General features: G+C 44.3%; 1 protein-coding gene and 1 long non-coding RNA gene across 2 annotated transcripts; one reads left to right on the forward strand and one right to left on the reverse strand.

The window, feature by feature from the left end:
• Positions 1-9,073: 9,073 nt before the first annotated feature.
• On the reverse strand, positions 9,074-37,065 carry LOC147960169 (uncharacterized). The gene is made up of 4 exons (XM_087533191.1): positions 36,763-37,065; positions 35,899-36,085; positions 9,288-9,291; positions 9,074-9,152 (listed from the first exon to the last, which is right to left on the reverse strand). The coding sequence occupies exons 1-4, from the start codon at positions 37,063-37,065 to the stop codon at positions 9,074-9,076; spliced, it is 573 nt and encodes a 190-aa protein (XP_087389317.1).
• Positions 37,066-41,644: 4,579 nt separating this feature from the next.
• On the forward strand, positions 41,645-44,811 carry LOC147960170 (uncharacterized). Its single transcript, XR_015611712.1, has 3 exons — positions 41,645-42,130; positions 43,102-43,176; positions 44,491-44,811. It is a non-coding gene; the product is annotated as an uncharacterized LOC147960170 (long non-coding RNA).
• Positions 44,812-72,089: the final 27,278 nt, after the last annotated feature.

The raw sequence follows: 72,089 nt of genomic DNA on the forward strand, positions 1-72,089 counted from the left end.
AACAAGTATGAAACTATTTTGCAAGAATAAAACTACGAGTACTTTGCGAGAATAAAACTACGAATAAATTGCAAGGTAATAAAGGTGGATAGGTTGTGTCAACAAGAAAGTCATTTGTCCCTAGGTAATCGATAACAAGTATCGGTAATCATTCTTGTAATTTTACATGAGGGAGAGGCATGAGCTAACATACTTTCTCTACTTGGATCATATGCATTTATGATTGGACCCCTAGAAAGCATCCGCAACTACTAAAGATCATTAAGGTCGTGAAACCCAACCATAGCATTAAGTATCAAGTCCTCTTTACTCCCATATGCCATACCCCACTTACTCGGGTTTAAGCTTCTGTCACTCTCGCAACCCACCATAAGTGAACCATGGACATATTACAACACCCTACAGCAGGGACCCCTCATGTTTGCGTGAGACGGATGGGCCCGTAGGACAACACCATAAATAAAATATACAATCATACCAACCAAGATCACGATTAACCCATAGGACAAAACGGATCTACTCAAACATCATAGGATAACCATAGACCATTGGGAAATAATATATGGAGTTGAGCACCATGTTTAAGTAGAGATTACAGCAGAGAGAAGATGTGTTACACCGTTTCATAGAGGGGGAGAAAGTTGGTGTTGACTAGCAAGATCGTTGATGTAGATCGCCGTCACGATCCTTGCCCCGGCGGCACTCCGGCGCCACCGGGAGAGAGGGGGAGAGAGCCCCCATCCTTCTTCTTCTTCCTTGGCCTCCCCGCTGGATGGAAAGAGAGTCCCCCCTCTAGCCCATGGCCTCCATGGCGGTGGAGGGGCAGGAGCCCCTCCGAGATTGGATCCCCCTCTCTGTTCTCTTCTATTTCACGCTCCCCAGATCTAGCCCTTCACGGTTTCTTAAATTCCCGAAGATCCATAACTCCGATTGCGCTGAAATTTTTACACTATTTTTTTCATAAATTATCTTTCTTGCGCCAGAAGAAGGGCCCCAACCGCCATACGAGGAGGGCATATGACACCTGGGCGCGCCTGGCACCCCCTGGCGCGCCCTGGTGTATCTTGGGGGTTGTGGGCCCCTGTTTGCGTTGATTCCACCTCCCAAAAATCACATATATTTCCAAAATAATTGTCCTTAAATTTTTATCGCGTTTGGACTTTGTTTGATATGAATTTTCCGTGAAACAAAAAACATGCAACAAACAGGAATTGGCACTGGGCACTTGATCAATACTTTAGTCCAAATAAATCATATAAAATGTTGCCAAAAATGTATAAAAGTTGTATAATATTGGCATGAAACAATCAAAAATTCATTTTCACGTCATCACAGGATTGTATTGGCACAATATATGATACTCATGTAACTGCTAGAGCGTCGAGGTCATAGGTTGCAACATAAAGGGGTAGAAAACACTACACATGCCAGAATGTGCTTGCTGCTGTTGACTTTGATATGAAGTTAACATATGTGTTTGCTTGCTAGGAAGGATTAGCCCATGAAGCTAACATTCTTGCTGACAGCATGTCCATACCTGATGGGATCAATATCGCCAATGGTAAGTTTTACCTAGGAGATGTTAGATATGCATGTCGGCTTGGTGTTCTTCCACCCTTCAGGAAAATCAGGTACCATCTGAACAAGTTCTCTTCTAGCAACCATCCTAGGACTGCTACAATTTTTTTTCATTCTTAAGACACTCTAGCCTTAGAGTTACGCCTGCGAGGGCATTTAGAGCTCTGAAGATATATTTAAGATCCTGAACAGAAGACATTTCACCCTTTCCCCACCCAAGTCAGGCTTGTTCTTCCATGTTGGATTCTTTATAACTAGATCTTAAAATGGGGTTGTGATAAGCTTGTGCTAGAGGATGAAGATGTGACAGCTACTGATGTTGATGACTCTGACCATGGTGTGGATGCACATGAAAATGAAGCTTGGAAGAGCAAAAGATTAAAGTGGGTTGAGGCAATATGACAAATAGAGGTAACACGAGGATATGAAGAAAAAGAAGCAACAACATAGGGGAAAATGGGATAAGAAGAAGAAGACGAGGATGAACTTTCTCCTAGTTCGACATGGTCCCTTATTGAGCCATATGATTGTTAATTTGTATATTTTTTAGTAGTTAGGATGGACCGGCATTTTCTTATTAACTAGGACCGAAACGATTTTATTCCGTACAACATATGCAGTGTAATGTGTAGTAAGGTCATCACTAGTGAGAAGGGGTCATCACAACATAGGTCGTGCAGAGCCAAACATCATATTTTGCATGTTGACAGTCGTAACCCACAACAGCTGCCAACCAAATGCCAGGTATCAAACCATTCAGTGGTGCAATACATGCTACTAAACTATGAGGAGCACATTGTTTTATGGAGCGGCAATTTTGCACCCAGGCTCATCTACACACCCCATGCGTCAGTGGTGCAATACATGCTACTAAACTATGAGGAGCACATTGTTTTATGGAGCGGCGATTTTGCACCCAGGCTCATCTACACACCCCATGCATTAACAATAAATTGAAAAATAGTAAAAAAAAAATAAAAAATGAAATTTATAGGCATCCAAGATGCTTATGGGCGCAAGGTGCATGTAAATTCCATTGGTGTTTAGACGTCCAAGGAATTTGTACGAGTTCCTCAAATGTTCAAATACCGCGAAAACATGCACACACCTTGCGCATGCTAGCCTTTTGGACGCCTAAATTTTTTTAGACTTTTTGTTTTTTTACCATTTTTAAAAATTTAATGTTCTTTGCATGTAAATGAGCCTGGTCACCATTTTGAATTATTGATTTTTTTAATTTTTACTCAGTCAGGCCCAACTCAGCCATACAGACAGGGCAAAGAATCAACAACTCACAACAAACAATGGTTGTCGATGCTCGCGCGACTTACCCCTACGCCTCTCCTCCAAGCGAAAAGGCTAGGGTCTCTGCCTCTTATCGGTCGCGTCGCTGGTCTGCCTCGTCTCATGCCGCCTTAGGGCCATAGGACGTCGTGGATCCCGACCTTTGCTCGTGGGAGGGCTTTATTATTATGTTTCTTTGAGTTTTGCTAGGGTTTGTATCCTGCTTAGAAAGACGAGACGGCGACGACTTCCTAAAGATGAATAAGGTCCTCCCTGCCTAGTCCACGTCCCATTGGTGCCTCTAGCATTGTCGAAGGGTGTGTGGAGGTGTGTACCAGCAGATCTCGCAGGATTCGGTCGATTGTTGTCTTTGGTGCATCTCCTAGGATCCAGTCTACATTACGGTGTCTTCAAGTTGGATCTTTTCGATCTACACTTTTCTTCATCGACGGTGATTGTTATTACGGTGCGCTTATCCTATGGGGTCTTAGCACGACAACTTCCTGATTGCCTACTACAGCAAGTTTTGGCTGACTCTAGCACGGGAGGGACGATGACGACAACGAGTCTTCGGTTCGCTTCAATGATTGTCGTCGTTACGTGGTCTACAAATCTGGATATAATTTTCATTATTTCTGGTGAGCATTTTTTATGGTAAAAAGATTAAAAGTTTTTTCATAAAATAAATAAATATATACAGATAGTGCAAAAAACGATGCTACCTATCAAATTACGAAGGACTTCGAGTTGTGTGCAGAGGATGGATGTGACATGTGGATACTTGATTCTCGAGTTGGTGGGCTGCTCCAGTACTCCCAGTGCCTGTGAGAGACTTCGTTGTCCAACAAGGGGACCCACGCACCTTAACGATGTGAGTGGAGAAACTAATGGATGTGACGTCCACAAACTCCCATCGATAAATCTTTTTTAGGCTGGTTGTAATGGAGAGTATCATATACTAATATAATGCATATGATACTAGTATATGATACTATATCCGTAATGCAAAGTATCATATGTTGGTATCATAGAGTACTACATTTATTGCCATGTATGACACACAGTAACACATCATTTAATATGATACGGTATCATGATATGATACTCAAGCATCTTTTTCTTCATTTAATTCTATATCATCTCATCAAAATTGCTTAGGCTGGTCATAGTGGGGAGTAACTTATACTAGTGTCATGCATATGACACTAGTCTAAGGTACTACCTTCATAGTGTAAAGTAACTTAGTAGTAGTGTCATAGATGGCTTCATTTATTAGCTTGTAGACTCATCTTATATTGGAAAGCGCTATGTTACAGTAACATATTATGTTACTGCTTCTCATTAACTACTTGCCATATAAGCAAAAATTTCTTGAAGTGTGCTATGTTACTCACTAAGTTACTCCCACTATGACCAGCCTTAGTTGTCATGCATGATAGTACTACTTATAATACTACCATTACGGACAGCCTTATTTCAGCTAAAAAAACACATATTTCTTAGTATTTTGAGTTGACCAACACATCTTCATTTATAACGTAAAGTAATATCCTTTTCGAAAACTGAAAACAAATCGACATTGTCTCTATTATTACTTTACGGAAGCCACCTACCACAAGTACTGTACAAAACGAGCTTCCTGTCTCACTCATGCACCGTGCGTAGAGAAAACGTTTTGGTCCTGAATTTCTTTCGTAGAACAAACATTAAAGGAAATATCATTATTATTACAAATTGAGCGTATCTCAGATGGTTAGGTTATTTGTGGTGAAACCAACTCATCAAGATTCAAATTCAAGACTTAGCATTGGTGGTTATATTTTTCTGAATTTATTTCATGCCTTTCGGCGATGTACGTTCAGATTAATAAATATTATTATTGTTATGAAAAATAAATATTATTATTAACCCTGAGAACCACAAATTACTAAATATGGCTATATATTCTCTACTCTCTAGTTTGTATTTTCATAGTGCATACTAGTACACAACATGTTCTCTCAGTACCCGTCGTATGTCAGTTTTCTGTATGGACCTTTTTTATGCACACAACTAACCGTTTTCAGTTCACTTGTTATTGGAACGTCAACTTTGATGGCTTCATTCATTTTGTTCTGTGGTAATATCCAGTTTATATAACTCTATGGATTGGTAGTGAAACATTGCAAGCCTGTGATGCGTAGGTTCTTGTCCCAACTGATGTTCCTTCAACAACTACTAGATATCATTATTAGCAGCGAGTGGCTATTGTAGTTGTCAAAACCTCATATGGCAAGCGCATTCGTAGGTGTCCATATTCATACTGCATGTTCAGTGTATTTTCCAAGCTCTGATGGGCGACAAATAAGCAAAGGAAGAAGTACTTGATACATATTACATATCATATGCTCTTTTTAAATGATCCAGGGAAGGATTGGTGGTGGGGGGGGGTGTTGGGGGGGGGGGAGAAGCGTTCGCCGTACGACGTTGTTTCCTCTTTATAGCTATTACACTTCATGGCCATTCTTGGACTTGCCCCCACCCCACCACCTCCCCATCCTTCTAACATGGTCAGCCCATTTAGAACTGATTGTAGGCAAATACAAAATTCCAACAAAATAAAAATGCAAAAGCCCAACTTAGAAAACAAATTGGTCAGGTCATGGCTGGTTGCAAGAGACCCTCCCGAATCCCGTGCTCAACCCATTTACAAAGTATTGTAGGTAAAACCCAAATTCCAGCAAAATAAATACAAGGCCCAACTTAGAAGACAAAGGGCAGTTACTTGATGAAGGCATCATCGTGCAACGGCTGTTAACCCACTCATGCTGCTCCGGGGGAAACCCTAGGATCTGGTCTTCCAGGTCGGACGATGGCGGTACTGCGGTGTCGTTTCTCTCTTGGGAGTATCGTTTGTGGAGCAACGCTGTAAGACATAGGCAGGAGGTGGAGCGGTTTCGTCTTGCACGGAGCTTCGGTGGAGATGTCAAGTCATGCCTGGTCGGCAGGTGCTACGCACGACAGATCTTTCAGAATCTTCGCGTCTGGATGGATGAGAGCGGGGCGGTGGCGCCGTTGGGCGCCGTGGTGGCGTCGACGGATGGATGGACTGGCAGGATGATGCGAATCTCTCTTCTGAAGATGGGTCAGCGGTCCGATGAGGATGACGGCGCCTAAAACGTGTGCATGTGGTGTACGCTTTAGGTCTACTGCACCGACTGTTCGTTACGATACGTTATGTGGATGGATCGGACACGACACCGGTTTAGATATGGGGACTGAGAGCACTCCACATTATCGAGTTTTGCAGGTGCGAGTGGTGGCTTCAGGTGGCTTGATGTATATTTTTGTTAGACCTTAGTGCGATAATAAATAAAAATGGATGCATGCATCGATTGATGCAGAGACCGGAGTTTTAACCTTTTTTCAAAAAAAAAAAAAGACAATGCCAGTTCACAGATGCACGCACCTAAAGGTCGTACCATGGCTACCTTTCATTGCTTCCATAGCCCCTCTTGGGGCTGAACCCTACCCGCTGATTCTAGACCACTTCCCTGGTGCTCCTCCTCCTGCCATCGTCGGTGCCCGCCACCGGGCAAGCCCCTGCGGTTGTAGGCGGTGAGGTTTTAGTTCTTTGATGGCACCGTTCAGATGGTGGTGGAGGCGTTGCATCAAATAATGGTGTCGTGCTTGGCGGCGTCGAGGAACCTGCATCAATCTTGTGCTTTGGTGTTGTGTAGTGTTGGTTTGGCGTCTTATATGCAGGTTGTTCCCACCCACGCGACACCACAGGCCAGGCCATCACTTCTCGTCGGTTGCACTAGCCTAACCCTTGACACGGATTGGGGTGCAACCCCTACCAATATACTCACTCCTTCCCAAAATTCTTATCTTACATTTGTCTAGATACGTCCGTCCTAAAATTCTTGTCTTAAATTTGTCTAGATACGGAAGTATCTACTTGATACATCCGTATTTAGACAAATGTAAGATAAGAATTTTAGGACGGAGGGAGTAGCTTCTTGGGAGCTTAGATGTACTTGTAAGTTTTATCCGGGTCTATTCTGTAAAATTGGGGAGAGCGGTCCTAGATATGTATATTTTATATGTATACTCTTTTTTAATTAACTAGCAAAAGAGCCCATGCGTTGCAACAAGAGAGAAAACATAACACACGCTCTTAACCCAACAACCATCACTCAAGACCACAATACATCCATCTCCTTTATTTTAGCGAGGCATTATATTTGTATTGCCGCTTATCCTCCTTCTCACCCTCGCCGGCGATGGCCTCGGTGTTCACACAAAACAAAATGTGTTTAAATATGGTTAATCCTAAGACGGATCGCAGCCGGTACGAAAGAAAAAGGATCGTGCGCTATAAATTATAAGTTTGCTTCTAAATTAATATTTTAAAAATATTTAACAGGTAAAATTAACATCATGTTCATATTCCACAAAAAAATCGGAGTTACGGTTTAAAAGATACGTATAATTTAGAAAATCATTTGTTTGGCTTAAGTATCTTTCAAAATAATATTTAAAAATACTTAACAGATAAAAATAATCTTATATCCATATTTTATGTATTTTTATAATCAAATTTCATATATAATATGTTTAAATCGGAGTTATAGTTTAAAAGATATGGATAATTTAGAAAAACATTTGTTTGACTTAAATATGATCCGCGGATGAATTATCTAAAAGATCAGGGGGGGTTTAGAAAATATAAAATAATGGTTCGCATGTGACTTAAAACATGACTGCAGATTGAATTCTTTAAAATAGAGGGACTTTTTTAAAAATGCCATAACGGACGATCAGAAACCCAGCTTGTTTTATTATTAGGTAGAGATTAGGTACATCATTTCCTATGGCGTTTCGCCCACAATAGTCATCCTATGTACATGAATATTTGTAGACGCGGGGTGGAGCCTGACACCCGTTGTGCTGTGTGTGGCAAATATTTCGAGGATGGAGGGCATCTTTTTATAAAATGCAAGAACGCCAAGCAGAGGTGGCGGGCTCTGTTTCTGGAGGATGTCAGACTTCAGTTACTCGACTGTACTTCAGCAAAGGAATGCCAGTCGCTAATCTTCAGTCTTCCGGAGAAGCGAATGCTAATGTATGTGGCAATGTTGTGGTGCTGATGGACAGAACGAAACAGGGGCAACCATGGGGAAAAGCGGCTAGATGTTGAAGCATTTCGATACATTGTAACCCGACATGCTGAGGAGTGGATACAATATCTTGTACCAAAACCAGCTAGGCCGGTAGTGCAACACTGCAAATGGGAGAAGCCACCTGAACACATGGTCAAGATTAATATTGACGCGGCGTTCTCGGAACGATCAGGAGCTGGTGGATGGGGAGTGATTTGCAAAGATGCAGATTCAGCTATCCATTTTGCAGCGGCTGGTGGAAAACATGACTTCTCTGATGCGTTGCATGCTGAAGCTTTTGCCCTGTACCATGTTGTTTCCATAGCAGACAGGCTTGGTGTGGGGAGGGCAATTTTTGAAACAGACTCCCTGGTCCTCAAGCAAGCCACCTCCTCTAAAGCCTATGACCTAGCGCCGATTGGGGTCATGTTCTCTGAAATTAGGTTCAAGCTTTGTACTCAATTCATAGAGGCCCATGTGGTTTACGTACCCAGGTCATGTAATAAGCCGGCACATGTGTTGGCTAGCGTGGGTGCAGGCTTAGCAAATGGTGAAAACTAAGAGTGGTTCGCCAACTATCCTGATGATGTAATCAGTGCTGTGACCGACGATCATGCCGTGTCGTAATGGAACACGAGTGTTCCATTTCAAAAAAAAAGTAGAGATTAGGTAGAGATAGAGATACTAATTCAGATATTAGGGTAAAAGAAAAGGGAGTGGGCGAGATCTTGGACGATCAGAAGGAAGCATGACGTGCAGATAACATCAAATTTCTGAAAATAATACTCCCTCTAAAACATCTGATATTTTTTTAGAGAGGTACAGTACAAATCAAGAGGTAGCTGGCTGCGTAGTAATAGTGGATCATATGGAGCAACCACTCAGGACATCCGGGACCCCTGCGAGCACTTTATATCGTCGGCGTGCATGCAGGATCGACCGAGCATATACGGCGACATGCTAACCAACGAACTGAAATGCACGACAGACATACAAACCTAAACCTAAAGCCAGGAGGACTAGCTTCACTAATCTCGTGTTGTTGCTCAATCGTACGTACCTGTTAGCTACTCAATCACGATCTGATGATGTCTAGTCAGGTTGCCCATCTCCGTCCATGCATCGATCGCCGTGTACGTCGGATGCCTGAAATTACGAGAAAACATCTCAAAAATTGCACATATAGAGAATTACTGCCGCATATCGCTTCTCAATGAAACGGACAGTAATTAAAACAGAAAAAACGAACCCAGAGAGCCTAAAATTGCGTCCCAAACTAACCTGACTTGGCCAAAGGGGACATATCAGTCAAAGCTCTACGAACATTTCTACTCCCAAGATATGTGGCTATACATGGAAGGAAAAACAATACTACGTACCTATCAGTATCTGAAGACCTGCCCATTAGGCTATATTTCAATCCGTTTTCTCCGGTCAAAGGAGGAGGTGAACAAAATCATATGGTGGCAAGTGAATGGTCGGAGCAACATCACCTTCAGGCATCTGCTCAAGTGTGGTAGGTGAACTTTTTTTTTGGCAACTCGGTGTAGTAGGTGAACCTATGGTTTCAAAGGTACTCCAAGACCAAACAAACAGGCCACGAAAAGGAGATCTGTCACTAACTTTAGCTGGTACAGATCGACGGGGAAGTGTTTGATCTGCTTGGGCATCTATTTGATTGCAGTTAGAAAATTAAATACCATCCTGGGTTTTCTTCAATAATATTGGCATGACTTTGCGTACAAGTCAGCCATTCTATATATTGACCTTTATTTTTATTGCACATCTAAGTAATTCAATCAAGCATATAGAGAAAAGGAAAAGAAATAAAGAAAATACTCACATGTATCTTCACGTAAGATCAATGATATATGATTTAGATGTGCAGTACTTATGGCAAATCTAGATGTGCTTTAGCAAAACTGCAAAATATAAGACGTTTTTTGACACTATGACTGTGTCAGAAAATGTCTTAAGTTTTAGAAAAAAATATTCTCCGTCCCTCAAGTTTACAAGAAATAGATTTTTTGTCCCTCGCCTTATTTCTGACAACATTTTTGTCCCTCATGTTTCACAACCGAACAAGTTTCGTCCAAAACCAGAGAGAATGGGTAAACCTGTCACGTGGCAGCGGTTTTCTGGTAAACTGCAAGAACTATTTCACAAATAATAGAAAAACTAAGATGAAAAAGTCTAAAAGGATAAGATCATGTCGACGCCAATGTCAGAAAGATCTAAGACAATAAAAGGATAAACTATCTTTACTACCCGCAAAAAAAAAAAGATGCAGCGGCCGGGATTTATCCTCCTTTTTCAAAAAAAATCAAAATATAAGGCAACAAGACGACAATGTCAGAAAACGTTTTGTATTTTAATACAAAAGGAGTAGTAACTATTGTGATGTCAATATCACACAAGGCAAACAATGCCTACAGAATAGCGTCGGTCGTGGTGACCGATGGCGGTGGGCGTGACCGTGCGGGGCAGCGATGAGCATCTCCAACCGACCGGCTCTCACAACCCCGGAGAGCTGCTTGATCAGGATCACATAAGCTAGTGCTATTAATTAACCCAAGAGCTTTGGCTGATTTGTCTCGGAAAAAAGAGCTTTATGAATTTCGAGTTTGCTAACCACATGTCCCCTTCTTTTCATCTCGGTGTAGTTGTGTTCGACTCTTATCTGGCGCCTTATGCACTAGTTTTAGTTGTTTTTGCAAATCGGCGCATACCCTTCGATTGCGTTGGCACCTTAGGCAGTTTTTCCGCGGGAAGCTCTCCCGGTTTTGTGAAGCTTCCCAGGCAGGTATTGGGAAGCTTCCGGCCTTTTTTCTCTGGACGGGTTTTTATTCGGTTTTATTATGTTTTTATTTTTATTGATATCTTTGTTTTCCTTTTATTTTTCTTTTTATTTTTCTTTTTATTTTTCTTTGTGTTTTTGTTTTTGTTTTTGTTTTCATTATTAATTTTCCTTTTTCGTTCTTTTATTTTCCAATTTTTCTTTTTTACATGCGCAAGTTTAAGTTTCTTCAAATTCATGAATTTTTTTCAAATTTATGAACCATTTTTTAAAAGATGTTAATTAAAAACCCATAATGTTTTTTTCAAATGCATGAATATATTCAAATTCATATAAAAATCTAAAATTATGAAAAGTTCCAAAATCTGAAACTTTTTCCAAATTCATGAACTTTTGTTTCAAACTCATTCAACTTTTTCCAAATCCGGGATTTTATATAAAAATTTGTGTTTTTTAAAAATTGATGAACTTCGCTCAAATCCACTTTTTTCAAAATCGGTAAACTTTTTTCAAATGATTGATTTATTTCTTAAATATATGTGTTTTTAATGCTGTTTTTTAATTTGCAGAAATAAACAAATGTGTGATTTTTTTTGAATTCACGGACTTTTCTGAATTTTTTTTTTGGGGGGGGGTCTTTTTTTTTCAAAAGTCAATAGTTGACCGGTCAAGTGGCCAACCGTTGACCTAGCGAACCTTTTTTTTTTAGCCAAACCTAGCGAACCTGGTGCGCCCCGACGAGCGATCGCATTGCCGCGTGATGGGTTGAACGATATCTGTGGGCGCGTGTGCGATGAAACCCCTAACCGGCGCAGTAAGCGCCGATTAGGAGGTCTCGCATGTCGTGCTACCTGCGCTCATTTGACGACTTGGCCGGCCTACGTAACGGGCAAACAGTGTTTGATATTTCTGGTTTTGGAAACAATCTAGATTTTTCGTTCGCCCGGTTTTTGTTTTCTTTTTCTTGTCTTTTTTATCTACCCATTTAGTCTTTTTTTAACACAATATAGATGTAAGCGCTCATATACACGCGCATACACTCACTCTATGAATGCACACACGCACACACTATCCCTATGAGCACCTCCAAAAGACTAAGCCGGCATATCATTTTGAAATTTACGAAGTCACCGTTTAGTCATTTCGTTGGTTTCCTTTCAGGATGTTTTTTGTTTTCCATTTTTTAATTCGCAAACATTTTCACTTCCACAAAAAAAATTGATTTCATGAACATTTATTAAAATTGTTACTTTCTAAAATTCATTATTTTTTGCAAATTCACGAACTCCTTTGAAAGTTCATGAACTTTTATTGAATTCATATTTTTTGAACTCGTGAAGTTTTTTAATTCACAAGGTTTTTAAAATTTGTGAACTTCTCAAAATATGTGAACACTTATTTTCAAGTTCGCAAACATTTTTTGAATCCATGAACTTTTTTTTAATTCAAAACATTTTTCATAGTCATGATATTTTAATATATTATATATTATTTTTTGAAATTCTTGAACTTTTTTGGAATTTATGATTTTTACATGTTTTAATCAATAAAATCTAGATCATGTTTTTTTCATGGAAACGAGTAAACATGGCAAGACAATTGACACAGCATACGTCAAACCTAATGGGTGGTGGCCGACAGGCATACGCATGAGCACCAGCTCGCTAAGTAGCGCTTAACGCGCTGAAGTGGGGCTCCCTCGGATCCATCGGAAGCCCGCATCGACCCAAGCTCCATTGAAGGCCCTCAAATAGCTGATACGTCTCCAACGTATCTATATTTTATAAAGTATTCATGCCATGTTTACGACAATTTTATATGGTTTTGACATGATTTGCATGAAACTAATCCGGACTGGCAATGTTTTCAGTAGAACTACCATGGTGTTGTTTTTTGTTCAGAAATAAAAATTCTCAAAATGCAACAAAACTTTTTAACATTTTTTTGAACCAAAGAGGCACTAGAAGCTTCGTTGGGAGGACCATAAGGTGAAGGAGATGAGCACAAGACACCTAGGCGTGCCCAGGTGGGTTGTGCTCATCTCGAGGCCCATCTTTGCGTGAAACCAACATAAAAAAATCATATAAATACATAAACCTCCAGAAATAACCCAAGATCAGAAGTTCCGCCACTGCAAGCCTCTGTAGCCACGAAAAACCAATCTAGACTCCGTTCCGGCACTCTGCCGGAGGGGAAAATCATCATCGATGGTCATCTTCATCATCCCGGTAGCCACCATGATGAGGAGGGAGTAGTCCACCCTCGGAACTGAGGGTTTATATCAGTAGCTATGTGTTTAATCTCTCTCTCTATCTCTCTCTCGTGTTCTTGAGTTGGCATGATCTTGATGTATCGCAGGCTTTGTTAATATAGTTGGATATATGGTGTTTTCCCCTCCCTATCTTGTTGTGATAAATTGAGTTTTCTCTTTGAGATTTTGTTTTTTGGATTGAATACTTTTATGGATTTGAAAACACTTGATATATGTCTTGCTATGAATACCCGTGGTGACAATGGGGTATCATATTGATTCACTTGATATGTGTTTTGACACTCAACTCGTGGATTTCCGAGATGACATGGGGGAAATCTATGCATAGGGGTTGATGCACGTTCTCATCTCTGTTTCTCCGATAGAAATCTTGGGGCACTCTTTGAGGTTATTTGTGTTTGATTGGGTATTATGAATCTGAAATTGTTTGATGCATATCATATAATCAACTCATGGATACTCGCGGTGACATTGGAGTATCTAGGTGACATTAGAGTTGGTTGATGTGTATCATATGGTGTTATTTTAGTATGAACCTGTTGGGGACGCAGTATTTCAAAAAAATTCCTACGATCACGCAAGATCTATCTAGGAGATGCATAGCAACGAGAGGGGAAAGTGTATCTACGTACCCTTGTAGACCGAAAATGGAAGCGTTTAGTAACGCGGATGATGTAGTCGAACGTCTTCGCGATCCAACCGATCAAGTACCGAACGCACGACACCTCCGCTATCTGCACACGTTCAACTCGGTGAAGTCCCTCGTACTCTTTATCCAGCTGAGGCCGAGGGTGAGTTCCGTCAGCACGACGGCGTGTTGATGGTGATGATGAAGTTACTGACGCGGGGCTTCTCCTAAGCACTATAACGATATGACCGAGGTGTGTAACTGTGGAGGGGGGCACCGCACGCGACTAAAGATCAACTTGTGTGTCTATGGGGTGCCCCCCTCCCCCGTATATAAAGGAGGGGAGGAGGAGAAGGGCCGGCCACAAGGGGCGCGCCCAAGGGGGGAATCCTACTCCTAGTAGGAGTAGGTTCCCCCCTTTCCTAGTCCTAGTAGGAGAAGAAGGAAGGAGAGGAAGAAGAGAAGGAAAGGGGGTCGGGCCCCTAGCCCTAGTCCAATTCGGTTTGGGCTAGGGGGCACGCGAGCCACACCTTGGCCTTCCTCCTCTCTTCCACCATTAGGCCCATGAGGCCCAATAACTTCTCAGGAGGGTTCCGGTAACCCCCGATACTCCGAAACTTATCCGAAAAGACCCGAATCATTCCGGTGTCCGAATGTAGCCTTCCAGTATATGAATATTTATGTATCGACCATTTAGAGACTCCTCGTCATGTCCGTGATCTCATCTGGGACTCCGAACAACCTTCGGTACATTAAATCACATAACTCATAATACATATCGTCATCGAACGTTAAGCGTGCGGATCCTACGGGTTTGGGAACTATGTAGACATGACCGAGACACATCTCCGGTCAATAACCAATGATGAAACCTGGATGCTCATATTGGTTCCTACATATTCTACGAAGATCTTTATGTTGGGGAACGCAGTAATTTCAAAAAATTTCCTACGCACACGCAAGATCATGGTGATGCATAGCAACGAGAGGGGAGAGTGTTGTCTACGTACCCACGCAGACCGACTGCGGAAGCATTGACGCAATGTAGAGGAAGTAGTCGTACGTCTTCCCGATCCGACCGATCCAAGCACCGTTACTCCGGCACCTCCGAGTTCTTAGCACACGTACAGCTCGATGACGATCCCCGGGCTCCGATCCAGCAAAGCGTCGGGGAGGAGTTCCGTCATCACGACGGCATGGTGACGATCTTGATGTTCTACCGTCACAGGGCTTCGCCTAAGCACTGCTACAATATAATCGAGGTGGAATATGGTGGCAGGGGGCACCGCACACGGCTAAGGAACGATCTCAATGATCAACTTGTGTGTCTAGGGGTGTCCCCTGCCTCCGTATATAAAGGAGCCAATGGGAGGGGGCTGGCCGGCCAAGGAGGGCGCGCCAAGGGAGTCCTACTCCCTCTGGGAGTAGGATTCCTCCCCCCAATCCTAGTTGGAGTAGGATTCGCTGAGGGGGAAAGAGAGAGAGGGGGGCCGGCCACCTCTCCTTGTCCTAATAGGACTAGGGGAGGGGGGAGGCGCGCGGCCCATCTAGGGCTGCCCCTTTCTCCTTTCCACTAAAGCCCATTAAGGCCCATACAGCTCCCGGGGGGTTCCGGTAACCTCCCGGTACTCCGGTAAAATACCGATTTCACCCGGAACACTTCCGATATCCAAACATAGGCTTCCAATATATCAATCTTTATGTCTCGACCATTTCGAGACTCCTCGTCATGTCCGTGATCACATCCGGGACTCCGAACTAATTTCGGTACATCAAAATGCATAAACTCATAATAACTGTCATCGTAACGTTAAGCGTGCGGACCCTACGGTTCGAGAATAATGCAGACATGACTGAGACACATCTCCGGTCAATAACCAATAGCGGGACCTGGATGCCCATATTGGCTCCTACATATTCTACGAAGATCTTTATTGGTCAGACCGCATAACAACATACGTTGTTCCCTTTGTCATCGGTATGTTACTTGCCCGAGATTCGATCGTCGGTATCCAATACCTAGTTCAATCTCGTTACCGGCAAGTCTCTTTACTCGTTCCGTAATACATCATCTTGCAACTAACTCATTGGCTGCAATGCTTGCAAGGCTTATGTGATGTGCATTACCGAGAGGGCCCAGAGATACCTCTCCGACAATCGGAGTGACAAATCCTAATCTCGAAATACGCCAACCCGACATCTACCTTTGGAGACACCTGTAGAGATCCTTTATAATCACCCAGTTACGTTGTGACGTTTGGTAGCACACAAAGTGTTCCTCCGGTAAACGGGAGTTGCATAATCTCATAGTCATAGGAACATGTATAAGTCATGAAGAAAGCAATAGCAACATACTAAACGATCGGGTGCTAAGCTAATGAAATGGGTCATGTCAATCAGATCATTCAACTAATGATGTGACCTTGTTAATCAAATAACAACACCTTGTTCATGGTTAGGAAGCATAACCATCTTTGATTAACGAGCTAGTCAAGTAGAGGCGTACTAGTGACACTAAGTTTGTCTATGTATTCACACATGTATTATGTTTCCGGTTAATACAATTCTAGCATGAATAATAAACATTTATCATGATATAAGGAAATAAATAATAACTTTATTATTGCCTCCAGGGAATATTTCCTTCACTTTATCGGTCAAACCGCACAATAACATACGTTGTTCCCTTTGTCATCAGTATGTTACTTGCCCGAGATTCGATCGTCGGTATCATCATACCTAGTTCAATCTCGTCACCGGCAAGTCTCTTTACTCGTTCCGTAATGCATCATCCCGCAACTAACTCATTAGTCACATTGCTTGCAAGGCTTATATTGATGTGCATTACCGAGAGGGCCCAGAGATACCTCTCCGACAATCGGAGTGACAAATCCTAATCACGATCTATGCCAACTCAACAAACACCATTGGAGACACTTGTTGTAACGCCCTCGATGCGGCTATAGCTCCCACGTGTCGAGGCACGACTTAGAGACATAACCGCATTGAAAGCAATGTCGCAAGTTAGGAAATCATCACAAACATCCCATGTAATACATAATAAAGGGGAGATACATAGTTGGCTTACACTCGCCACGTCACATCAAAGTACATAAATAACATCCATCATTCAAATCACTCATGGCCCGACTACGGTGCCAAAGTAGAAAAGACCCCCAACATGCGACAAGGCCCTGAATCGATAACCCCAACTAGGCACCACTACTGATCATCGGGAAAGGAAACATAATAACGCTGAGAGTCCTCGTCGAACTCCCACTTGAGCTCGTACTCGTCACCTAGAGCGGAATCACCTGGACCTGCACCTGGAATTATATAATCTGTGAGCCACAGGGACTCAGCAATCTCGCACCCTCGCGATCAAAACTATTTAAGCTTATAGGAAGGATAAGGCAAGTATATGTGGAGCTGCAGCAAGCGACTAGCATATGTGGTGGCTAACTTATTCGCAAAGGAGAGCGAGAAGAGGAGGCAAGCACGAGCGAGAAACTAGAGGGAACAACCTGCGCAAGCATTACTCCAACACCGTGTCCACTTCCCGGACTCCGCCGAGAAGAGGCCATCACGGCAACACACTCAGTTGATTCATTTTAATTAATTAAGGTTTAAGTTATCTACAACCGGACATTAACAAATTCCCATCTGCCCATAACCGCGGGCACGGCTTTCGAAAGTTCAATCCCTGTAGGGGAGTCCCAACTTAGCCCATGGCAAGCTCTCGCGATCAACGAAGGATAAGACCTCCACCCGAGACACACCGATCAGACTCGGTAACCCGGTACAACAAGACAATTCGACAGGTTAAAACAAGACCAGCAACACCGCCCGAATGTGCCGACAAATCCCGATAGGAGCTGCACATATCTCTTTCTCAGGGCACACTCAGATGAGACTAGCTACGAGTAAAACCAACCCTCAAGTTTCCCCGAGGTGGCCCCGCAGGCAGCTCAGTTCGAACCAACACTCAGAGGGAGCACTGGCCCGTGGGGGGCTAAAATACGATGACCTTTGAGTCTGCAGAACCCAAGGGAAAGAAAAGGCTAGGTGGCAAATGGTAAAACCAAGGTTGGGCATTGCTGGAAAAGCTTCAATCAAGGTGAAATATCAAGGGGTTCCCATAATAACCCAACCGCGTAAGGAACGCATAATCCGGGAACATAACACCGATATGACGGAAACTAGGGCGGCAAGAGTGGAACAAAACACTAGGAGAGAGGCCGAGCCTTCCACCCTTTACCAAGTATATAGATGCATTAAGATAACATAGCAATATAGTGATATCCCAACAAGCAAATAAAAGATGTTCCAATAGGAACGGCTCCAATCTTCACCTGCAACTAGCAACGCTATAAGAGGGGGCTGAGCAAACCGGTAACATAGCCAATCAACGGTTTGCTAGGACAATGGTAGGTTAGAGGTTCAATCATGCAATTGGGAGGCTGACAAGCAAAAGGTAGGCATCGTAGCATTGGCATAGCAAGAGCGAGCAAACTAGCATAGCAAAGATAGTAGTGATTTCGAGGGTATGATCATCTTGCCTGCACAGTTGTCAAAGCTGACTGGATCCTCACAAGCAAACTCAACGGGCTCCTCGGTAGAGAACTCGTCTCCCGGCTCTACCCAACAAGACAAACGAGCAACAAGGATACAATCAACCACGTGCAAGACCAAGCAATATGATGAAATGATGATATGCTATGCGGGATGCGATGCGGGATGCAAAATGCAAGATATGACAGGAAATGCATGAACCTGGCCTCAACTTGGAATTCCAAGGGTGCCACTGGATAGAGGGGATGAAATCGCTTGAAAACGATATAAAGATCATTGGAATCGGAGTTACGGTTTGGAAATGGCAAGCGTTTTAAGATATGACACCGGTCTGCGTTTTACAGCAAGTAGGCATCTAAACGCAACGAAATGAACATGCTACAGCCACCAAACATGAAAACAAAATACATGGAAGTGATGTACACAAGATGCTTAACAAAACACTAGCACTGAGCCATAGTCAAATTCATCCATTAAGAGGTTCAAACAAGCATGGCAAAAATGAATAAGCAAAACAGATTCCAGACTTAGTGAAATTAACACTAGCCTGAAATTTCAGATCACGATGCTCTCTTCGGAGCAGCAAAACAACATGATACAAAACCTGAACATGACAAGTAAGAACATGGCATGGAGCTACTCAACAAGCTTAACAAAACACCCAAAGTGACCTGGGGCCAAAAGGGTTCACAAAATACCCTACCGAGCTCACGAACATAGCTCGAACACAATCAGTTTTCAGACTTAGTGAAAACTGAGACATGCTGAAATTATAACTCACGAAGGCATGTAAACGAGCTCGATGCACTCACTACGGTGCAAGTCATGGCAAGGCAAGCATATATCCAGAAAGAAGACACAATATGCTAGCTACACATGGGAAGAACAAAGGCATAGCATGCATGGAACACTAACGGTGGCATCGGCAAAATCGCAAACAAGTTGACGATCTGCCCAGATTAACAACGAAGCAAAAGTTGAGCTTGATTGAGTCAACCTAGAGCACTCCACATATGCAAACAAATACATGGATGGATAGAGCATAACATAAATATCAAAACTCCCTTACTGATCATCCTCAAAAGAGGCACGGATCACTAGGAAACAAGCTGGACATATAGCATCACGAACTAAAATATCCCAGACTTAGTGAAAATCACTAAGTCCCTGAAATCAGCAATCTCAGGTACCTCTCTTCGCAAGCTTGCACAAGACAACACACACATCCTAAAAATGCATGGGTGGCACCTCTGGAAAGAAGACAAAATGCTTAACAATTCATCCCAAAGGGGCACAGGCATATCACGCACGAATTAAACATGGCAAAAATGACAAAAGTGCATGATGAACTAACGGATCTGCAATTTAACTCACGAAGCCTCCTTCTAACAGCATTTTGGGCAACAAGATGACCTCAAATGCAAATGATGCAATGGAATGAAATGATGTACATGTCGAGACGAAGATTTTGATATATCATCCGCCCAAAACGGAGCTACGGTTGCGGAGATACAAGCAGTTAAAGATTGCTCGAAAATTAGGGTTTCGGGAGGAGAAAGTCAACCGAAATATCCCAGATCCAGATCTGGATCGGGCACGGATACCGAGGCGGCGGCGGTACTGTTCACCGGCGACGACGGGGAAGGAGGCAGCGGCCGGCGACGAGGGGACCGGAGGGCGGGGCGGCGGCGGCGGTCGGCGGCGCCGGCGGGGGCGGCGTCCCGCGGCGGCGCGGCGAGGAGGCGGCAGGGCCGGCGGTGCGGGGGCGAGGAGAGGCGGCGGCGGGGCGGCGCCGGAGAGGCGGGGCGATGGCGGCGGCGAGCTCCGGCGCCCGGGGCCGGAGAAGACGAGCGGCGCGCGGGCGCGAGCTCTCTGGCCCGGCGAGGCGCGGGGAGGGCCCGCCTCGGGCCAACGGGCCGGCGGCGGCGGTGGATCTGGGACGCCACGTGGCGGCCAACCACTGGTGCGGGGGCGGCGGCGCGATCTGTCCGGCCGGGTCGGACGTGTCCGGCTCGGCGCGGGGATTTTTTTAGGGTTCGGAGGTAGGGGAAGATCCGGAAAACGGGGGGGGGGGGTTTAAATAGGCATAAGTGGAGCTAGGAGAGTCCAAATGAGGTGCGGTTTTCGCCCACGCGATCGTGATCGAACGCTCTAGGACATGGAGCAGAGTTTGGTGGGCTTTGGGCCAAATTTGAGGGGTGTTGGGCTGCAACACACACGAGGCCTTTTCGGTCCCTCGGTTAACCGTTGGAGTATCAAACGAAGTCCAAATGATACGAAACTTGACAGGCGGTCTACCGGTAGTAAACCAAGGCCGCATGGCAAGTCTCGGTCCAATCCGGAAATGTTTAATCCCCACACACGAAAGAAAGCTAGAAATGGCCACCGGAGAAGAACGAAGCGCCGGAATGCAAAACGGACAACGGGGAAAATGCTCGAATGCATGAGATGAACATGTATGCAAATGCAATGCACGAGATGACATGATAAGAGATGCACGGAAAAGAAAACAACACACGGAGACAAAGACCCGAACCCAAGAAATAAATATAACTTAGCGTCGGAGACGGCAAGAGTTGGATACAAATATGGAAAGTTACATCCGGGGTGTTACAACACTCCACCACTACGAAAAGATCTCGTCCCGAGATCTAGGACTGAAAGAACTCCGGGTACTCAGAACGGAGGTGATCCTCGCGTTCCCAGGTAGCTTCACGGTCGGAATGGTGAGACCACTTGACTTTGAGAAATTTGATTGACTTGTTGCGAGTCTTGCGTTCAGTCTCTTCAAGAATAGCAACTGGGTGCTCATGATAGGAGAGATCTTCTTGGAGCTCAATGTCCTCGAAGTTGACGGTGCGGTCAGGAGTCTTGAAGCACTTTCGGAGTTGGGAGACATGGAACACATCATGAACATTGGCAAAGTTTGAAGGAAGCTCAAGCTGATAGGCGAGGTCGCCTCTCTTGCTGACAATCTTGAAAGGTCCCACGTATCTAGGGGCAAGCTTCCCTTTGATACCGAAGCGACGAGTACCTTTCATAGGAGAGACGCGGAGGTAAACATGATCTCCGATCTCGAAAGCCAAATCACGGTGCTTACTATCATAGTAGCTCTTCTGGCGGGATTGGGCTGCTTTGAGGTTATCACGAATGACTTTGCACATTTCTTCTGCTTCTGTGATTAAGTCATTACCCAGCAGCTGACGTTCACCGGTTTCAGACCAGTTGAGAGGGGTACGGCACTTCCTGCCATACAGAATTTCAAAGGGGGCCTTGCCCGAACTTGCTTGAAAACTGTTGTTATAGGAGAATTCAGCATAAGGAAGACAATCCTCCCACTTCATGCCGAAGGAGATCACACAAGCCCTGAGCATATCTTCAAGAATCTGGTTGACACGCTCGACTTGACCGCTCGTTTGAGGATGGAAAGCTGTGCTGAAGCGGATGTTGGTACCCATGGCCTTCTGAAAAGAATCCCAAAACTTCGAGGTAAAGATACTGCCACGGTCTGAAGAGATCACTTGAGGAATACCGTGCAGAGAGACAATGCGAGAGGTATAGAGTTCCGCCAATTGAGCTGTAGTGATCGACTCTTTGATAGGCAGAAAATGAGCCACTTTGGTGAGCTTGTCGATGACAACAAATATAGCATCATTGCCACGCTTGGACTTTGGAAACCCAGTCACGAAGTCCATTTCAATGTGGTCAAACTTCCATTCTGGAATGGCAAGAGGTTGGAGGAGACCAGCTGGCCTTTGGTGTTCTGCCTTCACTCTTCTGCAGACATCACATTCATTTACGAATTGAGCGATCTCGCGCTTCATTCGAGTCCACCAATAAGCTTGCTTGAGATCCTGATACATCTTCGTACTACCAGGGTGGATGGAGAGGAGAGAGTTGTGAGCCTCGTTCATGATCACTTTACGAAGTTCACCTTTGGGCACAACAATACGATCCTCGAAGAAGAGAGTGTCCTTGTCATCAAGTCGGTAGCACTTGTACTTGGACTGACTCTTGGCAATCCCAATCTTCACCTTTTTCGCCATAGCGTCAAGAAGCTGTGCTTGGCGAATCTGGTCTTCTAAGGTAGGAGAGACTTGAAGGTTGGCGAGGAAACCTTGAGGAACAACTTGCAGATTCAGTTTGCGGAAAGCTTCACAAAGCTCGGGTTGATAAGGCTTGAGAATCAGACTGTTGCAATAGGCCTTTCTGCTCAAAGCGTCAGCAATCACATTGGCCTTGCCTGGAGTATACTCAATACTCGGATTATACTCTTGAATCATTTCGACCCATCGAGTTTGCCTTAGGTTGAGATTAGGCTGAGTGAAGATGTACTTGAGACTCTTGTGATCAGTGAAAATGTCCACTTTTCTTCCCAATAGAAGATGTCTCCAAGTCAAAAGAGCATGCACAACTGCCGCCAACTCGAGATCATGAGTGGGGTAGTTCTTCTCATTAGGCTTCAACTGGCGAGAGGTATAAGCAACAACTTTCTTCTCTTGCATCAATACTGCGCCAAGACCTTGGAGAGAGGCATCACAAAAGACCTCGTACGGCTTGGATTCATCAGGTGGAGTCAGAACTGGAGCAGTGATCAACTTCTCTTTCAAAGTGTTGAAAGCCATATCACACTCCGGAGACCAAACATACTTGACGTGCTTCTGAAGAAGATTTGAGAGAGGCTTGGCGATCTTGGAAAAGTTTTCGACGAATCTTCTACAATAGCTTGCGAGACCGAGGAAACTGTGGAGTTGCTTCACGTTCTGAGGAGGTTCCCAATTCACAATTACGGACACCTTCTCAGGATTCACGGAAATGCCCTTGGCAGAGATGATATGGCCAAGATAAAGAACCTCATCGAGCCAAAATTCACACTTGAAGAACTTGGCATAGAACTGATATTCCCTGAGGTTATCGAGAACCAAACGCAAATGCTTGGCATGATCTTCCTTGTTCTTCGAGAAAACCAGAATGTCATCGAGATAGACCAAAACGAAGTCATTGGTGTAGGCGTTGAAGATGAAGTTCATCATGCGGGAGAACGTCGGAGGAGCGTTGGCGAGGCCAAAAGACATGACAGTGTATTCATATGAACCAAAGCTTGTTCTGAATGCTGTCTTGGGAATATCTTCTTCACGAATGCGAATCTGGTGATAACCCATACGGAGATCAAGCTTGGAGAATACTTGAGCACCCTTGAGTTGTTCGAACAGCTCATTGATGTTGGGAAGTGGGTATTTGTTCTTGATGGTCTTCTTGTTCACTGGACGGTAATCAACACAAAGTCGACTCGATCCATCCTTCTTCTTCACAAAAAGAACACCACAACCCCACGGAGAAGTACTAGGCCGGATGAGACCCAATCTTTCTTGCTCATCGAGTTGTTTCTTCAACTCCTTCAACTCTTCGGGGCCGAGCTTGTAGGGACGTTTGCACACAGGTTCCGTACCGGGCTCAAGTTCAATAACAAATTCAACCGGCCGGTTTGGAGGCATCCCTGGGAGTTCTTCTGGAAAAACGTCTTGATACTCACAAACAACCGGAATCTGCGAAATAGCATCCAGTTCACCCTTCTCATTGAGAGAAAACAGACGGATGGTATTATCCCGAGCGGCAAAGACAATTACTTCCTCAGACGAATGAGTCAATTGAATCTGCCTGGCTGCACAATCAAGCTGAGCCTTGTGCTTAGAAAGCCAATCCATTCCGAGAATAAGATCAATATCAGAGTTGCCAAGAACCATTGAAGAAGCAAGAAACTTGAAATCACCCATCAAGATAGAAATATCCGGCACCTCCATACTGGAACTCAGTCGCTTAGCTGGAGAGACGACTTGCATAGCTCTAGGTAATGCCTTAGTGCTAAAATTGTTCTCCGATGCAAATGGAAATGACATGAAGGAATGCGATGCACCAGAGTCAAAAAGAACTTTTGCAGGAATATCATTAACAGGAAGGTTACCCATGATCACATCTGACGAGTCCTCTGCCTGGGCTGCATTCATCAAATTGACCTTGGCGTGCTTAGGGATATGCTTGACCACAGCTGTACTTGCCGATCTCACAGGAGGAGGAGGAGGAAGACGCCTCTGGTTGAAACACTTGTTGGCATAGTGACCCTTCTGTTGGCACTTGTTGCACGTGACCTCTGAAAGCGTACGGTGATACGGAGCACTCGGTCTTGGAGCTTGAGACGAAGACTTGTTCTGAAAGCCTGGGTTGGGTGGGTGGGAAGAACCACTGCCACCTTTGCTCTTCTGCTGATAAGGCTGACGGAACGGAGGAGGAGGAAGCCAATACTTCTGCTGCTTGGCCACTTGAGTAGAGGAAGAAGGAGTAACATCTCTGACTCGCTTCCTGGAAGCATCACACCTCAACTGAGCAGCCTCTTGCTTCAGTGCCATGTTGTAGAACTCATCTTATCTCAACGGCTCAAAGAGGACAAGAGCGAGCTGAATTTCTTCACGAAGACCACCCCTGAACTGATAGATCATGCTCTTCTCATCAGGAACATCCTGCTTGGCAAAACGGGCAAGCTTCTGGAACAACTTGTTGTAGTCATAGACAGACAAAGAGCCTTGCTTCAGATTGCAGAATTCCTCACGCTTGCTTTCAACCACGCTCTGCGGAATGTGATGAGCGCGGAAATCTTGACGGAAATCATCCCAAGTGATAACACGTCCACCTCTGGAATCCTTGTACTGCTGGAACCACTCTGCAGCCTGATCTTTGAGTTGGAAGGAAGCTAATTTCACAAAGTCCTCAGGCCTGACGTTACTGCACTCGAAATGCTTACACAGATCCACAAGCCAATCGTCAGCATCGGTTGCCTCAACACAATTGCTGAAAGTCTTTGGCCCGTTAGCAAGGAACTGGTTGAGTGTAGCAAAGTGACCCTGGTTGCTGCCTTGATTCCCTTGACTGCCTTGATTGCGCTCTTGGAGAATTTGCATGATCAGCTGAGTGTTTGCATTGGTTGCGGCCATCACAGCTTGCCATGCCTCTTGAGGAGGTGGAGGCGGTGGCAGATCAGGATTCGGAGTCGTGCGCGTTGGAGGAGCCATCCTGAAGAGGTTGACCACCATTAGCACATGACAGATAAATATTGAAGCTGAATCCAACGGAATGAAAAATTGCAACATATAATCTTCACATCCGAACAAAATGAACGAATGCATTTCTCTTGAAGTGGTCACATATTCCTAAACTGCGAAGCCACGAAGAATCAGGTAGAAGGGGTATAACAACGAGGAATGGAATCAACATATGACGTCGGAGCAACTCGAATGCCACAACTGAAAATAAAACCAAGGGTTGGCTTGCGGAATAAGCCGGAACAAATACATGATAGAAATTTCGTCCGAAGTTTTCGTGGTGGGACCTACACGGGCTCGATCGTACAACACCATCATGTACAAGGCAGTGCACATGACATACGAAGCGTCCCCGAGTCAGCATAGCCAAGGACTCTTTAAGACACAACGAGACCACTGTAAAATCGACCGTGAATAGGCGAACCACTAGACGTCGAACCCCAATTTCATATCATACATCTGTCGGAAAGATATCCTAAGGCTACTTGAATTCCCACCTATGAAATTCCCGAAATTTTCCCGGTTATGCAATCAGGTGTTGGGGATACAGGGGAAGCATAATATCTCACCCAAGCTAGCAAATCCTACATCCAGCTATATCCATCCTTCAACACATAACCAAGAAATCTTCGGAAACCATCTATCTCAACCTTCGAAAAGCATCCGTTATACAAGTTATGGCGATACTCCCGAACTCCCGCCCCAGTACTGGGTGGCGTCGAGGTTATCTCACCAACGAACTGCATAAAAGAGATTTTCGATGTCGCGCACAAATCTCAAGTATACCAGAATTGCAACGATAAAATTGTGACGACAACACCTCGGAGCTCAACTCCCCGGGACACTGCCACAACCCCTAAAGACAGGAGGCACCAAGAACAATGTTCTCGTCACAAAACCATCGGAACAAAACCAAGATACTCGCGTGATCCTAAAATTTTTTTTAGTGAAATTTGAGAAGAGAAGAGTCAAAACTCTACGTCAGGATGCCTTACCAGAGCGATGAGGAGACTGGGAAGTAAAAAGAATTCCTAACTCTCCGATATATAATTTCTAAGTGACTCAAAACATTTTTCTAGACACAACTCGGCTGCTAAGACGATCAAGCAATGGGGCTCCTAAGGTCGGGGAAGGCTCTGATTACCAACTTGTAACGCCCTCGATGCGGCTATAGCTCCCACGTGTCGAGGCACGACTTAGAGACATAACCGCATTGAAAGCAATGTCGCAAGTTAGGAAATCATCACAAACATCCCATGTAATACATAATAAAGGGGAGATACATAGTTGGCTTACACTCGCCACATCACATCAAAGTACATAAATAACATCCATCATTCAAATCACTCATGGCCCGACTACGGTGCCAAAGTAGAAAAGACCCCCAACATGCGACAAGGCCCTGAATCGATAACCCTAACTAGGCACCACTACTGATCATCGGGAAAGGAAACATAATAACGCTGAGAGTCCTCGTCGAACTCCCACTTGAGCTCGTACTCGTCACCTAGAGCGGAATCACCTGGACCTGCACCTGGAATTATATAATCTGTGAGCCACAGGGACTCAGCAATCTCGCACCCTCGTGATCAAAACTATTTAAGCTTATAGGAAGGATAAGGCAAGTATATGTGGAGCTGCAGCAAGCGACTAGCATATGTGGTGGCTAACTTATTCGCAAAGGAGAGCGAGAAGAGGAGGCAAGCACGAGCGAGAAACTAGAGGGAACAACCTGCGCAAGCATTACTCCAACACCGTGTCCACTTCCCGGACTCCGCCGAGAAGAGGCCATCACGGCAACACACTCAGTTGATTCATTTTAATTAATTAAGGTTTAAGTTATCTACAACCGGACATTAACAAATTCCCATCTGCCCATAACCGCGGGCACGGCTTTCGAAAGTTCAATCCCTGCAGGGGAGTCCCAACTTAGCCCATGGCAAGCTCTCGCGATCAACGAAGGATAAGACCTCCACCCGAGACACACCGATCAGACTCGGTAACCCGGTACAACAAGACAATTCGACAGGTTAAAACAAGACCAGCAACACCGCCCGAATGTGCCGACAAATCCCGATAGGAGCTGCACATATCTCTTTCTCAGGGCACACTCAGATGAGACTAGCTACGAGTAAAACCAACCCTCAAGTTTCCCCGAGGTGGCCCCGCAGGCAGCTCAGTTCGGACCAACACTCAGAGGGAGCACTGGCCCGTGGGGGGCTAAAATACGATGACCTTTGAGTCTGCAGAACCCAAGGGAAAGAAAAGGCTAGGTGGCAAATGGTAAAACCAAGGTTGGGCATTGCTGGAAAAGCTTCAATCAAGGCGAAATATCAAGGGGTTCCCATAATAACCCAACCGCGTAAGGAACGCATAATCCGGGAACATAACACCGATATGACGGAAACTAGGGCGGCAAGAGTGGAACAAAACACTAGGCGAGAGGCCGAGCCTTCCACCCTTTACCAAGTATATAGATGCATTAAGATAACATAGCAATATAGTGATATCCCAACAAGCAAATAAAAGATGTTCCAATAGGAACGGCTCCAATCTTCACCTGCAACTAGCAACGCTATAAGAGGGGGCTGAGCAAAGCGGTAACATAGCCAATCAATGGTTTGCTAGGACAATGGTAGGTTAGAGGTTCAATCATGCAATTGGGAGGCTGACAAGCAAAAGGTAGGCATCGTAGCATTGGCATAGCAAGAGCGAGCAAACTAGCATAGCAAAGATAGTAGTGATTTCGAGGGTATGATCATCTTGCCTGCACAGTTGTCAAAGCTGACTGGATCCTCACAAGCAAACTCAACGGGCTCCTCGGTAGAGAACTCGTCTCCCGGCTCTACCCAACAAGACAAACGAGCAACAAGGATACAATCAACCACGTCAAGACCAAGCAATATGATGAAATGATGATATGCTATGCGGGATGCGATGCGGGATGCAAAATGCAAGATATGACAGGAAATGCATGAACCTGGCCTCAACTTGGAATTCCAAGGGTGCCACTGGATAGAGGGGATGAAATCGCTTGAAAACGATATAAAGATCATTGGAATCGGAGTTACGGTTTGGAAATGGCAAGCGTTTTAAGATATGACACCGGTCTGCGTTTTACAGCAAGTAGGCATCTAAACGCAACGAAATGAACATGCTACAGCCACCAAACATGAAAACAAAATACATGGAAGTGATGTACACAAGATGCTTAACAAAACACTAGCACTGAGCCATAGTCAAATTCATCCATTAAGAGGTTCAAACAAGCATGGCAAAAATGAATAAGCAAAACAGATTCCAGACTTAGTGAAATTAACACTAGCCTGAAATTTCAGATCACGATGCTCTCTTCGGAGCAGCAAAACAACATGATACAAAACCTGAACATGACAAGTAAGAACATGGCATGGAGCTACTCAATAAGCTTAACAAAACACCCAAAGTGACCTGGGGCCAAAAGGGTTCACAAAATACCCTACCGAGCTCACGAACATAGCTCGAACACAATCAGTTTTCAGACTTAGTGAAAACTGAGACATGCTGAAATTATAACTCACGAAGGCATGTAAACGAGCTCGATGCACTCACTACGGTGCAAGTCATGGCAAGGCAAGCATATATACAGAAAGAAGACACAATATGCTAGCTACACATGGGAAGAACAAAGGCATAGCATGCATGGAACACTAACGGTGGCATCGGCAAAATCGCAAACAAGTTGACGATCTGCCCAGATTAACAACGAAGCAAAAGTTGAGCTTGATTGAGTCAACCTAGAGCACTCCACATATGCAAACAAATACATGGATGGATAGAGCATAACATAAATATCAAAACTCCCTTACTGATCATCCTCAAAAGAGGCACGGATCACTAGGAAACAAGCTGGACATATAGCATCACGAACTAAAATATCCCAAACTTAGTGAAAATCACTAAGTCCCTGAAATCAGCAATCTCAGGTACCTCTCTTCGCAAGCTTGCACAAGACAACACACACATCCTAAAAATGCATGGGTGGCACCTCTGGAAAGAAGACAAAATGCTTAACAATTCATCCCAAAGGGGCACAGGCATATCACGCACGAATTAAACATGGCAAAAATGACAAAAGTGCATGATGAACTAACGGATCTGCAATTTAACTCACGAAGCCTCCTTCTAACAGCATTTTGGGCAACAAGATGACCTCAAATGCAAATGATGCAATGGAATGAAATGATGTACATGTCGAGACGAAGATTTTGATATATCATCCGCCCAAAACGGAGCTACGGTTGCGGAGATACAAGCAGTTAAAGATTGCTCGAAAATTAGGGTTTCGGGAGGAGAAAGTCAACCGAAATATCCCAGATCCAGATCTGGATCGGGCACGGATACCGAGGCGGCGGCGGTACTGTTCACCGGCGACGACGGGGAAGGAGGCAGCGGCCGGCGACGAGGGGACCGGAGGGCGGGGCGGCGGCGGCGGTCGGCGGCGCCGGCGGGGGCGGCGTCCCGCGGCGGCGCGGCGAGGAGGCGGCAGGGCCGGCGGTGCGGGGGCGAGGAGAGGCGGCGGCGGGGCGGCGTCGGAGAGGCGGGGCGATGGCGGCGGCGAGCTCCGGCGCCCGGGGCCGGAGAAGACGAGCGGCGCGCGGGCGCGAGCTCTCTGGCCCGGCGAGGCGCGGGGAGGGCCCGCCTCGGGCCAACGGGCCGGCGGCGGCGGTGGATCTGGGACGCCACGTGGCGGCCAACCACTGGTGCGGGGGCGGCGGCGCGATCTGTCCGGCCGGGTCGGACGTGTCCGGCTCGGCGCGGGGATTTTTTTAGGGTTCGGAGGTAGGGGAAGATCCGGAAAACGGGGGGGGGGGGGTTTAAATAGGCATAAGTGGAGCTAGGAGAGTCCAAATGAGGTGCGGTTTTCGCCCACGCGATCGTGATCGAACGCTCTAGGACATGGAGCAGAGTTTGGTGGGCTTTGGGCCAAATTTGAGGGGTGTTGGGCTGCAACACACACGAGGCCTTTTCGGTCCCTCGGTTAACCGTTGGAGTATCAAACGAAGTCCAAATGATACGAAACTTGACAGGCGGTCTACCGGTAGTAAACCAAGGCCGCATGGCAAGTCTCGGTCCAATCCGGAAATGTTTAATCCCCACACACGAAAGAAAGCTAGAAATGGCCACCGGAGAAGAACGAAGCGCCGGAATGCAAAACGGACAACGGGGAAAATGCTCGAATGCATGAGATGAACATGTATGCAAATGCAATGCACGAGATGACATGATAAGAGATGCACGGAAAAGAAAACAACACACGGAGACAAAGACCCGAACCCGAGAAATAAATATAACTTAGCGCCGGAGACGGCAAGAGTTGGATACAAATATGGAAAGTTACATCCGGGGTGTTACAACACTCCACCACTACGAAAAGATCTCGTCCCGAGATCTAGGACTGAAAGAACTCCGGGTACTCAGAACGGAGGTGATCCTCGCGTTCCCAGGTAGCTTCACGGTCGGAATGGTGAGACCACTTGACTTTGAGAAATTTGATTGACTTGTTGCGAGTCTTGCGTTCAGTCTCTTCAAGAATAGCAACTGGGTGCTCATGATAGGAGAGATCTTCTTGGAGCTCAATGTCCTCGAAGTTGACGGTGCGGTCAGGAGTCTTGAAGCACTTTCGGAGTTGGGAGACATGGAACACATCATGAAAATTGGCAAAGTTTGAAGGAAGCTCAAGCTGATAGGCGAGGTCGCCTCTCTTGCTGACAATCTTGAAAGGTCCCACGTATCTAGGGGCAAGCTTCCCTTTGATACCGAAGCGACGAGTACCTTTCATAGGAGAGACGCGGAGGTAAACATGATCGCCGATCTCGAAAGCCAAATCACGGTGCTTACTATCATAGTAGCTCTTCTGGCGGGATTGGGCTGCTTTGAGGTTATCACGAATGACTTTGCACATTTCTTCTGCTTCTGTGATTAAGTCATTACCCAGCAGCTGACGTTCACCGGTTTCAGACCAGTTGAGAGGGGTACGGCACTTCCTGCCATACAGAATTTCAAAGGGGGCCTTGCCCGAACTTGCTTGAAAACTGTTGTTATAGGAGAATTCAGCATAAGGAAGACAATCCTCCCACTTCATGCCGAAGGAGATCACACAAGCCCTGAGCATATCTTCAAGAATCTGGTTGACACGCTCGACTTGACCGCTCGTTTGAGGATGGAAAGCTGTGCTGAAGCGGATGTTGGTACCCATGGCCTTCTGAAAAGAATCCCAAAACTTCGAGGTAAAGATACTGCCACGGTCTGAAGAGATCACTTGAGGAATACCGTGCAGAGAGACAATGCGAGAGGTATAGAGTTCCGCCAATTGAGCTGTAGTGATCGACTCTTTGATAGGCAGAAAATGAGCCACTTTGGTGAGCTTGTCGATGACAACAAATATAGCATCATTGCCACGCTTGGACTTTGGAAACCCAGTCACGAAGTCCATTTCAATGTGGTCAAACTTCCATTCTGGAATGGCAAGAGGTTGGAGGAGACCAGCTGGCCTTTGGTGTTCTGCCTTCACTCTTCTGCAGACATCACATTCATTTACGAATTGAGCGATCTCGCGCTTCATTCGAGTCCACCAATAAGCTTGCTTGAGATCCTGATACATCTTCGTACTACCAGGGTGGATGGAGAGGAGAGAGTTGTGAGCCTCGTTCATGATCACTTTACGAAGTTCACCTTTGGGCACAACAATACGATCCTCGAAGAAGAGAGTGTCCTTGTCATCAAGTCGGTAGCACTTGTACTTGGACTGACTCTTGGCAATCCCAATCTTCACCTTTTTCGCCATAGCGTCAAGAAGCTGTGCTTGGCGAATCTGGTCTTCTAAGGTAGGAGAGACTTGAAGGTTGGCGAGGAAACCTTGAGGAACAACTTGCAGATTCAGTTTGCGGAAAGCTTCACAAAGCTCGGGTTGATAAGGCTTGAGAATCAGACTGTTGCAATAGGCCTTTCTGCTCAAAGCGTCAGCAATCACATTGGCCTTGCCTGGAGTATACTCAATACTCGGATTATACTCTTGAATCATTTCGACCCATCGAGTTTGCCTTAGGTTGAGATTAGGCTGAGTGAAGATGTACTTGAGACTCTTGTGATCAGTGAAAATGTCCACTTTTCTTCCCAATAGAAGATGTCTCCAAGTCAAAAGAGCATGCACAACTGCCGCCAACTCGAGATCATGAGTGGGGTAGTTCTTCTCATTAGGCTTCAACTGGCGAGAGGTATAAGCAACAACTTTCTTCTCTTGCATCAATACTGCGCCAAGACCTTGGAGAGAGGCATCACAAAAGACCTCGTACGGCTTGGATTCATCAGGTGGAGTCAGAACTGGAGCAGTGATCAACTTCTCTTTCAAAGTGTTGAAAGCCATATCACACTCCGGAGACCAAACATACTTGACGTGCTTCTGAAGAAGATTTGAGAGAGGCTTGGCGATCTTGGAAAAGTTTTCGACGAATCTTCTACAATAGCTTGCGAGACCGAGGAAACTGTGGAGTTGCTTCACGTTCTGAGGAGGTTCCCAATTCACAATTACGGACACCTTCTCAGGATTCACGGAAATGCCCTTGGCAGAGATGATATGGCCAAGATAAAGAACCTCATCGAGCCAAAATTCACACTTGAAGAACTTGGCATAGAACTGATATTCCCTGAGCTTATCGAGAACCAAACGCAAATGCTACAGAGCTCCCACTCACTTTCTTGTAAATACAGGCTTCTCCAAAAGTCTGTATAAAACCAAATGCTTTGATCACACTATCAAAGCGTTTATTCCAACTCCGAGAGGCTTGCACCAGTCCATCAATGGATCGCTAGAGCTTGCACACTTTGTTAGCACCTTTTGGATCGACAAAACCTTTCGATTGCATCATATACAACTCTTCTTTAAGATATCCATTAAGGAATGCAGTCTTGACATCCATTTGCCAAATTTCATAATCATAAAATGCGGCAATTGCTAACATGATTCAGACGGACTTAAGCATCACTACGGGTGAGAAGGTCTCATCGTAGTCAACTCCTTGAACTTGTCGAAAACCTTTTGCAACAAGTCGAGCTTTGTAGACAGTAACATTACCGTCAGCGTCAGTCTTCTTCTTGAAGATTCATTTGTTCTCCATGGCTTGCCGATCAACGGGAAAGTCAACCAAAGTCCACACTTTGTTCTCATACATGGATCCCATCTCAGATTTCATGGCCTGAAGCCATTTTTGTGGAATCTGGGCTCATCATCGCTTCCTCATAGTTCGTAGGTTCGTCATGGTCAAGTAACATGACCTCCAGAACAGGATTACCGTACCACTCTGGTGCGGATCTTGCTCTGGTTGACCTACGAGGTTTGGTAGTAACTTGATCAGAAGTTTCATGATCATCATCATTAGCTTCCTCACTAATTGGTGTAGGAATCACTGGAACTGATTTTTGTGATGAACTACTTTCCAATAAGGGAGAAGGTACAGTTACCTCATCAAGTTCTACTTTCCTCCCACTCACTTCTTTTGAGAGAAACTCCTTCTCTAGAAAGGATCCATTCTTAGAAACAAATATCTTGCCTTCAGATCTGTGATAGAAGGTGTACCCAACAGTCTCCTTTGTGTATCCTATGAAGACACATTTGATTTGGGTTCGAGCTTATCAGGTTGAAGTTTTTTCACATAAGCATCGCAGCCCCAAACTTTAAGAAATGACAATTTGGGTTTCTTGCCAAACCACAGTTCATATGGTGTCGTCTCAATGTATTTCGATGGTGCCCTATTTAATGTGACTGCAGCCGTGTCTAAAGTATAACCCCAAAATGATAGCGGTAAATCAGTAAGAGACACCATAGATCGCACCATATCTAATAAAGTGCGGTTATGACGTTCGGACACACTGTTACGCTGTGGTGTTCCAGGTGGCATGAGTTGCGAAACTATTCTACATTGTTTCAAATGAAGACCAAACTCATAACTCAAATGTTCACCTCCACGATCAGATTGTAGAAACATAATTTTCTTGTTACGATGATTTTCCACTTCACTCTGAAATTCTTTGAACTTTTCAAATGTTTCAGACTTATGTTTCATCAAGTAGACATACCCTTATCTGCTCAAATCATATGTGAAGGTCGGAAAATAACGATACCTGCCACAAGCATCAACACTCATCGGACCGCATACATCAGTATGTATTATTTCCAATAAGTCTGTTGCTCGTTCCATTGTTTCGGAGAACGGAGTCTTAGTCATCTTGCCCACGGGTCATGGTTCGCAAGCATCAAGTGATTCCAAAATCCCATCAGCGTGGAGTTTCTTCATGCGCTTTACACCAATATGACATAAACGGCAGTACCACAAATAAATTGCACTATCATTATTAAACTTATATCTTTTCGCTTCAATACTAAGAATATGTGTATCACTACTATCGAGATTCAATAAAAATAGACCACTCATCAAGGGTGCATGACCATAAAAGATATTACTCATATAAATAGAACAACCATTATTCTCTGATTTAAATGAATAACCTTCTCGCATCAAACAAGATCCAGATATAATGTCCATGCTTAACGCTAGCACCAAATAACAATTATTCAGGTCTAATACTAATCCTGAAGGTAGATGTAGAGGTAGCGTGTCGACCGCGATCACATCGACTTTGGAACCATTTCCCACGCGCATCATCACCTCGTCCTTAGCCAATCTTCGCTTAATCCGTAGCCTCTATTTTGAGTTGCAAATATGAGCAAGAGAACCAGTATCAAGTGCCCAGGCGCTACTGCGAGCATTAGTAAGGTACACATCAATAACATGTATATCAAATATACCTTTCACTTTGCCATCCTTCTTATCCACCAAATACTTGGGGCAGTTCCGCTTCCAGTGACCAGTCCCTTTGCAGTAGAAGCACTCAGTCTCAGGCTTAGGTCCAGACTTGGGCTTCTTCACTTGAGCAGCAACTTCACTACTAGAGAAAACCTTACAAGTGGCGCTGATTTTTTACATAGCAGTAGTGCGGGCACCCGCGCTACTGCTAGGGCGCTACAACTATTACTTAACAGTAGCGCATTTCTAAACAAGCATTGCAGCTAAGATACTTAGTAGTAGCACCTCTTTCTCTACCAACGCTACTACTATTATCACGTAGTAGTAACGCCCTATTTTCTCCCCACGCTACAACTAGGTAAATAGAAATAAAAAATAAAAAAGGAGTCAGATGCAATATTCATGGAAATCAAGACAAGTCCAGTGCAAATAAACTAAGTTCACAGAACCATCTCACAAGCATTAGCGACAATACCACATTTAATATAACCACACAATCTCACAAACTCATATATAGTAGTCAACAATGCATGGATAGATCATAGTTGATAAGTCTACTAGGTAGCCATACTAGCATATGTATGGTTCAGCAGCCACACACATGCATATGTAGTTCTAGATGATATCGATGACGACCATCATCCTCAAGCCTGGGCGATGGGTGTTCCTGATAGTAATTAGGATTGCCTGTCCAACAAAGATTCTTGCCGACGAGGAAGCTCTTCCACCCAACCGAGTTGAAGAGTGTGCGACCGTCCGTGTCCATGCCGTACGCACAAGTGGTGACGGAGCCCCTCGCGGTAAGGCGTATTCCAGCAGAGCCTTCTTCATCAGGCTTGATACCACAACTCTCAGATAGGCTCTTTGGCAATTTCTGAATAAGAAAAACATATCAATTAATAAGTAGCCTCACACATTCTACACTGTCAAAAGACAATACTACATTTTCTGCTAAGCATGAATTCTACTAATAAGTATATATGAATTATACACTATTAACAGTTCTTTGGATTCTACACGAAGCATATATATCATCAGATTCACTAAGCATATAGATCATCGGATTCACTAAGCATATATATCATCGGACTCTACACTAAGTATAACAATAAAGCATATATATCATCGGATTCACTGAGCATATAAGATTCACTAAGCATATATATCATCGGACTCTACACTAAGTATAACGATAAAGCATATATATCATCACACTCTACACTAAGTATAACAATAAAGCATATATATCATCGGATTCACTAAGCATATAGATCATCAGATTTACTAAGCATATAAGATTCACTAAGCATATATATCATCAGACTCTACACTAAGTATAACAATAAAGCATATAAATCATCGGATTCACTAAGCATATAGATCATCAGATTTACTAAGCATATAAGATTCACTAAGCACATATATCATCGGACTCTACACTAAGTATAACAATAAAGCATATAAGATTCACTAAGCATATATATCATCGGACTCTACACTAAGTATAACAATAAAGCATATCATCAAATTACTACAGTAAATGCAACATACCATGATATGTCGATCAACCATGGTACTTGTCAGGCGGGTCACGAATGGCACCCCGACGAAATCAGCACGTGGCGGAATGATGTCCCATAGGTTGCACACCTCCTCCTCGCTCAACCTCATTCTTTGAGCAACGATGGCTTCACCAAGTGGGTCGTCATCATCCTCATCATCTTCTGCTTTGTTGACATAAATCACGGCCAACTTGGGTCTTTCTGCTCTGAAGGAGAAGCTGATCAACTCACCACCGGTGATACGCATGTGGGCGATGAAACGGACCCGTCCATCTCCTCCCACCCGTGTCATATTTTGTCCTTTCTCGACCTCCATAGTGTAGGGGCCCCTAGGAGCCTCAAAGGTCACAGAGTCTCCGGTCAGCTTGTTGAATTCTGACCACACATTACATGGGACAATCTGTGTACAAAAAGCAAAATGATATATACACGATGCATTAATGCCAATAACACTAAAAACAAAATAGTGGTTACTAGTTTCATATAATTTATTACCGCCGCATGAAGAAAACTAGACTCGAAGTAGATGCCGAACAGCGTGCCAGTTGCAAGGCTGCTGGCGCACCTTGACTTGCATCGTCGACATGGTGGTGGTGGCGGTGGTGGCGCCATTTCCCTAAAGCAATATGATTAAAGGATTAACGATCCAAAAAGTAAACATAAAGTTTTCAATACACATCAGGTTTTGAATAATATACACATCAGGTTCACATCATAGAGAATACACATCAGGTTCACATGGCAAGCAAAATAACAACTAAATTGTAGTTCAGTTCAGACAATAACCTAATAGAGATCATGTAACCCAAGCAAAGCCTAATAATACGATAAATGGCATATTGCCATTATTGCGCAAGCAGACAAGCAAAAGTAGTTCAATCGAGAGAGAGAACCCATCTCTAAACCCTAGAACACTAGGCACCGCCGCTGCCGCCACTAAACAAAAGCCAAGGCAGGACGAGAGAGAGAACCCCTCTATAAACCCTAGAACACTAGGCACCGCCGCCGCCGCCACTGCTCCAGGGACAGCAGCCAAGGAAGAAGAAACCAAGCCTCCGCCCTTCTGCTGCCCTTAATCCCCCCTTGCTCAGGCCAGTTCACTCGCTCCCTTCTGCTGCCCTCAATCCCCCCTACCGCCTCTACCCGCTTCCTTTTCTGTCTCCTGGATTCGACCAAGTTTGACTGACCAAACTTGTGCATCTGGATTAGTTCCTCACCTAACCCCTCTCTCTACTCTCACCTAACCCCTCTCACCTAACCCCAGGCTGCTCTCGCTGGGCGGCCTTGCTGCTCTTCTAGGCCGTGCTCGGCGGCACCGACACCGACTACGTGTTCTACAAGGACGCCACTAAACCATCAACACACACTGCCTCTCCAGTCACATGCTAAAAATGGACAGAACCTGCACCAACTTGCCACCCTCTCCGCCATTCTCCTCCTCCTTCCCCTTCCCCTTCTCCCTGGCCCTCTGCTTGCCCGCCGCCGACTCCCTGCTCTCTCGCTGCTGCTCCTCCCACCGCGCGCTGTCTAGCAGCTCCCGCCGCCTCCTGTACCTCTCCTGCAGCGCTCCCGTAGCCCAACAAAAAGCCTATACTTCTCTCTCACCTAACCCCTCTCTCTAATCTCTCCCAATCACGCGAGGAAACAAGCCTGGAGCACGTCGCATCGAAGCGTGGAGCCACCATGCAATCCCTAAATCCCTTTCCCCCATGCGAAATCCCAAAACATGGCAAGCCACCGCGGCGAATCGATCGAAGCCTAGCTAGCTAGTGGTGGCGCACGCAGGGAGGAGGAGATCGAGGGGGACTTACGGGGCTAGAGCGTCGGAGGAGGCGAGAGGCGACCGCGCGTGGTGGTGGCGCATGGCGCCGTCGATGGGGGTGAGGCGGCCGGGGAGGAACCCTAACCGCGGCTGCAGCGTCGGGCGGAGGGGATCGATAATGTGAGAGTGAGGGGGTGGGGGCGCTTGGGCCGGTTTTCTTTTCATCTAGTAGTAGCGCTGGGTAGAGGCCGGTGCTACTGCTAAGCCCACCAGCTGTAGCGCCCGTTCGAAACAAATGCTACAGGTAAGTGGGCTACTGTTTTTGCGCTGCGGCCCATGTAACAGCAGCGCGGCCCAACCTAACAAACGTTGTTGTTATTTACTAGTAGTAACGTGTTTTCTACCCAGCGCTACTGGTAAGTACCAGTAGCGTGGGGTCATAAACAGGCGCTACTGGTAAACTTCTATCTATAAGCACTTTCCTAGTATTGCATGTTTGCCGTTCTTTTTGAAGTTTCCTTTCTTCCCTTTGCCCTTATTCTTGAAACTAGTGGTCTTGTTGACCATCAACACTTGATGCTCTTTCTTGATTTCTACCTCCGCAGCGATTAGCATTACGAAAAGCTCAGGAATTGTCTTATCCATCCCTTGCATATTATAGTTCATCACGAAGCTTTTGTAGCTTGGTGGCAGTGATTGAAGAACTTTGTCAATGACACTATCATCAGGAAGATTAACTCCCAGTTGAGTCAAGTGGTTGTGGTACCCAGACATTCTGAATATATGTTCACTGACAGAACTATTCTCCTCCATCTTGCAGCTATAGAACTTATTGGAGACTTCATATCTCTCAATTCGGACATTTGCTTGAAATATTAACTTCAACTCCTGGAACATCTCATATGCTCCATGACGTTCAAAACATCGCTGAAGTCCCGATTCTAAGCCATAAAGCATGGCACACTGAACTATCGTGTAGTCACCAGCTTTGCTCTGCCAGACGTTCATAACATCTGGTGTTGCTCCTGCAGCGGGCTTTGCACCTAGCGGTGCTTCTAGGACGTAATTCTTCTGTGCAGCAATGAGGATAATCCTCAAGTTATGGACCCAGTCCGTGTAGTTGCTATCATCATCTTTCAACTTAGTTTTCTCTAGGGACGCATTAAAATTTAAAGGAACAGTAGCACGGGCCATTTATCTACAACAACATAGACATGCAAAATACTATCACGTACAAAGTTTATGATAAATTAAAGTTCAGTTAATCATATTACTTAAGAACTCCCACTTAGATAGACATCCCTCTAGTCATCTAAATGATCACGTGATCCATATCAACTAAACCATGTCCGATCATCACGTGAGATGGAGAAGTTTTCAATGGTGAACATCACTATGTTGATCATATCTACTATATGATTCACGCTTGACCTTTCGGCCTTAGTGTTTCGAGGCCATATCTGCATATGCTAGGCTCGTCAAGTTTAACCTGAGTATTCTGCTTGTGCAAAACTGGCTTGCACCCGTTGTATGTGAACGTAGAGCATATCACACCCGATCATCACGTGTTGTCTCGGCACGACGAACTGTAGCAACAGTGCATACTCAGGGAGAACACTTATACCTTAAAATTTAGTGAGAGATCATCTTATAATGCTACCGCCATACTAAGCAAAATAAGATGCATAAAAGATAAACATCACATGTGATCAAAACAAGTGATATAATATGGCCAGCATCATCTTGTGCCTTTGATCTCCATCTCCAAAGCACCGTCATGATCACCATCGTCACCGGCTTGACACCTTGATCTCCAAAGAAGCATCATTGTCGTCTCGCCAACTATTGCTTCTACGACTATCGCTTCCGCTTAATGATAAAGTAAAGCAATTACATGGCGATTGCATTTCATATAATAAAGCGACAACCATATGGCTCCTGCCAGTTGCCGATAACTTTGTTACAAAACATGATCATCTCATACAACAATTTATATAATCATGTCTTGACCATATCACATCACAACATACCCTGCAAAAACAAGTTAGACATCCTCTACTTTGTTGTTCCAAGTTTTACGTGGCTGCTACGGGCTTAGCAAGAACCGTTCTTACCTACGCATCAAAACCACAGTGATTTTTCGTCAAGTATGCTGTTTTAGCCTTCAACAAGGACCGGGCGTAGTCACACTCGATTCAACTAAAGTTGGAGAAACAGACACCCACTAGTCACCTGTGTGCGAAGCACGTTGGTAGAACCAGTCTCATGAACGCGGTCATGTAATGTCGGTCTGGGCCGCTTCATCCAACAATACCGCCAAATTAAAGTATGAAATGCAGGTAAGCAGTATGACTATTATCGCCCACAACTCTTTTTGTTCTACTCGTGCATATAACATCTACGCATAGACCTGACTCAGATGCCACTGTTGGGGAATGCAGTATTTCAAAACAATTCCTACGATCACGCAAGATCTATCTAGGAGATGCATAGCAACGAGAGGGGCGAGTGTGTCTACGTATCCTTATAGACCAAAAGCGGAAGCATTTAGTAACGCGGATGATGTAGTCGAACGTCTTCACGATCCAACCGATCAAGTACCAAACGCACGGTACCTCCACGATCTTCACACGTTCAGCTCGGTGACGTCTGTGACGCCCAGATAATTAAGCTACAGTAACCCTCTACTAATGAGGCCACGTCACCACACACATTTACTGTTGGTATACTCACGTTGTTTCAAACCCTGTTCAAATTCTAATTTAAAATCAAGTCAAACTATAAAAGTTTTTAAATGGTAAATTACAAATGTGGGTTAGGTTGAAAATATTCACTAACAAATTTTCATGAAAGAATCTACATTTTTCAAAGTATTATAATGCCCCTAGACTATTATAAGGCCCCTAGACTATTTTAAAAATGGCCCATAAAGCTTTTATTGAAATAATATAATTTAAATAAATATGTAATCTAGACAAAAATATTGAAACTTGTTGGACTAGCCCAAAATATTACCTAATATTTATGTGCTAATTTGCACATTTAACATAATTCATTTGCAAGCTCTAATTAAAGAAAAGACAGGAAAGAGAAAATGGAAAAAAGGACCTAAACTACTGGAAACTTGGCCCATTAAACAAAAAGCGGCCCAGCCACCCCCACTCGTCATCTCCCTCTCGCTACAGGAGATAGGGGCGGGGGCGTGGCTGCCATCCGCCGGCGATGGTCGTGCGTGGCGATCATCCACACCCATTCCCCGACTACAAGTCGACCCCGCGACCTCCTTTGACCCCGCACCCAACCCTAGCCCTCGAGTAACCCCTCCCTCACTCTCTCGTTCCAGATCAAGCCGTTGACCAAAGCTCCGTCGCCGCCGCCGCCTTGTAGCCGTGCTCCGGGACCTCCCCGAGCCTCGTGGAGACTTCTAGGAGCTCCGCCCGCCTCATCTCCGTCGATTCCAAGCAGTAGATCAAGTGGGAGCGCCGGATCGCCGCCATCGAGGCATCTTCTCCACTCACGGCTGCGGCACCTCGCCATCGATTGCGTCGCCGTCGAGCCGTCCCCGGCCTCCCCGAGCGCGTCACCGAGCTCCGCGGTGAGCTGCGCTTCCCCCCTCGCCCCTTCTAGTTTTGCCATTGTAGATGTTTCGTCCGCGCTCGTCACGGCCACTAGAGCTCCGTGGTCGCAGCCACGCTCGTGGGCGCCCAGCCACCCATGGGCATGCCCCTGCCCGTCCATGTCTGTGCGCGCGCCGCATGCTCCAGCCGCGCGCGCCCTCGGCCTCTCCTGACCGCATGTAGGCGCCTGGCCGCGTCCTGGTCACCCCGGCCGTTGCCGCCGTCGCTAGCAGCCGCTGTCCGCGCGCGCGACGTCGTGCCCGGCGCTGCTCCCTGCTGCTGCTGCTTGCTTCGCTAGGCTGCTGCTGTGCCGCCGCTACTGCTGATGCCGCTGCGTACTGCTGCAAGCTACTGCTGCTGCCGCTGTGTATTCGTTGTTGCTGCCGCTCTTGGCCATGGCCGCTAGGCCCTTATACATGGCCGTGTGTGGCCGGCTATGTGCCTCTGGCCGGCCCTGTGTAGAGTGTCCGTGTAGTGTGTAGTGTGTGCGCGCCCAGATTTGATATAAAGCACTAATTCAAAGGATGTACAGAATGCTAGCTATGGCCTCTGCAAAACAATTAAGTGATGTTTAAAACTGAGGACTTAGCCAATTTTCAGGGATTCCAGAAAATATTTCGAAACTTTGGAAAATTGTAGAAATTCATCCGTAGCTCGGATCGAAAATCTTTGTACATGAAAGTTGCTCAGAACGACGAGACGGATCCGAATACGCGGTTCGTTCGTCCGCCACCTATCCCTAGAATAGAAAACATGCAACTTTTTCCCTCCGGTTCATCTACCCGAAAATGCGAAACACCGGGGATATTTTCCCGGATGTTTCCCCCCTTCACCGGTACCACCTCATACCGCGTTAGGGCACACCTAGCATCACGCTTTGTCATGTCATACATCGTCATGCATTTGTTTGCATTATATTTATTGTTTATTCCCCCTCTTGCCTCGCTAGACACCGAGACCGACGCCGCTGCTACCCAGTACGACTACGGTGTTGACGACCCCTCTCTCTTGCCAGAGCAACCAGGCAAGCCCCACCTTTGATCACCAGAAATCGCCTACTCTTCTCTCTACTTCTTGCATTAGAGTAGAGTAGCATGTTACTGCTTTTCGTTAATCCTATTCTGATGCATATCCTGTAATTGTTGCTACAACTGTTGATACCTTACCTGCAATCCTAAATGCTTAGTATGGGATGCTAGATTATCATCAGTGGCCCTACACTCTTGTTCGTCTGCCATGCTATACTACTGGGTCGTGATCACTTCGGGAGGTGATCACGGGCATATGCTATATACTTGATACTGTTACATTACTTATGATAATGTTCGGAGATGGGGGCTGAAGGGGCAGGTGGCTCCATCCCGGTAGAGGTGGGCCTGGGTTCCCGACGGCCCCCGGCTGTTACTTTGTGGCGGAGCGACAGGGCAGGTTGAGACCACCTAGGCGAGAGGTGGGCCTGGCCCTGGTCGGCGTTCGTGGATACTTAACACGTTTAACGAGATCTTGGTATTTGATCTGAGTCTGGCCACTGGCCTATACGCACTAACCATCTACGCGGGGACAGTTATGGGCACTCGACATCGTGGTATCAGCCGAAGCCTTCGTGACGTCAGCGACTGAGCGGCGCGCGCCGGGTTGGACCGCATAACGCAACTTCCTTTGTAATGGAGGTTGCTAGGTCTGCTCACCGGCCGCGTACGCAACGTGCAGGTGTGCAATGGGCGATGGGCCCAGACCCCTGCGCCATAGGATTTTGACCGTCGTGCTGACCTCTCTGTTGTGCCTAGGTAGGGCTGCGACGTGTTGATCTTTCGAGGCCGGGCATGACCCAGAAAAGTGTGTCCGGACAAAGGGGATCGAGCGTGTTGGGAAATGTGGTGCACCCCTGCAGGGAAGTTAATCTATTCGAATAGCCGTGATCTTCGGTAACAGGACGACTTAGAGTTGTACCTTGACCTTATGACAACTAGAACCGGATACTTAATAAAACACACCCTTCCAAGTGCCAGATACAATCGGTGATCGCTCTCTCACAGGGCGACGAGGGGAGGATCATCGGTTAGGATTATGCTACACGATGCTACTTGGTGAACTTATCATCTACTCTCTTCTCCTGCTGCAAGATGGAGGTTACCAGAAGCGTAGTCTTCGAAAGGATTAGCTATCCCCCTCTTATTCCGGTATTCTGCAGTTCAGTCCACATATGATACCCTTATTCCATTTGATATGAATGCATACATATGTAGTGTAGCTCCTTGCTTGCGAGTACTTTGGATGAGTACTCACGGTTGCTTTGCTCCCTCTTTTCCCCCTTTCTATACCCGATTGCTGCGACCAGACGTTGGAGCCCAGGAGCGAGACGCCACCGTTGACGACGACTACTACTCGGGAGGTGCCTACTACTACATGCAGCCCGCTGACGACGACCAGGAGTAGTTAGGAGGATCCCAAGCAGGAGGCCTGCACCTCTTTCGATCTGTATCCCAGTTTGTGCTAGCCTTCTTAAGGCAAACTTGTTTAACTTATGTCTGTACTCAGATATTGTTGCTTTCGCTGACTCGTTTATGATCGAGCTCTTGTATTCGAGCCTTCGAGGCCCCTGGCTTGTAATATGATGCTTGTATGACTTATTTTATTTGTAGAGTTGTGTTGTGATATCTTCCCGTGAGTCCCTGATCTTGATCGTACACGTTTGCGTGTATGATTAGTGTACGATTAAATTGCGGGCGTCACAACGTCCCCCTACTCTTGATCCAGCTGAGGCCGAGGGTGAGTTCCGTCAGCACGACGGCGTGTTGATGATGATGATGAAGTTACCGACGCAGGGCTTCGCCTAAGCACTACAACGATATGACCGAGGTGTGTAACTGTGGAGGGGGGCACCCACACGACTAAAGATCAACTTGTGTGTCTATGGGGTGCCCCCCTCCCCCGTATAGTAGGTTCCCCCCTTTCCTAGTCCTAGTAGGAGAAGAAGGAAGGAGAGGAAGAAGAGAAGGAAAGGGGGCCGACCTAGTCCAATTCGGTTTGGGCTAGGGGGGTGCATGCCACACCTTGGCCTGCCTCCTCTCTTCCACCATTAGGCCCATGAGTCCCAATAACTTCCTGGAGGGGGGGGGGGTCCGGTAACCCCCGGTACTCCGAAACGACCCGAACCATTCCGGTGTCCGAATGTAGCCTTCCAATATATGAATCTTTATGTCTCGACCATTTCGAGACTCCTATTCATGTCCGTTATCTCATCTGGGATTCCGAACAACCTTCGGTACATCAAATCACATAACTCATAATACATATCGTCATCTAACGTTAAGCGTGCGGACCCTACAGGTTCAAGAACTTTGTAGACGTGACCGAGACACATCTCCGGTCAATAACCAATAGCGGAACCTGGATGCTCATATTGGTTCCTACATATTCTATGAAGATCTTTATCGGTCAAACCGCACAACAACATATGATGTTCCCTTTATCATCGGTATGTTACTTGCCCGAGATTCGATCGTCGGTATCATCATACCTAGTTCAATCTCATCACCGGCAAGTATGTTTACTCGTTCCGTAATGCATCATCCCACAACTAACTCATTAGTCACATTGCTTCCAAGGCTTATAGTGATGTGCATTATCGAGAGGGCCCAGATATACCTCTCTGACAATCGGAGTGACAAATCCTAATCTCGATCTATGCCAACTCAACAAACACCATCAGAGACACCTGTAGAGCATCTTTATAATCACCCAGTTACATTGTGACGTCTGATAGCACACTAAGTGTTCCTCCGGTATTCGGGAGTTGCATAATCTCATAGTCATAGGAACATGTACAAGTCATGAAGAAAGCAATAGCAATCAACTAAACGATCATAGTGCTAAGCTAACGGATGGGTCTAGTCCATCACATCATTCTCTAATGATGTGATCCCATTCATCAAATGACAACACATGACCATGGTAGGAAACTTAACCATCTTTGATTAACGAGCTAGTCAAGTAGAGGCATACTAGGGACACTCTGTTTGTCTATGCATTCACACATGTACTAAGTTTCCGGTTAATAAAATTCTAGCATGAATAATAAACATTTATCATGATATAAGGAAATATAAATAACAACTTTATTATTGCCTTTAGGGCATATTTCCTTCAGAACCCTATTACAAAAATCAATATCTATTATCATTACTACAGTTGTATCACCATCTCTTCGCCAATTGATGTCTACTACACAACCTTCTTCTTGTAGACGTTGTTGGGCCTCCAAGTGCAGAGGTTTGTACGACAGTAGCAAAATTCCCGCAAGCGGATGACCTAAGGTTTATAAATCTGTGGGAGGCGTAGGATGAAGATGGTCTCTCTCAAACAACCCTGCAACCAAATAACAAAGAGTCTCTTGTGTCCCCAACACATCCAATACAATGGTAAATTGTATAGGTGCACTAGTTCGGCGAAGAGGTTGTGATACAAGTGCAATATGGATGGTAGATATAGGTTTTTGTAATCTGAAAATATAAAAGCAGCAAGGTAACTAATGATAAAAGTGAATGAAAACGGTATTGCAATGCGTTGAAACAAGGCCTAGGGTTCATACTTTCACTAGTGCAAGTTCTCTCAACAAGGATAGCATAATTAGATCATGTAACAATCCCTCAACATGCAACAAAGAGTCACTCCAAAGTCACTAATAACGGAGAACAAACGAAGAGATTATTGTAGGGTACGAAACCACCTCAAAGTTATTCTTTTCGATCAATCCATTGGGCTATTCCTATAAGTGTCACAAATAGCCCTAGAGTTCGTAGTAAAATAACACCTTAAGACACAAATCAACCAAAACCCTAATGTCACCTAGATACTCCAATGTCACCACAAGTATCCGCGGGTATGATTATACGATATGCATCACACAATCTCATATTCATCTATTCAACCAACACAAAGAACTTCAAAGAGTGCCCCAAAGTTTCTACCGGAGAGTCTAGACGAAAACGTGTGCCAACCCCTATGCATAAGTTCACAAGGTCATAGAACTCACAAGTTGATCACCGAAACATACATCAAGTGGATCACGTGAATATCCCATTGTCACCACAGATAAGCACATGCAAGACATACATCAAGTGTTCTCAAATCCTTAAAGACTCAATCCAATAAGATAACTTCAAAGGGAAAACTCAATCCATTACAAGAAGATAGAGGGGGAGAAGCATCATAAGATCCAACTATAATAGCAAAGCTCGCGGTACATCAAGATCGTGCCATATCAAGAACACGAGAGAGAGAGAGAGAGGGATCAAACACATAGTTACTGGTACATGTCCTCAGCCCCAAGGATGAACTACTTTCTCCTCGTCATGGAGAGTGCCAGGATGATGAAGATGGCCACCGGTGATGGATCCCCCCTTCGGCAGGGTGCCGGAACAGGGCCCCGATTGGTTTTTGGTGGCTATAGAGGCTTGCAGTGGCGGAACTCCCGATCTAGATTTCTTTTCGAGAGTTTCTGTCTTTATAGGAATTTTTGGCGTCGGTCTCACGTCAGGGGGGTCTCCGAGTCGTCCACGAGGCAGGGGGCGCGCCCTCCACCCTCGTGGATGGCTCGAGACTCTTTTGGCCCAACTATTTTACTCCGGGGGCTTCTTTTGGTCCATAAAAAATCATCAAAAATTGGCATGTCAATTGGACTCCGTTTGGTATTCCTTTTATGTAAAACTCAAAAACAAGGAAAGAACAGAAAACTGGCACCGGGCTCTAGGTTAATAGGTTAGTCCCGAAAATCATATAAAATAGCATATTAATGCATATTAAACATCCAAGATTGATAATATAATGGCATGGAACAATCAAAAATTATAGATACGTTGGATACGTATCAAGCATCCCAAAGCTTAATTCCTATTCGTTCTCGAGTAGGTAAATGATAAAAACAGAATTTTTGATGTGGAATGCTACCTAACATATTCATCCATGTAATTCTCTTTATTGTGGCAAGAATATTCATGTAACATCCCAAATTTTCAATTTGGAATGTTATACATTAGATTATCATTGCATATCATATTTTATTTACGTTTGGTTTTGATCCTAGAAATTTTACGCAACTCAAGGACCCACGGAGAGAGTTGGGGATTTCGTTATTTTCATATTTGAGTTTTCTCAAATTTTGAGAATAGAATCATTTGATTTTAATTATTTTATCATCAATTATTTCTATTACAAAAATATGAGAGAGGGAATAAAATGACTTTCCCCAAATAAAGAAATATTGAGGATTTAATGATAAAATCAAATAAGATTTTATTTCAGAGTTTTTCGTTATTTTATTTGAATTTAGGAAAAATGTGCATTTTTCAAAATTGCATTTAGGCCCCAAATAAATGTTCACCTCGTGCGGCTTGATTTTAGAAGCCCGGGAAAATTTATTTCAGGATTTTTGGAGTCCGTTTAGTATTTTTTTTTATTTTTTTCTGCGCGTAATTATTAAAAAAACGAACCGACCTAGGGCCGTGTCCGACTAGGACTCCCGGCCCGTTAGGCTATATATAGCCGGGGGAAGGCCCAGCCGAAACCCTAGCCAGCCCCAAGCCGCCGCAAGCCGCCGCCGCCGGATGCCGCACGCCGCCCGAGGTCCGCCGCCGCCTCGATTTCCGTGCCGGTGTTTTTTTTTCGAAAAACCGTTCGGTTTTTCCGTCGGTTTTTCGTCGGTTTTTTTAGATTCGTTTTTTTAAATAGATCGGTTTTTCCGGTTTATTTAAATAGCGAGCGTTCGTCCGTTCGTTCGTTTGTTCTAGCGAACGTTCGTCGTTTTTCTTTTTCTCGGATTTAATCCGTGATTTGTCTGATCGCGATTCCTGATCCAATTTTCTTTTTAGTATAACTTTTCGCTCGTTTATCGGAATCAGGCGATTCAAGCGCCTAGAGTTTCGTCTCGAAACCCTTTATCCGTTTAATCAACTTAAACAAGTTTTTGCTACTGTAAAATTTACCCTAGATCCAGATTAGTAAAACGAAGTTGTTTTCTTTCGTCGTTTGACTTTCGTTGTTTCGTTCGATTTGATTCTTTTTGCAAACCGGAGTTCTTAAGTTGAACCTTCTGGTTAGATCTCTTATTTAAGTTTTACCCGTGCATTAGATGAGTACTTATTGTATGCTTGTTTGTTTGTTTCCGATAGAGTACCCGGAGTGCGCCGCTTGTTACTTCGAATCACTAGGTTTCCCGGATCATCAGCAAGGCAAGTAACTCTTTGATCATACCTTTCCTACTACCCAATTTTATTGCATTAGATCAATCCTCACACACTGCATGATTAGGATCTAATTAAATTGTGGGATGGGAAGTAGTTGAGGTATTACCTATTACCTGTTTATTATCAAAACTTTGGGAGTTACTTCTACGTTTGCTTATTATGCCATGCTATGCTAGTAGACGTGGATTGGGTGAGTGATATCCATGACAGATGTGAGTTTGTTAATTAATAGTTTATCTAAGGTGGCAACTTAAACACACATCTGGGTGGATTGAGGCACCTGGGTATTCCAGGACTTGCCTGTTTTCTTTTGGACCGCCACCCAGGCTCAAAGGGATCATGAGACTATTCATACTAGAAACTTCTGTGTGCAGCCACAAGCTATTATGGGCTCTAGCATAGTTGACTAAGTCGTGCGAACTCTTACAGTGGTAGACTAGCAGATGTAGGGGATGTAGGTGGTACGGTCTACCCGATCGTAAGGTGCTAGCGCTTCTGAAAGACTATGTCTCGGTCATCCGTCTTCTCAAACACCATGTAGTGCGAGAAACCAAACGGAGGCGATCGAGTCTTGTGGGGAAAGTGCGCAAACCTCTGCAGAGTGGAATAAACTAATCATGGTTAGCCGTGTCTCCGGTTATGGACATCTTGAGTATCTAGTACCTGGATTATCATGTGAATCTCAACATGTTACCCTAAATTAATTTTGTTGGGTTTGTTTAATGATGATGCTTAATTGGGATTGAGAATGCTGTCAACCATTCTCAATGTTTAACAACCACCATGATAGTAATTAAATTTATTCCTTTGTAGTAGGGAAAAATTGGCTTTACGCAAAACTGTAACCATAGAGCTTTCCACCAGCCAAATATGCATATAGTATAGCTGTTTCATTCCATTATTCTCCATGTGTTATCTTGCCAGCATATTCCATGTGCTGACCCATTTCGGGCTGCAACGTTAATGTTGCAGACTTTTCAGACGACGATTAAGGAGTTTTTAGGTCGTGGTTCTATACTCAGTGATGCCGTTGGAGTTGATGGACTTACTTATCTTCCAAGCCTTCCGTTGTTATCGTTATTAGATGGCCTTAAGCCATATTTATTGTAATAAGTTCTCTATGGAGACACTCGATGTAATAAGTGTGTGATTGCTACTTTGCTATAAATCCTCCGAGTACTGTGTGGTGTCAGCATTACTGATCCAGGGATGACACCGGAGCACAGAGATCAGACTGTTTGAGGTCTGGTCGCTACAATTCAGATCCATAAGATTCAATACAAAAGTTTAATATTGACATAAAAATAATAATACTTCAAGCATACTAACAAGGCAATTATTGAAGGAAATATGCCCTAGAGGCAATAATAAAGTTATTACTTATTTCCTTATAATCATGATAAATGTTATTATTCATGCTAGAATTGTATTAACCGGAAACATAATACATGTGTGAATACATAGACAAACAAAGTGTCACTAGTATGCCTCTACTTGACTAGCTCGTTAATCAAAGATGGTTATGTTTCCTAACCATGAACAATGAGTTGTTATTTGATTAACAAGGTCACATCATTAGTTGAATGATCTGATTGACATGACCCATTCCATTAGCTTAGCACCCGATCGTTTAGTATGTTGCTATTGCTTTTCTTCATGACTTATACATGTTCCTATGACTATGAGATTATGCAACTCCCGTTTGCCGGAGGAACACTTTGGGTGCTACCAAACGTCACAACGTAACTGGGTGATTATAAAGGAGCATTACAGGTGTCTCCAAAGGTAGATGTTGGGTTGGCGTATTTCAAGATTAGGATTTGTCACTCCGATTGTCGGAGAGGTATCTCTGGGCCCTCTCGGTAATACACATCACATAAGCCTTGCAAGCATTACAACTAATATGTTAGTTGTGAGATGATGTATTACGGAACGAGTAAAGAGACTTGCCGGTAACGAGATTGAACTAGGTATTGGATACCGACGATCGAATCTCGGGCAAGTAACATACCGATGACAAAGGGAACAACGTATGTTGTTATGCGGTCTGACCGATAAAGATCTTCATAGAATATGTAGGAGCCAATATGGGCATCCAGGTCCCGCTATTGGTTATTGACCGGAGAGATGTCTCGGTCATGTCTACATTGTTCTCGAACCCGTAGGGTCCGCACGCTTAAGGTTACGATGACAGTTATATTATGAGTTTATGCATTTTGATGTACCGAAGGTTGTTCGGAGTCCCGGATGTGACCACGGACATGACGAGGAGTCTCGAAATGATCGAGACGTAAAGATTGATATATTGGAAGCCTATGTTTGGACATCGGAAGTGTTCCGGGTGAAATCGGGATTTTACCGGGTTACCGGGAGGTTGCCGGAACCCCCCGGGAGCCATATGGGCCTTCATGGGCCTTAGTGGAAAGGAGAAAGGGGCAGCCCAAGGTGGCTGCGCCACTTCCCCCTCCCCTAGTCCCCCCCCCTCTCCCTCTTTCCCCCTTTGGGGAATCCTAGTTGGAATAGGATTGGAGGGGAGTCCTACTCCCGGAAGGAGTAGGACTCCTCCTGCGCCTCCCTCCTTGGCCGGCCAGCCTCCCCCCTCTACTCCTTTATATACGGAGGCAGGGGACACCTCTAAACACACAAGTTGATCCACGTGATCTATTCCTTAGCCGTGTGCGGTGCCCCCTGCCACTATATACCTCGATAATACTGTAGCGGAGTTTAGGCGAAGCCCTGCTGCTGTAGTACATCAAGATCGTCACCACGCCGTCGTGCTGACGGAACTCTTCCCCGACACTTTGCTGGATCGGAGTCCGGGGATCGTCATCGAGCTGAACGTGTGCTCGAACTCGGAGGTGTCGTAGTTTCGGTGCTTGATCGGTTGGATCGTGAAGACGTACGACTACTTCCTCTACGTCGTGTCATCGCTTCCGTAGTCGGTCTGCGTTGGGTACGTAGACAACACTCTCCCCCTCGTTGCTATGCATCACATGATCTTGCGTGTGCGTAGGAAATTTTTTGAAATTACTACGAAACCCAACAGTGGCATCCGAGCCAGGTTATTTATGTTGGTGTTATATGCACGAGTAGAACACAAGTGAGTTGTAGACGATACAAGTCATACTGCCTACCAGCATGTCATACTTTGGTTCGGCGGTATTGTTGGACGAGACGACCCAGACCAACATTACGCGTACGCTTACGCGAGACCGGTTCTCCCGACGTGCTTTGCACACAGGTGGCTTGCGGGCGACTGTCTCTCCAACTTTAGTTGAACCAAGTATGGCTACGCCCGGTCCTTGCGAAGGTTAAAACGGAGTCTATTTGACAAACTATCGTTGTGGTTTTGATGCGTAGGTGAGATTGGTTCTTACTTAAGCTCGTAGCAGCCACGTAAAACTTGCAACAACAAAGTAGAGGACGTCTAACTTGTTTTTGCAGGGCATGTTGTGATGTGATATGGTCAAGGCATAATGCTGAATTTTATTGTATGAGATGATCATGTTTTGTAACCAAGTTATCGGCAACTGGCAGGAGCCATATGGTTGTCGCTTTATTGTATGCAATGCAATCGCGATGTAATGCTTTACTTTATTACTAAACGGTAGTGATAGTCGTGGAAGCATAAGATTGGCGAGACGACAACGATGCTACGATGGAGATCAAGGTGTCGCACCGGTGACGTTGGTGATCATGACGGTGCTTCGGAGATGGAGATCACAAGCACAAGATGATGATGGCCATATCATATCACTTATATTGATTGCATGTGATGTTTATCTTTTTATGCATCTTATCTTGCTTTGATTGACGGTAGCATTATAAGATGATCTCTCACTAAATTATCAAGAAGTGTTCTCCCTGAGTATGCACCGTTGCGAAAGTTATTCGTGCTGAGACACCACGTGATGATCGGGTGTGATAGGCTCTACGTTCAAATACAACGGGTGCAAAACAGTTGCACACGCGGAATACTCAGGTTATACTTGACGAGCCAAGCATATACAGATATGGCCTCGGAACACGGAGACCGAAAGGTCGAGCGTGAATCATATAGTAGATATGATCAACATAATGATGTTCACCGATGAAACTACTCCATCTCACGTGATGATCGGACATGGTTTAGTTGATTTGGATCACGTGATCACTTAGAGGATTAGAGGGATGTCTATCTAAGTGGGAGTTCTTTAGTAATATGATTAATTGAACTTAAATTTATCATGAACTTAGTACCTGATAGTATCTTGCTTGTTTATGTTGATTGTAGATAGATGGCTCGTGCTGTTGTTCCGTTGAATTTTAATGCGTTCCTTGAGAAAGCAAAGTTGAAAGATGATGGTAGCAATTACACGGACTGGGTCCGTAACTTGAGGATTATCCTCATTGCTGCACAGAAGAATTACGTCCTGAAAGCACCGCTGGGTGCCAGGCCTGCTGCTGGAGCAACACCAGATGTTATGAACGTCTGGCAGAGCAAAGCTGATGACTACTCGATAGTTCAGTGTGCCATGCTTTACGGCTTAGAATCGGGACTTCAACGACGTTTTGAACGTCATGGAGCATATGAGATGTTCCAGGAGTTGAAGTTGATATTTCAAGCAAATGACCGGATTGAGAGATATGAAGTCTCCAATAAGTTCTATAGCTGCAAGATGGAGGAGAACAGTTCTGTCAGTGAGCATATACTCAAAATGTCTGGGTATAATAATCACTTGATTCAATTAGGAGTTAATCTTCCAGATGATTGCGTCATTGACAGAATTCTCCAATCACTGCCACCAAGCTACAAGAGCTTCGTGATGAACTATAATATGCAAGGGATGAACAAGACTATTCCCGAGCTCTTCGCAATGCTGAAAGCTGCGGAGGTAGAAATCAAAAAGGAGCATCAAGTGTTGATGGTTAACAAAACCACTAGTTTCAAGAAAAAGGGCAAAGGGAAGAAGAAGGGGAACTTCAAGAAGAACGGCAAGCAAGTTGCTGCTCAAGAGAAGAAACCCAAGTCTGGACCTAAGCCTGAAACTGAGTGCTTCTACTGCAAGCAGACTGGTCACTGGAAGCGGAACTGCCCCAAGTATTTGGCGGATAAGAAGGATGGCAAGGTGAACAGAGGGATATGTGATATACATGTTATTGATGTGTACCTTACTAATGATCGCAGTAGCACCTGGGTATTTGATACTGGTTCTGTTGCTAATATTTGCAACTCGAAACAGGGGCTACGGATTAAGCGAAGATTGGCTAAGGACGAGGTGACGATGCGCGTGGGAAACGGTTCCAAAGTCGATGTGATCGCGGTCGGCACGCTACCTCTACATCTACCTTCGGGATTAATATTAGACCTAAATAATTATTATTTGGTGCCAGCGTTGAGCATGAACATTATATCTGGATCTTGTTTAATGCGAGACAGTTATTCATTTAAATCAGAGAATAATGGTTGTTCTATTTATATGAGTAATATCTTTTATGGTCATGCACCCTTGAAGAGTGGTCTATTTTTATTGAATCTCGATAGTAGTAATACACATATTCATAATGTTGAAGCCAAAAGATGCAGAGTTGATAATGAAAGTGCAACTTATTTGTGGCACTGTCGTTTAGGTCATATCGGTGTAAAGCGCATGAAGAAACTCCATACTGATGGACTTTTGGAACCACTTGATTATGAATCACTTGGTACTTGCGAACCGTGCCTCATGGGCAAGATGACTAAAACACCGTTCTCCGGTACTATGGAGAGAGCAACAGATTTGTTGGAAATCATACATACCGATGTATGTGGTCCGATGAATATTGAGGCTCGTGGCGGATATCATTATTTTCTCACCTTCGCAGATGATTTAAGCAGATATGGATATATCTACTTAATGAAACATAAGTCTGAAACATTTGAAAAGTTCAAAGAATTTCAGAGTGAAGTTGAAAATCATCGTAACAAGAAAATAAAGTTTCTACGATCTGATCGTGGAGGAGAATATTTGAGTTATGAGTTTGGTGTACATTTGAAAAACTGTGGAATAGTTTCGCAACTCACGCCACCCGGAACACCACAGCGTAATGGTGTGTCCGAACGTCGTAATCGTACTTTACTAGATATGGTGCGATCTATGATGTCTCTTACTGATTTACCGCTATCATTTTGGGGATACGCTCTAGAGACGGCCGCATTCACGTTAAACAGGGCACCATCAAAATCCGTTGAGACGACGCCTTATGAACTATGGTTTGGCAAGAAACCAAAGTTGTCGTTTCTGAAAGTTTGGGGCTGCGATGCTTATGTGAAAAAGCTTCAACCTGATAAGCTCGAACCCAAATCGGAGAAATGTGTCTTCATAGGATATCCAAAGGAAACTATTGGATACACCTTCTATCACAGATCCGAAGGCAAGACTTTTGTTGCTAAATTCGGAAACTTTCTTGAGAAGGAGTTTCTCTCGAAAGAAGTGAGTGGGAGAAAAGTAGAACTTGATGAGGTAACTATACCTGCTCCCTTGTTGGAAAGTAGTACATCACAGAAAACTGTTTCTGTGACACCTACACCAATAAGTGAGGAAGCTAATGATAATGATCATGAAACTTCAGAACAAGATACTACTGAACCTCGTAGATCAACTAGAGTAAGATCCGCACGAGAGTGGTACGGTAATCCAGTTCTGGAAGTCATGCTACTAGATCATGATGAACCTACGAACTATGAAGAAGCGATGGTGAGCCCAGATTCCGCAAAGTGGCTTGAAGCCATGAAATCTGAGATGGGATCCATGTATGAGAACAAAGTATGGACTTTGGTTGACTTGCCTGATGATCGGCAAGCAATTGAGAATAAATGGATCTTTAAGAAGAAGACTGACGCTGATGGTAATGTTACTGTCTACAAAGCTCGACTTGTCGCAAAAGGTTTTCGACAAGTTCAAGGGATTGACTACGATGAGACCTTCTCACCCGTAGCGATGCTTAAGTCCGTCCGAATCATGTTAGCGATTGCCGCATTTTATGATTATGAAATTTGGCAGATGGATGTCAAAACTGCATTCCTGAATGGATTTCTGGAAGAAGAGTTGTATATGATGCAACTGGAAGGTTTTGTCGATCCAAAGGGAGCTAACAAAGTGTGCAAGCTCCAGCGATCCATTTATGGACTGGTGCAAGCCTCTCGGAGTTGGAATAAACGCTTTGATAGTGTGATCAAAGCATTTGGTTTTATACAGACTTTCGGAGAAGCCTGTATTTACAAGAAAGTGAGTGGGAGCCCTGTAGCATTTCTAATATTATATGTGGATGACATATTGCTGATTGGAAATGATATAGAATTTCTGGATAGCATAAAAGGATACTTGAATAAAAGTTTTTCAATGAAAGACCTCGGTGAAGCTGCTTACATATTAGGCATTAAGATCTATAGAGATAGATCAAGACGCTTAATTGGACTTTCACAAAGCACATACCTTGACAAGATTTTTGAAGAAATTCAAAATGGATCAAGCAAAGAAAGGATTCTTGCCTGTGTTACAAGGTGTGAAGTTGAGTAAGACTCAATGCCCGACCACCGCAGAAGATAGAGAGAATATGAAAGATGTTCCCTATGCATCAGCCATAGGCTCTATCATGTATGCAATGCTGTGTACCAGACCTGATGTGTGCCTTGCTATAAGTTTAGCAGGGAGGTACCAAAGTAATCCAGGAGTGGATCACTGGACAGCGGTCAAGAACATCCTGAAATACCTGAAAAGGACTAAGGATATGTTTCTCGTATATGGAGGTGACAAAGAGCTCACCGTAAAAGGTTACGTTGATGCAAGCTTTGACACTGATCCGGACGATTCTAAATCGCAAACCGGATACGTGTTTACATTAAACGGTGGAGCTGCCAGTTGGTGCAGTTCTAAACAAAGCGTCGTAGCAGGATCTACATGTGAAGCGGAGTACATAGCTGCTTCGGAAGCAGCGAACGAAGGAGTCTGGATGAAGGAGTTCATATCCGATCTAGGTGTCATACCTAGTGCATTGGGTCCAATGAAAATCTTTTGTGACAATACTGGTGCAATTGCCTTGGCAAAGGAATCCAGATTTCACAAAAGGACCAAACACATCAAGAGACGCTTCAATTCCATCCGGGATCTAGTCCAGGTGGGATACATAGAGATTTGCAAGATACATACGGATCTGAATGTTGCAGACCCATTGACTAAGCCTCTTCCACGAGCAAAACATGATCAGCACCAAGGCTCCATGGGTGTTAGAATCATTACAGTGTAATCTAGATTATTGACTCTAGTGCAAGTGGGAGACTGAAGGAAATATGCCCTAGAGGCAATAATAAAGTTATTATTTATTTCCTTATAATCATGATAAATGTTTATTATTCATGCTAGAATTGTATTAACCGGAAACATAATACATGTGTGAATACATAGACAAACAAAGTGTCACTAGTATGCCTCTACTTGACTAGCTCGTTAATCAAAGATGGTTATGTTTCCTAACCATGAACAATGAGTTGTTATTTGATTAACAAGGTCACATCATTAGTTGAATGATCTGATTGACATGACCCATTCCATTAGCTTAGCACCCAATCGTTTAGTATGTTGCTATTGCTTTTCTTCATGACTTATACATGTTCTTATGACTATGAGATTATGCAACTCCCGTTTGCCGGAGGAACACTTTGGGTGCTACCAAACGTCACAACGTAACTGGGTGATTATAAAGGAGCATTACAGGTGTCTCCAAAGGTAGATGTTGGGTTGGCGTATTTCGAGATTAGGATTTGTCACTCCGATTGTCGGAGAGGTATCTCTGGGCCCTCTCGGTAATACACATCACATAAGCCTTGCAAGCATTACAACTAATATGTTAGTTGTGAGATGATGTATTACGGAACGAGTAAAGAGACTTGCCGGTAACGAGATTGAACTAGGTATTGGATACCGATGATCGAATCTCGGGCAAGTAACATACCGATGACAAAGGGAACAACGTATGTTGTTATGCGGTCTGACCGATAAAGATCTTTGTAGAATATGTAGGAGCCAATATGGGCATCCAGGTCCCGCTATTGGTTATTGACCGGAGACATGTCTCGGTCATGTCTACATTGTTCTCGAACCCGTAGGGTCCGCACGCTTAAGGTTACGATGACAGTTATATTATGAGTTTATGCATTTTGATGTACCGATGGTTGTTCGGAGTCCCGGATGTGATCACGGACATGACGAGGAGTCTCGAAATGATCGAGACGTAAAGATTGATATATTGGAAGCCTATGTTTGGACATCGGAAGTGTTCCGGGTGAAATCGGGATTTTACCGGGTTACCGGGAGGTTGCCGGAACCCCCCGGGAGCCATATGGGCCTTCATGGGCCTTAGTGGAAAGGAGAAAGGGGCAGCCCAAGGTGGCCGCGCCACTTCCCCCTCTCCCTCTTTCCACCTTTGGGGAATCCTAGTTGGAATAGGATTGGAGGGTAGTCCTACTCCCGGAAGGAGTAGGACTCCTCCTGCGCCTCCCTCCTTGGCCGGCCAGCCTCCCCCCTCTACTCCTTTATATACGGAGGCAGGGGACACCTCTAAACACACAAGTTGATCCACGTGATCTATTCCTTAGCCGTGTGCGGTGCCCCTGCCACTATATACCTCGATAATACTGTAGCGGAGTTTAGGCGAAGCCCTGCTGCTGTAGTACATCAAGATCGTCACCACGCCGTCGTGCTGACGAAACTCTTCCCCGACACTTTGCTGGATCGGAGTCCGGGGATCGTCATCGAGCTGAACGTGTGCTCGAACTCGGAGGTGCCGTAGTTTCGGTGCTTGATCGGTTGGATCGTGAAGACGTACGACTACTTCCTCTACGTCGTGTCATCGCTTCCGCAGTCGGTCTGCGTTGGGTACGTAGACAACACTCTCCCCCTCGTTGCTATGCATCACATGATCTTGCGTGTGCGTAGGAAATTTTTTGAAATTACTACGAAACCCAACAATTATGTCTTCTCAAAATAACATGGCCAAAGAAAGCTTATCCCTACAAAATCATATAGTCTGGCTATGCTCCATCTTCATCACACAAAATATTCAAATCATGAACAACCCCGATGAAAAGCCAATCAATAGTTTCATACTTTTGATGTTCTAAAACTTTTTCAACTTCCACACAATACATGAGCATGAGCCATGAACATAGCACTATAGGTGGAATAGACGGTGGTTGTGGAGAAGACAAAAAGAAGGAGATAGTCTCACATCAAATAGGCGTATCAACGGACTGTGGAGATGCCCATCAATAGATATCAATGTGAGTGAGTAGGGATTGCCATGCAACGGATGCACTAGAGCTATAAGTGTATGAAAGCTCAAAAAGAAACTAAGTGGGTGTGCATCCAACTTGCTTGCTCACGAAGACCTAGGGCACTTTGAGGAAGCCCATAATTGGAATATACAAGCCAAGTTCTAAAATGAAAAATCCCCGCTAGTATATGAAAGTGACAAAATAGGGGACTCTCTATCATGAAGATCATGGTGCTATTTTGAAGCACAAGTGTGGAAAAAGGATAGTAGCGTTGCCCCTTCTCTCTTTTTCTCTCATTTTTTATTTGGGCCTTTTCTCTTTTTTATAGCCTTTTTTTTATTTTATTTTTCGTCCGGAGTCTCATCCCGACTTGTGGGGGAATCATAGTTTCCATCATCCTTTCCTCACTAGGACAATGCTCTAATAATGATGACCATCACACTTTTATTTACTTACAACTCAATACCTAGAACAAAATATGACTCTATATGAATGCCTCCGGCAGTGTACCGGGATGTGCAATGAGTCAAGTGTGACATGTATGAAAGAATTATGAAAGGTGGCTTTGCCACAAATACGATGTCAACTACATAACCATGCAAAGCAATATGACAATGATGAAGCGTGTCATAATAAACGGAACGGTGGAAAGTTGCATGGCAGTATATCTCGGAATGACTATGGAAATGCCATAATAGGTAGGTATGGTGGCTGTTTTGTGGAAGGTAATGGTGGGTGTTATGGTACCAGCAAAAGTTGCGCGGCACAAGAGAGGCTAGCAATGATGGAAGGGTGAGAGTGCGTATAATCCATGGACTCAACATTAGTCATAAAGAACTCACATACTTATTGCAAAAATCTACTAGTTATCGAAATGAAGTACTACGCGCATGCTCCTAGCGGGATAGATTGGTAGGAAAAGATCATCGCTCGTCCCCGACCGCCACTCATAAGGAATACAATCAAAAAATAAATCATGCTCCGACTTCATCGCATAACGGTTCACCATACGTGCATGCTACGGGAATCACAAACTTTAACACAAGTATCTCTCAAATTCACAACTACTCACTAGCATGACTCTAATATTACCATCCTCATATCTCAAAACAATCATAAGGAATCAAACTTCACATAGTATTCAATGCACTTTATATGAAAGTTTTTGTTATATCCCTCTTGGATGCCCATCATATCAGGACTAAATTCATCACCTAAGCAAATTACCATGTTTTTTAGATACTCTCAAAATAATATAAGTTAAGCATGAGAGTTCAACAATTTCTTCAAAATAAAACTACCGCCGTGCTCTAAAAACATATAAGTGAATCACTAGAGCAAATGACAAACTACTCAAAAAGATATAAGTGAAGATCAATGAGTAGTTGAATAATTATGTAACTATGTGAAGACTCCTTCTCATAATTAAAACTTCAGATCTTAAGTACTTTATTCAAAAAACAAGCAAAACAAAATAAAATGACATTGCAAGGATAGTACATATCATGTGAAGAAGCAAAAACTTAGGCTCAACCGAGGCTAACCGATAATTGTTGATGAAGAAAGGTGGGATGCCTACCGGGGCATCCCCAAGCTTAGATGCTTGAGACTTCTTGAAATATTAATTAAGGATGCCTTGGGCATCCCCAAGCTTGAGCTTTTGTGTCTCCTTAATTCCTCTCATATCATAGTTTCCTGGAATCGTAAAAACTTCATGCACACAGAACTCAACAAGAACTCGTGAGGTAAGTTAGTATAAATCAACGCAAAACCTTATCATTCTCTACTGTAGAAAATCATTAAAATTATAATTTGACATTGCATACTAAATGCCTCTGCATATTTAATACTCGTATCATCAAATAAAATCATTAAACAAGCAAACATATGCAAACAATGCAATCATAACAGCAATCTGTCTAAATAGGATAGTCTGTAAAGAATGCAAGAAGAATAATTCTTATTTAACTCCAAAAATTATGAAAAATTACCACACTGTAGATAATTTGTTGTTACTCACTGTGTAAAAATTTCAAGTTTTTATCATGTTCTTACTATTCACAAATATTCAAAACATAACAGCAAACTTTCTGTTTTCAAAACAGCAACATATGGACTTGCAAAATAAGCATGGTAAAGGCTATACTTGACCTTTTTATTGAAGTAAAAGATGCAAAACATTATTATAAATAACAGTAAGCAAATACTAATAAAATAAAATGACACTCCAAGTAAAACACATATCATGTGGTGAATTAAAATATAGCTCCAAATAAAGTTATCGATAAACGAAGACGAAAGAGGGGATGCCATCCGGGGCATCCCCAAGCTTAGATGTTTGGTTGTCCTTGAATATTACCCTGGGGTGCCTTGGGAATCCCCAAGCTTAGGCTCTTTCCACTCCTTATTCCGTAGTCCATCGAATCTTTACCCAAAACTTGGAAACTTCACAACACAAAACTTAACAGAAAACTCGTAAGCTCCGTTAGTATAAGAAAGCAAATCACCACTTAGGTACTGTCAAGACAAGATTCATAATTTTTCTCACATGATTCCTACTGTACCATATCATTTCTATGATTTATATTAAGCAATATAAGCCATAGAAACTAGAAAACAAGCAAACAATGCATCGAAAACAGAATCTGTCAAAAACAGAGCAGTCTGTAGTAATCGGTAACTCTCGAATACTTCTGTAACTCCAAAAATCCTGAGAAATTAGGAAGTCCTAGGAAATTTGTTTATTAATCTTCTGCAAAAGGAATCAGTATTTTATCATGCTTCTTTTAAAAATGAGAATTGTTTACCTGAGCGCAAAAGTTTCTATTTTTCAGCAAGATCAAATCAACTATCACCGTAAGCCCTCCCAAAGGTCTTACTTGGAACTTTATTCAAACAAAAGCTATAAAACATGATTAGTACAGTATCATAATCATGTGAACATGCAAAAACAGTAGGTATAAATATTGGGTTGTCTCCCAACAAGCGCTTCTCTTTAATGCCTTCAAGCTAGGCATGATGATTTCAATGATGCTCACATAAAAGATAAGATTTGAAATATAAAGAGAGCATCATGAAGAATATAACTAGCACCTTTAAGTCTAACCCACTTCCTATGCATAGGGATTTTGTGAGCAAACAACTTATGGGAACAAGAATCAACTAGCATAGGAAAGCAAAACAAGCATAGCTTCAATATTTTCAACACATAAAGAGGAAACTTGATATTATTGCAATTCCTACAAGCATATGTTCCTCCTTCATAATAAATTTCAGTAGCATCATGAATGAATTCAACAATATAACTATCAAATAAAGCACTATTTTCATGATGCACAAGCATATAAATTTTATTACTCTACACATAAGCAAAATTCTTCTCATTCGGAATAGTGGGAGTATCATAAGAAACTCAAATACTATAAATTGTTTCCACATTAAAAGAGTAATGTTCAGAAAAAGGGTAATCATAATCATGACAGGTTTTATAAATATAATCATTACTACCTTTTATAGCATAAGTGTCATCACAATAATCATCATAAGTAGCAACTTTGTTCTCATCATAATCAATTGAAAACTCTTCCGAAATAGTGGATTCATCACCAAATAAAGTAATGACCTCTCTGAAACCACTTTCATCAATACAATCATCATAAAAAGGAGGCGTGCTATCGTCATAATAAATTTGCTTATCAAAACTTGGGGGACTAAAAATATCATCTTCATCAAACATAGCATCCCCAAACTTGTGGCTTTGCATATCATTAGCATCATGGATATTCAAAGAATTCATACTAACAACATTGTAATCATGCTCATCATTCAAATATTTAGGGCCAAACATTTGAATGCATTATTCTTCTAACATTTTGGCACAATTATCAAAATCCTTATTTTCACGAAAGATATTAAAAAGATGAAGCATATGAGGCACCCTCAATTCCAATTTTTTTGTAGTTTTCCTTTATAAACTAAACTAGTGATAAAACAATAAACTAAAAGATTCGATTGCAAGATCTAAAGATATACCTTCAAGCACTAACCTCCCCGGCAACGGCTAGGACAGAGCTTGATGTCTACTACACAACCTTCTTCTTATAGACGTTGTTGGGCTGTAACGCCCTCGATGCGGCTATATCTCCCACGTGTCGAAGCACGACTTAGAGGCATAACCGCATTGAAAGCAATGCCGCAAGTGAGGTAATCTTCACACAACCCATGTAATACATAAGGGAAAGAGATACATAGTTGGCTTCCAATCGCCACTTCACACAAATACATGAATAAAGCATTACATCATCCAAACACACTCAAGGTCCGACTACGGAACCCAAAATAAAAGAAGAACCCCAAATGCGACACGGTCCCCGATCGACCCCAACTGGGCTCCACTACTGATCAACTAGAACGAGACAACACAAAGGACAAGATCTTCATCGAGCTCCTCCTTGAGCTTGGTTGCGTCATCTGCACGGACTCAACGGCACCTGCAAACTGGTTTTGGAAGTATCTGTGAGCCACAGGGACTCAGCAATCTCGCACCCTCGCGATCAAGACTATTTAAGCTTATGGGTAAGGCAAAGGTATGAGGTGGAGCTGCAGCAAGCGACTAGCATATATGGTGGCTAACATACGCAAATGAGAGCGAGAAGAGAAGGCAAAGCACGGTCGATAAAAGTATGATCAAGAAGTGATCCTAAAACAACCCACGTCAAGCATAACTCCAACACCGTGTTCACTTCCCGGACTCCGCCGGAAAGAGACCATCACGGTAACACACGCGGTTGATGTATTTTAATTAAGGTCAACTTCAGGTTTTCTACAACCGGACGTTAACAAATTCCCATCTGCCCATAACCGCGGGCACGGCTTTCGAAAGTTCAAATCCCTGCAGGGGTGTCCCAACTTAGCCCATCACAAGCTCTCACGGTCAACGAAGGATATTCCTTCTAGCGGGAAGACCCGATTAGACTCGGAATCCCGGTTACAAGACATTTCGACAAGGTAAAACTAAACCAGCAACACCGCCCGAATGTGCCGACAAATCCTGATAGGAGCTGCACATATCTCTTTCTCAGGGCACACTCGGATTGTCCTAGGTACGGGTAGGCCAGCCCAGAGTTGCCCCTGGTGGCCACCAGCAGCTGACAGGTGGACCAACACTCAGAGGAGCACTGGCCCGGGGGGGTTAAAATAATGATGACCCTTGAGTCTGCAGAACCCAAGGGAAAGAAAAGGCTAGGTGGCAAATGGTAAAACCAATGTTGGGCATTGCTGGAGGAGTTTTACTCAAGGCGAACTGTCAAGGGGTTCCCATAATAGCCCAACCGCGTAAGGAACGCAAAATCCGGGAACATAACACCGGTATGACGGAAACTAGGGCGGCAAGAGTGGAACAAAACACCAGGCATAAGGCCGAGCCTTCCACCCTTTACCAAGTATATAGATGCATTAATTAAATAAGAGATATTGTGATATCCCAACAAGTAAACATGTTCCAAACAGGAACAACATCTCCATGTTCCAACAAGGAACAAACTTCAATCTTCACCTGCAACTAACAACGCTATAAGAGGGGCTGAGCAAAGCGGTAACATAGCCAAACAACGGTTTGCTAGGACAAGGTGGGTTAGAGGCTTGGTTCAACAATATAGGAGGCATGAAAAGCAAGTGGTAGGTATCGCAGCATAGGCATAGCAAAAGAGCGAGCAACTAGCAAGCAAAGATAGAAGTGATTTTGAGGGTATGATCATCTTGCCTGAAATCCCGCAAGGAAGAAGAACGAGTCCATGAAGAAGACAAACGGGCGTAGTCGAACGGGTCCTCACAAACGCGACGTTAATGGAACCAACCCAAAGAAGCAACACCGGAAAGAAGCACACAACATAGTAAACAACCACGACATGAACATGGCATGATGCACAATCAAGTATGATGCATGTCCGGTTTAATGAAACATGGCATGGCAAAATGCACAAACAACACTACAAGTTAAGTGGAGCTCAATATGCAACGAGTTGCATATTGACGGAACACCACATGCCTTATTTTAGTTCTCTCTCGTTTATGTACTCAACAAGATTAAATGTTGTTAGCATGGCAAGAGGTGAAGCAAAGTAAACTACCTATCTAGTCAAGATTAAATGAGGCCGGAAGCAACGAACAACAATTCCGGAAACTCCTCATGAGCATATTATAGATTTGGTACTGTTCTGCCCTAAACATTATTTTAGAGTTGTTAAACATGCAAAGTAAGGCCACCATGTTAAACTAGGCATTTTTCTACCCCATTTACATATAAAGATTATTTAATTTGGAGCTACGGTTATTTAGTTATGAAATAAAGCATTTTAGCAAGTTAGTTAAACAAATTTAAACAAACAACATTTTAAACATGGATGAAAGTTGCATATTATTAAACTAGACAAAATTCTAAGCAACTTTCATATTAAGTTTGTTTTAAACCGATGCACGGTTATTAACTTGTGAGCAAATTAAAACAATGGCATCCTCATGTAATTATGCATGCATTGGAAATTAGGAAATTCGTCAGCAGGGAAAAAAAGAAACAGGCCGAATCTGGGCAGCCCAACAGGGGGAAGGCTAGGGTGCTGCTCACATTGGGCCTTGAGGCCTGTTTATGGCTGGGGCGAAGAGGTGTTGGGCCTTGGACTGAACTAGAGGCGCGCTGGCAAGCTGGATCGAACGAGGAGATGGGGTGGCGTGGTCAACGGGTGCAGGCGAGGCGCGTGTTTGTCCTCGCTTCTGAAGAACAGAAGCAACATCAGGCGATGTAGAAGACAGCGGCAGGGGTCTTGGCGACGGGGTCGGCGAGAACCGGCCGGAACGGGCGGATCGGAGCGCGGGGAGGCGGAGATTGGCGCGGATCCATGGCGACGAGGAGGGGCGCGGTCAACACGCTCAAGGCAGGGGGGATCGAGCGAACTGTAGCTGCGACATGAGCTGCTACTGAATAAACGAGAGAGGGTTCAGAGAGAGAGACAGTGAGGAAGAACTGCAGGAGGAAGGAGAAGAAAGGGAAGGCATGGGGCAGGGGGAACCTCAGGAGGTTGCCGCCTGGTGGTCCGGCGAGGTCCTGCCGGGGCGCTCAAGGCAGCAGGGGGTCGAGACGGCCATGGCAGTTGAGTTCAAAGAGAGGCGCGGCCATGTCTTCGGTCCCCTGACAAAGAGAAACGGGAGGGGGTTTGAGTGGTTAGGAGAGACAACAGAGGGAGGAGGGCGTCGAGGTCATGGCCTGGTTGGGTACTCCGGCGAGGTACTTGGCGGGCGACGGGGTCCTCCATGGCAGGTCCTAAGACGGCGACGGAAACGGTGGCCATGGCAGCAGGGGCGACCTCCTGTTGCTCCTGTACCTGGCAAGAGAGAGAGAGAATTTGAGAAAGAGCGAGAGAGACCGAAAGAGACGACGAATAGATAGGAGGGCAGGGAAGGAGGCGCAGCTTCGCTGTGGTTGGGCGATGGCGGAAATCAAGGGAGTTGGTCGGGGCCGCTGGTTGGATCTAGCAGGAGAGGAAAACGAGGAGGAACTGGATTGGGGAAGATCCCGATGGGGATTTGGTGGAGTGTGGCGGCGGCTGAGGGGGGCAAATGACCTAGTTTTAGGGTTTGGTCTGACATATATATAGCAAAAGGATTTTTGGGTAGGGCTAATCCGTCCCTCCGATCATAACTGGACGGTCAGGAAAAATAGGCTAGGGAGCCCAAATAAGAAAACGATGACATTTTGTAGATGTTTGGGGATGATCCGGACACAACGGTGGCGACAGTCCAGTTCGGGTCCGGGGAAGTTTCGGACGCGCACGTGAGGGGTCGGTTGGAACTCGTGGCTGTGCAGAAGGGCTCGAGCTGAGAGAAGAGAAGAGAGAGAGGCCCGGTGACTGTTTTCGGAGACCGAAAACATCCGACGAAAAGACCGGCTATACTGCCGCTATAGTTATCCGTTGGGGCGTCAAACGGACTCCGAACGCAATGAAACTTGGCAGGCGGTCTACTAACAACAAAACAACACCGCACGCCAACTTTCATCCCATTCTGAGAACATTTTCCGGCCACTTATAAAATACTATTTCGGACATGCCGCGGGCGCGTGCAAGTGTGTCTGGGCTCAGAACGGACAACGGAAAGAACGGGGGAACCCGGACGGATGCAAGTTTTTAAAAAAATGATGATGCAATGCACATGATGACATGGCAAGATGCAACACGCAAGCAGATGGCATGGCAACAACAACGAATAACTGGACGACACTTGGCACATCGGTCTCGGGGCGTTACAACACTCCACCACTACGAGAGGATCTCGTCCCGAGATCTAGAATGGCACCGGAGGGAAAACGGAAGAGAAAGAGAAGAGGTAAAACTAAGTTGCTCCTTTGACAAACGAGTGAAACCAAAGAACCTTGAAAAGGTTGAGCAAAATGAAAGAAAGAAGCCATGGAGAAGAACAAAGTTGAAAGCACTCCGTTAAGAAAGAGGAACAAGGAAGAACAAATTCAAACAGCACTCCGGTTTAGAAGGGATGCAAGACTTGATAAAATGAAAGAACTTGAGCAGCGGGCACACACTCCGGTTAAATGGATAAGCACGAAAAGAACATGATCCTGACAGAACAAAAAGATGGGTTGAAGAGAGCAACATCACAAAGCCTCCGGAACAAAATTAAGAATCGAATGGAATGAACGAAGGGAAACAAGATCTTAAGGGAGCACGCTTACCACAATTGCTAGAACAGGATTGTTGGAAACCAACAACGAAAAGAATAAGCTTGATATGGTCTTGTGGAGTACATCCCAAATTAAGAGATGACAACCTGCCACTCACGGGAAAAGAATTGGATTGATATGAACAAGGAGACGAGAAAGTAATTCACCGGGAGGATAACGAAGAACTTGGGTCCTTTATAAGCACCATAGATAGCAACATCCTTAGGGAAGGTTTAAGGTGAAATATAACCCAAGATAACTCCAATGACGAGATTAATGGATTTAAAATACCTCATTGTTAACAATGTGTGAATCATGAAGCATGAACTCAAATTATGAAGAATGACATAATACCACCTCCAAAGATACGGTAGAAAGAAATTGCACTCCGAATTGCAAGATGAAGAAAACTTGAGCTCCTTTGAAAAGAATCTCAATGAACACTTCGAGAAGGAATTAAATCCTTGATGAACCACCATGTAGAACCTCCATGAAGAACTCCGGTAAACAAAAGAAAGAGAAAATGAAAACACAAGGTGAATCCTTGCAATGATTTAGATGGATCTCCGTGATGAAATAAATTGAGAGAGCTTGGAACTCCGGAAAAGAAAAGATGAAACAATTGAAACCAAGAATTTTGATGAGGCTCCGGAATAAGGAATTAATCACTTGGATGAAACAAGAATAAGAATTACATTATGCTTATCCTTCACCAATTAAATTGATGACCATCCACGGATTTGACATATTACTTATTCTCGTAGAAAAGATTAAGAGAGATATAACATAAACTTGGGAAGGTCTTCGACGAACCATCGGTAGGATTGACAACGAATAAATTGATAAGGAAGAGAAACCTGTAAGAACCACCGTAAGAAATGAAAATGAACGAAGATACTTGAGAGAATTTAGATCCATGAAAACGAAGAGATTACGAGCTGATTAGAGAATCCTTGATTTAGACACCAGTATGATTTAGAGTATGAGAGCTGAAAGCTGGAATGAATAAATCTTCCGAAATGATGGGCTCCGGATAATCGAACTGAAAATACCCTTGAATATATCCTGATGGGTGAAAAAAGATTCTCACAATCGAAAAAAAATTATGAGAGGATGGCAACAAGCTAGCCCCATGAATCTTGAAGAGAATGGAGCAAGATTAAAGAGAAACTCTTCTTCGTTCTTCAAAAGATGAGAATGACAACGAGAAACACCACCAAGAATTATTGAGGCACCGGAATGATGATTTTTAAAGGTTGAACCAACGATGAAAATAAATGAAAGATCTTGGAGAAAGACATTTGACTAATGACAATGCATTCTTACATCAAATTTCGAAAAGAATTTGATGGTAGCTCCGGGAAAATAGAAGAGTCAGGTAAGATCCTGGAAAAAAACCTGTGGGTTAGGGCCCACTCAAGAGAAAAACACCGTTAGAATGATTAAAAGAGAGATTGCACCGATTGAATTAAAAGGCTTGAATGAGATAACATCCTCAAAATAGCTTAAACGGATTAAAAATGGAAACACGAATCTCGAGATATCTTTAGCACTCCAGAACAATTAAATAGCGAGAAGTGAATGAATATGAGGTGCACCGGCATGAGAAGGTATTTGAAACGAGGAAAAAGATATGATCAACACCGAAAGCTTGAATTGGTTCCACCGGAAAAGAAAATGAGTGACGAGAGACGAACTTGAAGCTTCGTTAGCATCTTCCTGAGAATCACCGGGTAAGAACATGAAGGAAAAGAATGGAGAGACTTCACATCAATGAAGGATACTTGAATAATAAATCTGAGTCCTTGAAGAAAACAAGGGTGGGAGGGAGGGAAAACAAAGGCAACTTGGAGACGGATGAAACAAACACCGTTCAGAAGAAACTGATATTTGATCTTGCGGATGTTGAAATGATCGGATCCACTTGAAGAGAAACACGCCGGTTAAAAGGATTGACAAAAACAATCTTGATGATCAAGAAGGATTGGTATCCACATCGGAGTATGAGAACACCATTTAGGAAAGTTATGGAATCAATACTTGACATCGAAGCAACTCGAATACCACAACTGAAAACAAAACAAAGGATTGGCTAGCAGAATAAGCCGGAACAAACATATGATAGAAATTTCGTCCGAAGTTTTCGTGGTGGGGCCTACACGGGCTCGATCGTACATCACCATCATGTACAAGGCAGTGCACATGACATACGAAGCGTCCCCGAGTCGGCATAGCCAAGGACTCTTTAAGACACAACGAGACCACTGTAAAACCAACCGTGAATAGGCGGACCACTAGACGTCGAACCCCAATTTCATATCATACGTCTGTCGGAAAGATATCCTAAGAGCTACTTGAATTCCCACTTACAAACTCCCGAAACTTTCCGGTTATGCAATCAGGTGTTGGGGATACAGGGGAAGCATAATATCTCACCCAAAACTAGCAAATCCTACATCCAGTTGTATCCATCCTTCAACACATAACCAAGAAACCTTCGGAAATCATCTACCTCAACCTTCGAAAAGCATCCGTTATACAAGTTATGGCAATACTCCCGAACTCCCGCCCTAGTACTGGGTGGCATCGAGGTTATCTCACCAACGAACTGCATAAAAGAGATTTTCGATGTCGGCGTACTAAACTCAGGTATTCCAGAATTGCAACGATAAAATTATGACGACAACACCTCGGAGCTCAACTCCCTGGGACACTTCCACAAAACTCCTGACAGGAGGCACCAAGACAATGTTCTCATCATAAAACCATCGGAACGATTCCAAGATACCCGCGTGATCCTAAAATTTTTTTTAGTGAAATTTGAGAAGAGAAGAGTCAAAACTCTACGTCAGGATGCCTTACCAGAGCAATGAGGAGACTGGGAAGTAAAAAGAATTCCTAAACTCTCCGATATATAATTCCTAAATGACTCAAAACATTTTTCTAGACACAACTCGGCCGCTAATAACGATCAAGCAATGGGGCTCCTAAGGTCGGGGAAGGCTCTGATACCAACTTGTAACGCCCTCGATGCGGCTATATCTCCCACGTGTCGAAGCATGACTTAGAGGCATAACCGCTGATAGAGGCTAAGGTGTCCCGATGTTTCGATGAGATGGTGGCTATCGTTTTCTGTGGGAGTCGACCTTGACGATCCGACTACGAACGTGCGAGACGTCGCGCCTTAGCAATCGTTAAACCAACTTCCGAGGGTTATTGACCACGCCGGAGAATGATCAACCTGACCACGAGGGTTTGTTTCCTGCGAGCAAACGAAGAACAAGCAAGAAACTGAGATTGCAATCGGGATATTGCGAATATAAGATGAAAGCTTTATTGATCAAGGTGGGGTTCTGTGACGTCTTGGTCTGGTCGTTGGACACAAACGAAGTACGCGAAGTTGCAGCTATGGCGAACTTTTAATCTAAACAAAACCCAAAGTCTAAACGACGCCCTAAGGGCTGTATACATGGAGGAAGAGAGGGAAATTTCGTGGCCCTTGAGGGTGGGGTCCGAAACCAACCCTAACTCTTGTTTCCCCACACATACGGACTCTAAAAATAGCCTATACTTAAGTATTTCGAAATTACATGGGCCTGGCCCATTAATAAGGTGACGTAGCACCTAGAATAGCCTATGGACGAATATTATGAAGTGGCATCTTGTATATTTCGTCC

The sequence above is a fragment of the Triticum urartu genome, chromosome 7A, assembly GCF_056163025.1.
Source record: "Triticum urartu cultivar PI428250 chromosome 7A, HENAU_Tu73, whole genome shotgun sequence".
Classification (NCBI taxonomy): domain Eukaryota; kingdom Viridiplantae; phylum Streptophyta; class Magnoliopsida; order Poales; family Poaceae; genus Triticum; species Triticum urartu.

What these genes read in the sequence shown, in the direction of transcription:
- LOC147960169 (XM_087533191.1), bottom strand. Translation starts at nt 37,065, where the DNA reads ATGACACGGGTGGGAGGAGATGGACGGGTCCGTTTCATCGCCCACATG. An exon ending in TGGTTGATCGACATATCATG is followed by an intron (nt 36,086 to 36,762) that starts GTATGTTGCATT and finishes TTTCTTATTCAG; the next exon opens with AAATTGCCAAAGAGCCTATC.